The sequence below is a fragment of the Dicentrarchus labrax genome, unplaced genomic scaffold (assembly GCF_905237075.1).
Source record: "Dicentrarchus labrax unplaced genomic scaffold, dlabrax2021, whole genome shotgun sequence".
NCBI classification, from domain to species: Eukaryota; Metazoa; Chordata; class Actinopteri; family Moronidae; genus Dicentrarchus; species Dicentrarchus labrax.
Window position 1 is genome coordinate 9,958,927 of NW_026136702.1, and position 65,956 is coordinate 10,024,882.

At 42.6% G+C, this 65,956-nt stretch overlaps 7 protein-coding genes across 13 annotated transcripts; 3 read left to right on the plus strand and 4 right to left on the minus strand.

Annotated features, from left to right (window-relative positions):
- The first annotated feature begins 285 nt into the window (after window positions 1-285).
- On the plus strand, window positions 286-5,820 carry gdf10a (growth differentiation factor 10a). The gene is made up of 3 exons (XM_051419572.1): window positions 286-790; window positions 2,366-3,534; window positions 3,672-5,820. Exons 1-3 carry the CDS (start codon window positions 529-531, stop codon window positions 3,861-3,863), a joined length of 1,623 nt encoding a protein of 540 aa, XP_051275532.1. The 5' UTR covers window positions 286-528; the 3' UTR covers window positions 3,864-5,820.
- A 1,891-nt stretch (window positions 5,821-7,711) lies between these two features.
- Window positions 7,712-11,632, minus strand: prdm8 (PR domain containing 8). Of its 2 annotated transcripts, none has more exons than XM_051419594.1 (4): window positions 11,063-11,632; window positions 10,075-10,294; window positions 9,435-9,663; window positions 7,712-9,241 (listed from the first exon to the last, which is right to left on the minus strand). In XM_051419594.1, the coding sequence occupies exons 1-4, from the start codon at window positions 11,071-11,073 to the stop codon at window positions 8,148-8,150; spliced, it is 1,554 nt and encodes a 517-aa protein (XP_051275554.1). In that variant the 5' UTR covers window positions 11,074-11,632; the 3' UTR covers window positions 7,712-8,147. The 2 variants fall into 2 exon arrangements, with proteins under 2 accessions (XP_051275554.1, XP_051275545.1); XM_051419585.1 differs by lacking the exon at window positions 11,063-11,632 and adding an exon at window positions 10,582-10,923.
- Window positions 11,633-12,732: 1,100 nt separating this feature from the next.
- antxr1d (ANTXR cell adhesion molecule 1d) lies at window positions 12,733-34,576 on the plus strand. 2 transcript variants are annotated; one of them, XM_051419553.1, is made up of 18 exons: window positions 12,735-13,137; window positions 18,198-18,269; window positions 18,351-18,422; window positions 18,814-18,895; window positions 19,219-19,249; window positions 19,336-19,409; window positions 19,923-19,991; window positions 20,294-20,374; window positions 20,492-20,552; window positions 24,534-24,632; window positions 25,073-25,142; window positions 27,866-27,944; window positions 28,241-28,336; window positions 28,427-28,465; window positions 28,603-28,701; window positions 28,808-28,972; window positions 29,093-29,173; window positions 33,336-34,576. In XM_051419553.1, exons 1-18 carry the CDS (start codon window positions 12,980-12,982, stop codon window positions 33,630-33,632), a joined length of 1,725 nt encoding a protein of 574 aa, XP_051275513.1. In that variant the 5' UTR covers window positions 12,735-12,979; the 3' UTR covers window positions 33,633-34,576. The 2 variants fall into 2 exon arrangements, with proteins under 2 accessions (XP_051275519.1, XP_051275513.1); XM_051419559.1 differs by lacking the exon at window positions 28,241-28,336 and having other exon boundaries at window positions 12,733-13,137.
- A 499-nt stretch (window positions 34,577-35,075) lies between these two features.
- Window positions 35,076-45,214, minus strand: rrp12 (ribosomal RNA processing 12 homolog). Its single transcript, XM_051419540.1, has 34 exons — window positions 45,004-45,214; window positions 43,610-43,839; window positions 43,395-43,478; window positions 43,196-43,272; window positions 42,979-43,084; window positions 42,775-42,891; window positions 42,337-42,475; window positions 42,111-42,238; window positions 41,914-42,012; window positions 41,744-41,835; window positions 41,541-41,652; window positions 41,242-41,342; window positions 41,010-41,124; window positions 40,779-40,921; window positions 40,567-40,688; window positions 40,422-40,486; window positions 40,168-40,330; window positions 39,903-40,057; window positions 39,683-39,750; window positions 39,498-39,591; window positions 39,255-39,413; window positions 39,061-39,141; window positions 38,867-38,972; window positions 38,656-38,763; window positions 38,402-38,559; window positions 38,221-38,312; window positions 37,450-37,605; window positions 37,186-37,358; window positions 36,987-37,091; window positions 36,848-36,894; window positions 36,668-36,746; window positions 36,423-36,490; window positions 36,247-36,329; window positions 35,076-36,135 (listed from the first exon to the last, which is right to left on the minus strand). Exons 1-34 carry the CDS (start codon window positions 45,140-45,142, stop codon window positions 36,033-36,035), a joined length of 3,867 nt encoding a protein of 1,288 aa, XP_051275500.1. The 5' UTR covers window positions 45,143-45,214; the 3' UTR covers window positions 35,076-36,032.
- A 991-nt stretch (window positions 45,215-46,205) lies between these two features.
- Window positions 46,206-53,402, minus strand: ubtd1a (ubiquitin domain containing 1a). Of its 2 annotated transcripts, XM_051378514.1 has the most exons (5): window positions 53,088-53,402; window positions 52,514-52,600; window positions 48,079-48,306; window positions 47,413-47,598; window positions 46,206-47,165 (listed from the first exon to the last, which is right to left on the minus strand). In XM_051378514.1, the coding sequence occupies exons 1-5, from the start codon at window positions 53,137-53,139 to the stop codon at window positions 46,951-46,953; spliced, it is 768 nt and encodes a 255-aa protein (XP_051234474.1). In that variant the 5' UTR covers window positions 53,140-53,402; the 3' UTR covers window positions 46,206-46,950. The 2 variants fall into 2 exon arrangements, with proteins under 2 accessions (XP_051234474.1, XP_051234483.1); XM_051378523.1 differs by lacking the exons at window positions 52,514-52,600; window positions 53,088-53,402 and adding an exon at window positions 50,997-51,927.
- A 2,003-nt stretch (window positions 53,403-55,405) lies between these two features.
- zdhhc16a (zinc finger DHHC-type palmitoyltransferase 16a) lies at window positions 55,406-60,797 on the minus strand. 4 transcript variants are annotated; one of them, XM_051376521.1, is made up of 11 exons: window positions 60,684-60,797; window positions 59,011-59,268; window positions 58,719-58,913; window positions 58,515-58,603; window positions 57,589-57,617; window positions 57,371-57,504; window positions 57,082-57,165; window positions 56,908-56,993; window positions 56,373-56,496; window positions 56,172-56,242; window positions 55,406-56,061 (listed from the first exon to the last, which is right to left on the minus strand). In XM_051376521.1, the coding sequence occupies exons 1-11, from the start codon at window positions 60,795-60,797 to the stop codon at window positions 55,959-55,961; spliced, it is 1,287 nt and encodes a 428-aa protein (XP_051232481.1). In that variant the 3' UTR covers window positions 55,406-55,958. The 4 variants fall into 4 exon arrangements, with proteins under 4 accessions (XP_051232481.1, XP_051232498.1, XP_051232507.1 ...); XM_051376538.1 differs by lacking the exon at window positions 60,684-60,797 and adding an exon at window positions 60,357-60,524; XM_051376547.1 differs by lacking the exon at window positions 60,684-60,797 and adding an exon at window positions 59,743-60,038.
- A 24-nt stretch (window positions 60,798-60,821) lies between these two features.
- mettl18 (methyltransferase like 18) lies at window positions 60,822-64,859 on the plus strand. The gene is given in 3 exon segments (XM_051376557.1): window positions 60,822-60,971; window positions 63,783-64,407; window positions 64,410-64,859. Coding segments are annotated over 3 exon segments (1,056 nt in total). The 5' UTR covers window positions 60,822-60,872; the 3' UTR covers window positions 64,742-64,859.
- Window positions 64,860-65,956: the final 1,097 nt, after the last annotated feature.

The window sequence follows — 65,956 nt, forward strand, 5'->3', positions numbered from 1 at the left end:
GTGCTAAACAAATGAGTGCTACTCTGAAACACTGTGCCAAAGCCACTGGATCAATGTTATTACTCCACCGATGGAAAACAACATAAGGAAGACATCATCAGCATCATCAGCATCATCATCATCATCAAAGAGAGAAAAGGGGGGCGGGGGGGTCAGCATCATGACCTCCACTTCTGGCTGCGTGCTCTGCTGCAGAGACCTCGTTGGCTGACAGGAATATACGTCAGCACCTCTCGCCGCTCCAGTATAACCCCCTCGAGCCACTGGCGGTCACACAGACGCAAGTGTAAAAGTGGCAGCTTCAACTGTTGCCCGGACTAACCCGTTCAGCATCCACGTCCCACACAGTCTGACACAGAGAAGTGAGACGGCTCACCGAGCACGAAGCGGAAAAGTGAGAGGAGAGGTGGAACATTTACGCACAGCCTCTTGAGTCTGGAGTGTTTTGGCGCGTCTTTAAAGCCCACCTTGGATCGTTTTTGGACAACATTTTCCTGCATTGGATTTTGGGTTAATTTCAGCACTTAAATGGCAGCTTCAAGTATGATTTCCTCGCACCTGTTCCTGTTGATGTTAAACTGTTTCCTGGGTGCCGCGTCAGTTAGGACCATGAAAGGGAGCTCTGGGAGCGCACAGGACAGTAGCTTCCTCCAGCCCTCGTCGGACCCGTTCTCTGACGACCTGGACCAAGACATGGTCTCGCAGCACATGTCCAAACTGTACGAGAAATACAACAGGGAAAACCGCCTCAGAGAGGGAAACACTGTCAGGAGTTTCAGAGCCAGCCAAGGTGTGTGAACACGTTGATTAACCTGCCTATAGCCGGCAATCGATAGTTATCGCCTCCTGCAAAGGCGCTCAAATGATTTCATTATGGAAAAAGAAAAAAGAAAATAGCCTCGTGATCCATTAGTGTAACAGTAGTCCGACGCAAAAAGCAAAAAATAAACTTCAGGAGCAGTCAGAAAGCTCCCCTGATCCTCTCCATGGATGGTTATTAAAAGTCCAAGCGCTCATGGGGCTGCATGGTTCGACCAGACGCTCTAAATAGGTAGGATTGTTTTGGAACAGTCTGAGAATGCATTTAAATGATTTTGGGACGCTGTGGGCACACTCTGTTTGTGGCAGCAGCTGTGCCCCTTCCGCGCGGGGGCTGATCAATTACCGCAGACAGACGCGCAATACGCGCAAGAATGCATGCGATTCCCTACGAGCAATGCCCAGCTTCAGTACAGTAAAACCTCAGCGGCACTTACGCTGTGCAAAAGGGGTCATTGTCGTGGCTTCTATGGTGCCTGTTGTGGCTACAGGACATGTGTGACTCCACGTCCTGGAGTCAAGGGGGCTTAAAGCACAGTCGTTCCTCCCTGTCTGATGCTGTTTTTATAAACACAACTCATAGACATTTATATCCCACATAGTTCTCAGATGGCATATCATAACACGTGTGTATTTTTACTGCAGAGGCAGAGTGTAATCCAAGGAGAGATGTGAGAGACTTTTCACAACAATATAAGATCTGTTAAAACAGTTGATTATGTCTTAGTGTCTGGGCAGACAGTGCTGGCTGTATGAAGCTTTAGGGGAAGCTTTAAAAGAAACTGAGGTAAGCATTTCCATATGCAGGCTGAATCCGAGGTAATGTATATCTCTTGAGTCAGTCCCTACTTCCGCTGAACTCTTATACAATGAACAATAACTCTGCTGTTGAAGTTAATGTTCATCATGAATATGTAGCTCTCCACCCCCCCTTGCTCACCACCCTTCCAGCCCTGCCAGTCAGATCCCCAGAGTCTGGTTCCTCTTAAGGGCACCTTCTGCAATCCTACCAAGGCGTGCAGTCGTGTACCAGCCACATAGCTCAGTCATGTAACACAGAACAAGCAAAGGTGTTTAATAGTCCCACTTCATAAGATTTTAACGGCGGTTAAACGGAGTGCTTTTGGTGCAATTTAGTAGCTTTTTTCCAAATCCCTTTCCTTCATCCCTTATAGGACTTTATTATCAAATTATTCCTTTTCAAGTCATTCCTTTTTTTTTTAATGACTGATAAATAGTAGGGAAAGTGTATGCCAAACATTTCAGCCATTAACATTTCCCATTTGCATGGACCTGTCAAGAACAATCAAAATATAAAACTAATTTAGGATACTCTATCCTTGTTCAAAACAAGAACATAGAAGGACATGTGAGCCACAAAACTGTCAAATTGTTTCAGTGTGCATTCATCTTTTATGTCAAGGATCAGTGGTAAATCTTGTAGAATAAATTTGGGTTTTACAAACATCATTCTCTGGATTAAAAAAAAGGTTTTATTGTCAGGTTGTTCACTTGACTGTCTGACACTGATTGATTGTCTTTGCAGACTCTTCTGACCACAGGACTGTGTACCGACTAAACCTTACAACCCTCCAGGACTCAGAGGTCATCCTCTCTGCCACATTCCACTTCCTGCTCGATCGGCCCCCTCATCACAAACCCTGGTTCTGTAAACGCTTCAAAAGCCCATCCTGCCGTTCCTCAGCCATCCACCCATCTCCGTCCATCAGCTTGCTCCTTCGCGCTGTCTCCTCTGGGTCAGAGGTCAGATCTGGGTCAATGGGGTCATTTCTAGGCAATGTGACCTTCCACCCCCACAGGAGAGGGGTGTGGCAGATGAAAGATGTGACCCAGGTCATAAAGGAGGCACGGGACAAGGGTCATCTCCTGGTGTCAGTGGAGTTGGACATAGGTCAGCAGTACCAGAGGAAACCAGAAGAGGCGCTGTCTGCTGGCAGCCTGCCCTACCTGTTACTGTATGCTAATGACCAAGCTTTGGCAGAGCCTAACAGCGTGGCTGCAAGCCTTCAGAGATATGACCCGTTCAATGAGGGAGGGGAGCCCTCACATTCCTCTCAGTCCTCTCAGCTCCTGCACAGACCGAACTCCTCACCAGAGTCGAAAGGACGCGTGAGAAGGGAAGCACCTTCACTCTCTGACCCCATTCAGAACAATGAGCTGCCCGAGGTTGACTTCAGGCCTGATGGATACAGGAAGGAGGACCTTTGGGAGAGCACTTGGTACCTGGCACTCAAACCCAAGCCTAAATCCGGAAAGAAGGAAAAGAAGAGAAAGAGCCAGGAGGAAGAAGGAGTGGAGCAAGGTAGGGGAGCACACGATAAGGAAGAACCTCAGGTTCTCAAAGAAGAAGGAACATCACAGTGGCTCAAACCTCATGACTCATCTGTGAAAAAACTCAAAGACAGTCGAATGCTGACAATCGGCGATGGACGAAAGCACGAGCGGAGAAATGAGGGAAAGGATGGAAGAAAGCCCAAGGGGAGCGCAAACTCTCAGTCACCTGTTCTGAGTTTTGATGAACAAACCATGCGTAAGGCCAGAAGGAGGCAGTGGGGCGACAACCAGCACAGAGGATGCTCAAGGAGAAACCTCAGAGTGGATTTTGCAGACATTGGCTGGAGCGAATGGGTAATAGCACCCAAGGCCTTCGATGCGTACTACTGCGCTGGCACATGTGGCTTTCCCATGCCCAAGGTAGGAGCACAAACATCTAAGTCACTCTATTTAATCTCATTTTTTTCCAAAATTGTATTATCTAGTTATATTTAGTAACTATAACGTGTTGTTCTGTTCCCTTTTATTGATTTTATTCTCTACTCAAACTCTCCCAGGTGGCGAGGCCGTCTAATCACGCCACCATCCAGAGCATAGTCCGAGCAGTCGGTATCATCCCTGGAGTTCCTGAGCCCTGCTGTGTCCCAGAAAAGATGAGTTCCCTGGCTGTGCTCTACCAGGATGAATCCAGGAACCCAGTGCTCAAGGTTTACCCCAATATGTCCGTCCAGTCCTGCTCCTGCAGATAGGGAGGGGAGGGCAATGGGGGTAGAGGACAAAACAGGGAGGATGTGGAGAGAAACAGAAAACGGGACTAATGGAGACAGAACCATACCTCTGTTTATTAAGTGGTTTCTTGATACTGAGAAACAAAGTCACTTTGGCCGTCGTTATTCCTTGAAGAACATAGGCTGTAGAGAAATCACTTCCATCTCTTCTGTCCTGCGGCAGCAGACTTGAAGAGACACATTGTCTGGCGTCTGCCTTAGCAAGAGGAACAGAGTCACAAGTGTAAAGTCAGGGCTCCACATGTCCAAGAAGCCCACTTGTTTTGATTCTGTGTTTGAGATAATGTTGAGGATTTCATGGACAGGAACATTTAAGGGATGTATTCCTTTTTTATCTCAAATGAACTTGTTTTTCAAAGAGCTCACAGTGAGTTTGTGTTCATGTTTTCTTTGGACACAAAGGCTACAAATAAAAGACTTTATCTCTGTGTCATCGGGCAGCTTACACAGTCACATACAGATGACAGAGATTACGAAAAACATATTTCTACAGTTTTACACTCTGTGTACAGCTGTTCTTACTTTTAAGCTAATCATACGCCACATTGTACATACATGCAACGTTAATTTGTTTGCAAGACAGGAGGGTTATTGTACATTCTTGCTCCGTATATCTTAAAAAGGAAATATCCAATGGATTGTAGAGAGCATCTGGAATTCATTTACACCCACCAACCCCCTCATAACACTTCAAGAATGTTATATTGAAACCAGAAATATTTTTCTATTTTGAATGTGAAACTTGGTTAAAAATAATTTGTCATGGTTACTAGGTTATGTATTACTATATTTTAGATGAGATGCTGTTTTGTACATGTGTATTGTTTAAATTATGAAAAGGTAGCCTTCTATAAGTTAGAATAAAAAAAGTAATTTAATCCAATGCTCTTGCTGGAATATTATTGTTTCATACACTTTGTGTTATTCTTGGTCATTACTGCGTATAACATTTGAGTCTTGGGGGGACCTTTTTTGTCAAAACAAACATAAAAGGGCACAACTCTTCCAAAATAACTTACAAAAGCAGGAAGGTTCCACTCAAAGATAGCCAACATTCCCCTAAAGCCCCTTGAACCCATTATTACCCCACACCAAAGGCTCAGACGTCTGTTGTCCAGCAAATAATGTGACTGATGCAGTTGCAGTGGGTTAATGGTTGATGGAGGAAGCCGCCATGCGCCTATTAGGACGTCAGCCACTTGAACTTCAAAACGTGGCGCACTTCCCCTTTTCTGCCCCTCAATTCAAAAGCAGAACATTTCCAAGTCAGGATGTTCTTCTCAATAGCCTTTTCTCTCAAACAGATGGTTACAGACGGAAGATCTCAACCAATTTAACTCAACTGCTTGTCGCTTTTATTCACAGGAGGAAGAAGGTGACTCATGTGGTGCATAAACTGTGTGTCAAACTGACAGTGAACTGACAGAGGGAACCTTTGATTATTAACCCATTACTCTGTGGCTGTTTTTGCCTTGAGCCTGAAAAAAATAAAACTGGCACAGAGTACCACATCTGTTTGCAACAACAGAATGCTCTGAAGTTTGCCAAGACTGGACAGTAATTTGGTCTCAAAACAGAAACATTCAGTAACCACTTGAGGGATGGAACAAAAGATAATGCTGTAAAGTCTTTTGACTTTAGAAAAATTAACAGTCAGTCACCTGTTATCAACACTAAAAGCAAATAGGTATACATAGACTATAAAAAGTAGTGACCGTCTTTGGAAATTGGCAAGTTTTAATGTCATACAGCAATGAATCATGTAATATGTCAATATTTTGCCCTTTAACTAACTAATTGTTTTGTTTTTTTCCTACATGTATTTTAGATTTGTAATTAAAGTTGTCAATGTCAAAAAAGCCACGTTAAATCCCCTTTGATTCAATTTTGTAAGAAAATAAAACATGAAAACTTCCAATGAGGGTGAATACTTTGTATATCAAACCAGTAAGTAGACAGAAATCTTATTATTTTAGCTTGATAATGGTTTTGTTGAAGAGAAACATGAGTGGCCTGCTGCTGACTATTCACTGACAATGCGTGCTGCTGTTTTACTGTGACATGTGATGATGTGAGATGATAAGCAATATCACAACCCTAAAGAGATTATCTTTAATCCATATTTGAGGATGACGGGGATAGAGACAGATGAGGGGAGAGATTAATGTCTGAAATTCCAAATGCATGATTCAGTTTTCTCCATTTTGAACAAGTGGAAATGTTAAGCAACTACAAACCTTTTTTTTTGTTACGAAAGCTTTATGGACTCCAACCTCTATTTGAATTATGATGACGGCAGTAATTATGGTTATTATAAATCATGTTTACATTAATAGATGTTTTAGCTTCAAAGTAGGCTGGCCCAATTGTAGTGAACACATCCAGGTTCTTTTTTTCCCCCCTCATTTCCTGACTGATCCCTTGTAGAGTCCGGACCCACAGTCTGCTATTACAAAGTGAACCCCATGTCAACCGCAATCACAGTCACAGGAGAGTACTTACAATGGTCAATTCCAGCCGAGAAAACCACAGTAGTCTAGGCTTGTGTTCAGAGCCCAGCGCCTAAAAGCCAAAACCGAAACGAGCCAAGTGGGGAACCAAGAACAATATTTGTTTTTCCATATGATGACTGTTCAATTAAAGGAGAGCAATACAGCCATTATTAGACAACAGAGGATTTTCTGTGTCTGGGCTGAAATGGCTCTTTCCTCACATGGTTACTGAGCTCAGAAAACTAATAGTTCTGTTCATTAGGACCCGGCTTTAATAGAGTGTCACTGTGCTTCTTAATCACCCATTTAATCATGTGGGCCACTGGGTATTTTATTTAAAAATCATATTTTTCCTTTGGAAAGTGAAACAAAATATACTTTAAACCAGTTCCCAAATACCTTTTAGAACTTTTATTCAGCCAAGTAGTCCATTTTAGTCTGGAAACCAAAGAATATTCAGGCTGCCTAAAGATAAATGAGGGTTTAAAACTCAATGAAGGATTATGAACATGTTGCAGTGTGTTAGTAGCACATTTTTGTAGTGTTTTGGGTGCAGGTTTAATGTATTGTGTAGGTTTCAGTCCCAGTAGTACAACACATGAGTAATGATCTCCAACTGATCATCATCACAAGCAAAACATCCATGAAAGACTTCCAGAAAAGTATTAATGAAGTCACTGAAGTCACCTTGTGATTGTCTAATGAGTCTGCGGTGAATAGAAACTGGGAGGATAAACTCTGCAACTCAAATAAAAGAAGATAACAGCAGTGAGGGTGGGTTTACATCCCCGCTTACGTTACAGAGCGACTGAACTGGGTCCAGACTTGACTTTCCCATGAACTTCATGCCTTCTTCCCGCCTCATTTACCTGCAACAGAGACGGCTATTTATGTCCATCTGTCGGCAGCCTGACCTGAATGGGACGTAGTATTGGTGGAGAAATATAAAAACACAAATTCAAAGCAGTGGGCTTATGTGGACTCCATCCAGGTCTGTTTAATGATAACAATGAAGCTTTTTAAATTTCCCCTTTGAGTGTCAGCCTGGAAATCAGCCTGTTATTGTTTCAGCTCATTTTTTCCTCAAATATCATGCTGAAATGTAGGGTGAAACATCTCAAATGACGTGCAGATACTATATTGATGCATCTTTAACATTTTTTTTCCTCTCTTGACTTCTCTGGACAGTCTAATCACAAAGCAAACATATCTGGTAGATATTCTTTATATTGAGGAGAAAGGGTAGTGTCAGTCGCCGCCTGTTGGAGCAAGCAAAAACTGTCACCCCCCATCAAAAGAAAATACTCGACACGTCTGTTTCATTCTCACAATTTCAGATTTTAAAACGAATGTGCAAACACACTCAATCCACACCTCTTGTACAAATCAGAGCAGAACAAAAAGCTGATAAATAAAGAAGATTGCGTCGAGATATTTCTGACAATCATGAGCTGTCCTCGAGATCTCTCCGTCTTTCTTCCCCTCCTGAGTTCCATAAGGCACAAAATAATCATCAACCTAACACACAGGGCTAAGGGACAGACAACAAACTGCAGTGAGATCAGCTTACACGTACCTCTATCGTCACCTAGTGGACAGGCTAAGGTGGCCATGTGTGTCCTAGTTTCTTTACAGCTACCTACATTCACTGTTACACGCCAAAGCCTCGTGAATCTGGAGTCTAGACTTGTTAAATACGAGCATCATTTAGGAAATAAATAAAGTTTTTTTTTTTTTTGTGTCCCTTTTTGTCTCAGTTATGAGACGTCATGTGTCTGGACAGGTGGTGCCGCTCTCGGAAGTATTCGTGGCAGATCGGGCAGGTGAGTTTCTCCTCCCTCCTCCTCCTCACCTGCGACTCCGCGGCGAACTCCTTCTTGTGGTGAGAGCGCATGTGGAAAACGAGGTCGGAAGTCATGCGGAAGGACAGGTTGCACTTGGCGCACCAGTTCTGCACCGACACGCCGAATGAGGTGAAAGTCGGCGGAAGGATCGTAAGAGAGGATGTGGTCTGCAACTGAACGCCAATGTTCCTGGACCAGTGCTCCGGTGCGTAATGGAAGGCATTGTTTAAAGCAACCGGGGAGGGTAGAGTCTGTAAGTCACCGCTCAGGATGTTGGATGTCATCAGATTGTTGTATCCCATAACAGTCCTGGGGGTGAAGGCGTCAGTCATCTCCTCGAGGCGGCTAGAGGGGGCTGTTGAAGCGCTGCTGAGATGCGCCTGAGGGTTAATAGGAGAAGTCCTTTTACTCGGTTTACAGAAAGCGCTTTTCTGCTCGCCGTGACTGCTGGACAGGACCAGAGAAAACGCACTGGTGCTGCCTGAATGCACACCAGAGCTCTCACCTGCCTCCGACCGTGCGTCCACCCCTCTGCCGTGCGTAAAAGTCCCCCTGGCCTCTCTCGCTTCAGCAAAAGCATCATTCTTACATCCCAAATGATCCAGTTTGACCTTGTCAACTTTGAGTTTCCCCGCAGTGGAAGATGCATCCCCTGCTGCCTGGTCGTAGCCCTTACTCAGCTGCGTAATATTGTCATCATTTGAAATATTCGTTTTCTCCAACAGGACCGTCTTCCGTGCTTTGGGATAAAGAGTTTCCTCGTATTTCCTTCTCTTGGGGTAAATCTCCGCGTCCTCGTTGCTGCCAGATTTTTTGTGTTCCAAATCTCTGGCGATGTTGTGGAAATCTGTCACTCGATGTTGCCTCTTTATTTCCACATGCTTGTACTCGTAAACCTCGCGGCCCCAGGTATCACTCTTAACTTGAGTACACAGGAATCGGCAGTGAGCCAGGAAAGGATACTCATTCTTGAAGACCTGGTTACATCTTCCACATCTGAACTCTGAAAGAGACAAATACACACGGTGTGACTATACAGATACATGCATATTTAACACGTGCATTTTGGAGTGAAATACAATTTAATTTGAATTCACATCCTCACAGAAGTCCAAAACATACATTCTGAAATAAAACAAACCCAATGTTTAACAGTATTCTGATCTTGCACTCGCATTACAGAGAATCCGCCTCACCTTCACTTGATCCCCTGGTCATGTCTGTGAAGCCCAGTAGGTGAGACAGCTCTTGGTCGTACCAAACCAGCAGCTCTTCCTCCTGCCGGATGTCCCGGATGGTCCGCACATACAGCTGACCCGCTTTCAGGAAGGCCTCCGTGTTCTGTTCCTCTCCATTACGCGCAGCCTGTACGAGCCGCAGCCAGGACAGCACCAGCGCAGAATTACGCATGGCCTCGGGGTCCACCTGTTGACAGGAATCATTGACACTTTACTCCCACATTATCACATTTTCAATTTCTGTCTTTCCTACAAGCTTGGAATTCCTAAAAAGTAGTTAAATGTTGCAGATGGCACTTGTAATTGTTTAAATTATTGAATCCACGTGTTTAAATGTTAGTTCCTTTGGATATAATACCCAAGACAGCAGCTTCGTGACAAACAATAATGCTAAAAATATAGTCACATAAAATAAATATAAGGTGTAAATTCAATAAAAATTAAAATACAAACAAAAAATCCAGTGTCCTACACACTGTTCATGAAAACACCAGGCGTCTGGCCCACATCGAGTTGACTAACTAACTGAAGAAAAGCTGTTTAGAGATGATAAATGTCCATGCTTCATGACAAATGAACACAACATTGTTCAACTCACCCTGAACACATAGGGTTTCGCCCTCTTGTCGCAGGATTTCTGCGCTATGAAGGCGATGGTGTCGTAGAAAGTGTTTTGGAGCACACATGGACCAAAGCACGTGCCTGCAGGGATGCTGCGCGTAACGACCACACTGGTGAAGAGATCCGCTGGATGTTGGAGGAATTTACTGTCACCGGTCCAAATGGATCGAGGCAGGAAAGTGTGATCCATCGTTAAACTGTCATAAAATACAACAGTTATAGTTAGTTACAGAGCATGTAAACAATAGAGGTTGTTAATGGAGTTTTATTCCAATATAAAGGATCAAATCAAGACGTCTGACTTGATATTTAGTAGAATTAGACTAATATCACGATAACTGTAATAACTAATGCACATTTTAAATTGTTATTTTTTAGTCAAACAGAATATGGAGCGAACAATTGGGCCTATATAAAATGAAATATATGTTTTAGTGGTCTGACATGCCGTAAGACGATTTGGATTCAGATGCTCTAAACTCACCCTGAATTGTCTTCCATGCAATATTGGAAAAAAAATAATTGATACAACAGTAATTTTATTTTCTTCTACTAAAATTACGCGTCCTGATTGTGAGGCAGGCGCAGCCGGTGTCGAGGCAAAATGATTTCTAACGTCCTTTGTCTCAGTTTTTCAGTCGGTTTCTCCTTTTGTCTCCCCATCTGCCGTGGAGCCCAACTGCCTCCTCTCTGTGCGCAGGAGAAGTTCCGTGTGTTCCTCCGAATTTATGAACCATATTAACGCGCAAAGATTACGTGACCACTGATTTTTTTCCCCCTGTGGTCAAAAAAAAGTATCGGATCTTGAGGGTTTTATCTTTAAAAAATGTTGACAGCGTCGCAACAGAATGATCTGGTGCTGGATCTGAATATGCCAGTCTTCCAAGTAAAATGACATTTGAGAATCGTGTGTCCCTGTGATAGATAACAGACAAGTGGATGAATCGTGCTGCGTGTGGACTCACCCGCCGGACATCGAGGAGGATGTCTGTGCCGTGTGGCAGCAAGTTGCAGCAGGTGCAGTGGACCTCGTTAAAGATGCCCTCTCGTTTCTTGGTGACGAGTTACTTATCCGCCTGAATCTTCCCTCCGTACTGTCGCCTCTCTCCTCTCCCACTCCCACTTATCCCCTTCAGAAAGCGCACTGAAGCGTGGCGCATTGATGTAAACACGTGCGCGCTCACGCACTCACACACGCGTGCACACAGGCTTTGAATTTAGTCCCTGGGCTAATTCTCCCTTGTCTGGTTTACAGTCCTTTCAGTGAGGAAGAGAGATATGAGACAGTGATAATTTGGCCAATGATGCGCATCATGGGGTTTTTATAATATGGTTGTTCATTTAATACAGTTCAGGGTTAAGCTGACTGATGTGGACATGCACCACATGAGCAGCATTTTTTTCCTTTTAGACAACATGAAACGTTTTACAATTTGAGGCAGTACGACCACATTACCCAACTGAGCTTAGAGGATCACAACCTGCGGAACAAGACCTCACACAGCCCACTGCGAGCCTGCAATTAGTCCGATAAAAAGTCATTAGAATGTGCATGGGGCTGTTCTGACATCTTATTGTCTGTCGTGGTTTTAAATAAAAGTCCCTCCTCTAATTATACTTTATTAAACAGATACACACAACAGCTATATACACGCTATGTGGGATTCAAAGACAGTTTTTGGTCACGTTTCTGGAAACAATAAGTCCAGCTACACGAGACTTACACGAGTGGAAATTGTCCTGGCAAATGTGGGCAATTGAAAATTATAAAATTGGCCACTATTACATGATATGATGCAGGGTGGTCTGGGTTCGCCACCGGGCAAATGCATTATTCATCAACTAAATGTTTCTGTCTAATGAGCATTTAATGGATTATTCTGCATCAAAGCTTTGGTTTGGGTAAATGTCCTGGTGGTTATCGAGCCAACTTTCTATAATGAGAAAGCGGGAACACATTAAATAAAGCCTCGCTCGGGACTCCTCGGGCGCACTCCGACTGTCTGCGTAAAGTGCAATTACACTATAGGCTGAGAAATATTTTATCTTCTATTAGATAACATTTCCTCCTCATTTCAGTAGCGTATTACATTACGTTGTGTTGGGAAGTTTGATGGCAAACCCAGGAACACTTTGAGCATCACATCCTTTCATGGGTCGATTTGCATTCAGGCCCATAATTGAATTACTCTTGTCTTTGTTGTCCTTTTGAAGGCGAGAGGCCAGAGGCTGTGAATGATCGGGACTTTCTCTTAAAAACACAAATTCTGAGGCACAAAAAAATAGTATTGCTCTATCAAAACAAGTTATAAAATGATGTATTTACTCAATGTGACCACACAGAACCGACCTGCTTCTTTAATTTAGCAAATTCTAAATAATCTTAATTATCCATAAAGCAAAAATAGTATTGAGGAGAAATGTTGATTGTAATTTTAATTAATCAAATGTATTGCACATGATTTCTGATGTTTCAAAACAAATTAAAAACAAGGCAGACTTATTCCCATTCTCAAACAGTCCGTTGTTATTTGGGGTAATACTATCCAACCCTATAACTGCTCACTACTTTTCATGGGGGCTTTTCTTTCCTGTGTAAAAGTGAAGTTTTGTATCTATCCTCGGGTGTCGCTCCTCTCCTCCACCCTGCCCTGCTTCACTGCATTTTTTTTCTCTCAGCTGAAAGTGAAGACTTGGAGAGCCCGGCTTTTAAAACTGAACGACACTCCTGCAGGCTGAATGCACCCAACCTCAACAGGACAAAACACCGAGAAAACAACGCGTTAGACGCACACAGCCTAACCAGAAACAGACGATAGAGAGAAAATGTGAAGATCTTGAAGTTGTCACGGTGTTGGAGTAGTCAACAGCAACCGGGAAAGATGGCGAGGACACAGACTCGCATGTTCCTCGCCTTGGCTTTGCTGGGAATTTTCTTCATCGATGTCTCGGTGAAAGGAGAGCTGCAGGGAGAGCAACAGGAGGAGGAGGAGGAGATGTCCTGTCAGGGCGCCTTCGACCTCTATTTTGTCCTGGACAAGTGAGTGTCCGATATTATTTATGGCTTTGTTACTTTCTCATCGCTGCGCATTGCCATGCAACCGCCCAGTTGTTTGGAAACGCGGAGCGCATCAGTCACATTCAGTCTACCACGTTTCTGTTGTTGTAACGGTGCTACACAAAACTAACCTCCAAGTTTGAGATTGTAAATGTGGAAGATCAGCCTTTATCAATTTGCTTTTTGTATCACAACACCAGTCCTAAATCAGGTTTCTTGTTCAGCTGAATAACTAGACTGAGAACACCTCCAAAAAACAACAACATTTGAACCCTCATTGTTTATCTCTTTGGTGTCTTTTCGCGCAGGCATAGTGCATTTTATTTGAAGTATGGATGAATATTTCAGACAATGGGACATGCTTTTGTATTCGTCCGGTTCAAAGTGGATAGGCAAACAGAATGAGCTTTTACCCACGGGATGTGGGCAGGGCGAGCAGGATGGATAGAGTTTCAGGCTGATGACGCCTGCGGACACAGCTGCAGCAGCTGCCCCACAGCGGTGCTCTGTGGCCCGGGTGATCCCTGTAAACGATTCTTCTCTCCATCCACTGTGAGCCGATTGTGTCCTGGACCGGCCATGTAGAGGCTAGAAGAGCAGGGTCCATTCTTTATTGTTTTTCTCCATGGAGGAATTTCTTGACACTAAATCTGATTAGGTAGATTTTTTTTATGGGACCAAAAAAACATTTTGAGGCATATTTTATAAGAAGGTTACAAGTTTATTAATGCTATAAAGATCAGAAATAAGCCATTTGTATTTGGGTTGCCAAGTTCTAAAATAATCCCTTGTATCCAGCTTAACTTGCTTTGCCTTTTAACAGGTTCTGTAATTCACCAGGATGCCAATCACTTACCTACACTTACCTAAACCCCCTTTTTAAAGTATGTGTTACAAGCTGTGCTGTATATAAAAGTGGTATTTCTACATCTTTGGAAATGCAGCTCAAACCTTGATCTTCCGAAAATGACCCAATTCCTTTCATCAAGTATTTCTTGGCCATGTTTGTCTTCATTTGATGGGAGTCAGTAGAGGGTTGACAGGAAATGAGGCATGAGAGAGCGAGGGCGACAAACAAAGGCCCCACAGCCTGATTTGAATCAGAGACCTCTCCTTTACTTGTGGCTCTTAGACCTCCAGGCCACCAAGACGCCCATGACCCTGTTTCTAACCTTAAAACCAACTTTCAGAACTTACCCCGGATCAGTCTTTGAATATGTCTGAAACCCAGTAGACTTTTGGGTGCCACCCTTTGTAAGCCGAGAGGAATGCACATTCGTCCACCACAGCCCCGACAAACATACTTAAATCTCATAATGGTGAGATTTTTCAGGCTGCAGGGTCAGTGAGGGTGTTTTCGCCACCTTTTTGGGGCTGCCTAAACCAGACTATCCTAGTAATTCTCCACGTGTGATCCCTCTGTGGTCCCAGACTGCGCTGCTGTTCATAACAACTCAGACATTATAATTGACATTTTTGCCGTATCTTGGCTCGAGTTGCAAGGTGAAATTAAGCATGTGGACACAGAACAATCAGACATGTCAAAACACGCTGAGTGAGCAGAGATGGAGGGCAGGAGATAGAATGACAAAAAAAAACATGAGGCATGGTTGAATCTGTGGCCCTATTGATTATAATGTCAGAAGAATAGATTATGTTTTGAAAAGAGTGACTGAGTGCAGTGGTGCGGTGAAGCAGTTAAACACTGCGGTATCTGTGTATAACATTTGGGAACACGGTGAGGTAATGGTTTAAAAAAACTCACCGTATGTCCTCAGCTGCCCTGCATGCACCACCTACGAGCTGTGAGGTGGACACATTGAGTTGACATTTTACTTTCAGCATGTTTCATGATCTTTCAGATGTCTCTTCAGTCTTTACCCTTTTGCTTCAAAAAGTTTAGGAGGAGCCTGGGGAGCATGGCACGTCACGCATGGCCAAGCCTCTGGTACGCCTCTGTTTGTTTGACTGTCTGGACCTGCATGCTTCAGCAAGCCTTTAGGAAGCCTCTGCTCTCCCCCCTCCCGAGATGGCACAGACTTGTTGGCTGTTTATCTGATCTTAAATGCCACACACTGACCTAATCTGATACTTCAGTGATAGAGATCCGAGCATAAAATCGCACATTAGGGATGCTTTTACGTGTCTACACTGGTCTTCACTATTTGCCGTACTCATGTTTGGTTTTGGCTTCACTGTCCAGAAGGTTATGGGACGTGCTGAGTAGAGAATGTGTGTGTGGAGGCATCTCAGCACACAGAATGAACATCAGAAAAACTAAAGCGCCATCAGCTCGGCGCATTTCTACACCCCACACCAAATACCAGGCTGCTGTTTTTCCTCCCTATCTGGCTGCCCACAAATAGAATAATATGTGTTGCTGGGTTCTGAACAGAGGTTTTCTTTTCACTGATCCAAGTACTTGCAGACAAAAGGAGATTCTACCCTGATACTATGCAAACTTAAGAGGTAGAAAGGTGAAGACTAATGGCTGAATTGGTTGGGTGATGGCAGCAATTTAGATCTGTAGCCTTCCAGTGAATGTTGTAAAGATACAGTGTGTTCATACATGAGCTGAATTTAGTCACAAAATAATGAACAATGCCAAGAACCCAAGGAAATGTCTCTAAATACCTTGTTTTACACAAAAAGTCCTAAGCCAAAATTTATTCAATCATATAAAAACAAAGAAAAACATCAAATTTGAGAAGCTTGATTATTGACTTTTTCCAATTGTCAATCAGCTGATTAACCATTAATATCTGCACAAATAAAAAGACTCCTCATATATACACATGGTATACAAGATAATGGTTATCTGGCATTGGAGCCTTTTGCTTCACTTGGTTTGATTTTTGTGTTTTAAGACAAACTCTTAAGATTAAGATATTAAGATTGTTTCATCAAAGTGGGAAACTTTGTTCCCTGAGGCGACTCCTCCAGGATAAGGCCTTTTATCACGCCCTCACTTCCAGTCAAGAGGATAAAGTGGAGCAGGAAGCAACTGGTTAAATAAGAGGTACAGAGGAGCCATCATGAGTCTAACCAGCTCACACTTTTGCTCTGTTTATGACCCTGTTACACACACATACACACACGCAGCCTTGCTAAATTTGGTGTAAGCTGTTTGATGTTGCATCCTTCAATAGACACTCACACTCACATTTACCCCCTGCTGAGTGTTACTTCTGCGTCCCGCTGTTGTTCATGTCACAGCCTTTCCACTATGCGGACCCCCAACCTGTTGTTAGACTTGCTGTGCTCACTGGGACCATCTGTTCCCCCTCACACACACACACACACGCACGCACGCACACAAACACAGATAATACTACACACAAACACGGACACACAGGCCAGCTGCCTGCTACATGGTCCCTGCTAGAGGCAGACTGTTACATCTGTCCCTGTCTAACCTCAACCCTCTGGCCCAGCAGCAATTAGCCCCCATTAGAAGCCCCCTGGGACTGGGCTTCATTAAGGAGACTGTCATGGACACAGCAGCATGTAGCAGGCTAACCAGCAGCTCTCACCGCTGACAGGTTACTGTCCGAAGTAATGGAATGTGACTGAGTGGCCGGAGGAATGTGGAGGAGATAAAGTGTTACTGTTGTTCCTGAAACACATCTCATGACCATTAAATCCAGTTTCTGCACATTCGTACGCATCCTACAAAACCTACACTAACTTTCAATCACATCCTACGGAAAGTAAAGTCCGTATTATTCAGACGTGGATTTGTGTTTTTGTAAGTTTTCGTTGAACAGCTGTGTTCTTCTGTTTTTGGTGTTTGTTTACTTCAGTGTAAACAAGAGTCTACAGCCATGGTTGCAGCTCCGAGGCTTACACACGACAACATCAGCATGCTAACACACTCACTATTATATAACTGATAGGCTGATGTTTAGCATGGTATAGTGTTTACCATGTTCATTGTGCGTGTTACAATGATAACATTAGCAGTAAGCAGTGGGCTGGGAATGTCATTAGTTTGGAAGATCTTGGTCATAAACCAGAATATTTGGAAAAATCAACATTTTGAGCAGGTGATGAAAGGTTATTACAGTTAATCCTGTGGGGAACATGGATGTACCAAATTACATTGCAATCCAAATCAAATCATACAAAACAATGATGGGTTTGTATTTAAATTATTAATGACATTGCTAACATAAACAAGAGTCTGTGCTAGCAGCTAAATGGGGGCACAGCAGTGCAGACATTTCCTAACATGTCGATGTTCAGCATGGCATTGGGTTTTTCATGTCCTCTATCTCAGCATGTTAGCATGCACACAAAAGTGCAGTGCATCTATATGCAAACATATTTTAGCTGCAGTGTTGGTAGACTAGCTATGGAATTATTTATTGTGCATTGGAGAATGTAAAAATAACTTACAGTAATGATGAATGAAAACCGTTATTCATTTCCATATATTGTTTTGTCGAAGCCACTAGAGAGGGCCTAAAGAGCCGTATGCTCCGGAGCCACAGATTTCCTATCCTTGCACTAGATGAAATATTTAGGGATCCTCAAAGTTATTTCAGATCATCCTCTGGGATGTCTGTAACAAATTCCATGGCAATCATCCAACAGTTGCGGAGACATTTCACTCGAAACCACAAAAGTCGAGTTCATGCTGGAACTAGATGAAAAAGCCAGAGGACTCCAAAGTCTGTAGGCTTCATCCTCTGGGGATGAATTTCTGGACAGAATTTCACAGCGATCCATTCAAGGTTTTTGAGATATTTTGACCAAAGTGGTGGACCGGCCGCCTGACAGACCATGTCATCTCTAGAGCCACATCACTAGTGTGGATAATAACTACCATAGTTTCACACAGTCTGCTTTTATTTTAAATTATTAGACAAAAAAAACATTTTATTTTTGTTTGAATGAGCCCCAACCTGCTAGGAGAGTTGGCTTTGTTTCTCCTTAATCCTGCATTTAATTCAATAAAACTGTATTGGCTGTGGCTGATGCTAATTAGTCTTCGACTTCACATTTTTTCCTTATAAGGTTGTGTTCTTGTTGTTTCTCAGATCTGGAAGTGTGAAGAATCACTGGATAGAGATTTACTCCTTTGTGGAGCAGCTGGCAGAGAAGTTTATCAGGTAAAAGCAGTTCAGTCATTCAAGAATTTGGATGTTTTTGATTATTGTCCACGTTAACATGAATTAACTGTGTGTTTGCAGCCCCATGCTGCGAATGTCCTTCATTGTCTTCTCCACACGAGGAAACATCATCATGAAACTGACTGAGAACAGGTAAGGGCAGCTGAAGGTTGAACAACACCTGAACTGTTATTCTGTCTGGTCTTTCCCTCTAAGTGGTACTACACTACACTAGACATGTCTTCTCTTGTGTTTATCTTTGGTTTTCCAAACCTCTGGAAACTGAGATTTTGTGAACAGATTTCCTCAATTGCATACTAATTTCATCCAGTTTTAGGGAATTTACTAATACAAAGCAGTGCATTCAGACTTCTGAGGAAAGACTTTGGCTGAGGGTTAACCTTGGACACTATTTGAGCCGCACAATGACTCTCTACTGCTCTCCTTCTCTCTCTACTGTAATGGGAATATTTCTCCATGTCTTCCCCTGAGAGCAGCTTTCTTCCAGCGTATTTATCTGGCTGTTTGTCTGTTTACCCTACAGGGAGGCCATCACTGGAGGCTTAACAGCTCTGAGAAGAGTTATCCCTGGAGGAGACACATTTATGAACTTAGGCCTGGAGATGGTAAGGATGAGGCTGAGGACCCATCGCACTGTAAGATTTTAAGTCTGGAAAATATTCACTAAGGATTAATTGAGCCTGGCAGCTGAAACGAGGGCCAATTAGATCAGTGCGAGGAGTGGCTCAGATCATGAATGACTTCCTGTCACTGGTCTTTCACCCAATCAGGTGTAGGAAGGGTTCATGTTGATGTCCTAGTAAAAGAGCAACAATGTGTACTTGAAATGACACCTGTCCCACACTGAGCAAAAGAGAGAGTGTGTGCTATTGTAATCTCTGAAACTGCTTTCTTTTGAGTTAACTGAACCGGTTCTTTGCAATTGCAGGCTAATGCGCAGATTTATCAAGAGAAACATGGTAAGCTCTGTCTCATATGTTCATTACATTAGCCTACATTTAGTGCATTGTTTCGGGGGGCATTAAAGTTTTGTGGTGTTCTGCAGGGACGGCCAGCGTTATCATCGCTCTGACCGATGGAGAACTGAATGAGTGGCAGTTTGACACAGCTCAGCGAGAGGTAAGATGTGTTATCAAGTAGGGGGGGTTGAAAAGGGGAGGATAAAATATTGTGAACACTCGCTGTAAAAGGATTTTAGGTTTGCAATTGTTGCAGCTTGGGTAGGCCTTGTTAATTTAGGTTGCATTTATGTATGAATGTATTAAGCCGCTTTTTGTTTGCTGCACTCTATGTCTGTTCTTGTTTGTCTGTTATTGTTATTGCTTTTCTGTTTTATTGATGCTCTATGTGACATATTTTATAAAGCTCATTAATCTCGACTATTTTTAAAGTGCTAATTAGATTCCTTATAAACGGACAAGTGCTGATAATTGGTATTTAACAGATATGACTCACCTTTGTGGCATATTTCTTATTTTGCTACTTCAGAGCTAATGTATATCATGTTGTCTATCTCCTGTCTAATTTCTACTGTGTGGACTGAGGCAGTCTGATGTGTTATTTTTTGGGTGTGGCTCCATAAGTCTAACACAATCTTGCTGTATTTTGGTTCATTTGTTGTTTTTTTTGCAGGCACAACGGGCCAGGTCTATGGGAGCCATTGTTTACTGTGTAGGGGTCAAAGAATTCAACCAGACTCAGGTAGGATTCACCAAAGGATATTGAAGATGTTGCAAACACACGAAGAAGCAAATACAATTGTTTCTTTCTTTATCTGTATGTTCTTTTTTTTTTTCTTAAGTTCTTTTTTTGGCCTTTTTATGCCTTTATTTGATAGCGACAGCTGAAGATTGACAGGAAAGGGGGGTAGAGAGAGAGGGGATGACACGCAGCAAAGGGCCGCAGGTCGGATTCGAACCCGGGCCGCTGCAGCAACTCCATATATGGGTCACCAGCTATACCGACTGAGCTAACCGGGCGCCCTGTCTGTATGTTCTTTCTAGCTTGCAACTATTGCAGACACTGTGGAACATGTGTTTCCTGTATGGGGAGGCTTCCAAGCACTCAGAGGAATCATTGACTCGGTATGACACATACATACCACATGTATACTCACACACACACTCATCCACACACAGACACATTATGTCATTAAATTGTCTTGTGACTGGTTTTCCTTCTCCTTTTGTCTGATCTCTTAGATCATCAAGAAGTCCTGCATTGAGATTCTCGCGGCAGAGCCGTCCAGCGTGTGTGCAGGAGGTAAGAGGTGTGAGGAACAAAGGTTTCCTCTTCTTGTTAAGACACTGGGCAGTCACAGTGTGTGATTGTGTCAGATGACAGTCATCTGAAGCCTCTGGAGTGGAACATTAGGTTGAGTAATCGCATGGACGCTTATGACCGCGGAGTGACAGAGAGCGTATTGTCATTCACGGCCAGAGGGAAATTAGCATAGCCGCTTCAGCACAGCGTGTGTGCATAAAAGAGGAGGAGTAAAGGGGGGGTGTTGGTCAGAGGAATTAGTCGTGAATCTTTAAGCATGGCTGCTTCTCTGGCCTAGTTTGCCACATCGTATATGTTAAAATAGCTGTTCCAACCCTGTCCTCCATCTCACCTCCATGTCCAGCTCTTCTGCTTCTGGACAGCGTCAGGAAGTAGGAGACAGGATAAGAACTAAGGCAGACGATGAGAGAGAGAGCCTTTATGTGTAGCCAGGAGGATGGATGAGCTCTGACATGACCTTATTAGGACTCACTTAAGAGAGTGCATTTGCAGGCGCGCTACCAGGACAACCAACGAAGATTAGCATCCATTATGGGATATGAAGGATGGGAGAGGAGTGGTTGAGGAGATGAGAGGAGGAGAGGAGAGGAGAGGAAGGAATATGTTGCCTTGAAAGGATAAAAATGAGGAAGGAATAATAAAGAATCACAGCTGTCCCTCCCTGTGATAATTACAGTTTCTGGTCTGTTGCCAGATCCCCAGCGCATCAGTTGACATGTGCCCAGATATCCTCCAACAGCCTCATTTATTATTCGATTGATGAGCAGCCTAATGGTCAGTGAACTAAGAAACCAAGGACCCACTTTAACCAAGAGTTGATTCTGTCCTAATTAATGAAGAGCAAAGATTGTAATGTGCACAACATGCTAACACATGCTTATAGTGGGCAGTGTATGGATAATAATTCAGCTCTTATTTTTAGACATCCAGTGCTTACATCTCATGCTCAGGAATGGCTTTAAATTGTTCTGTGGAGAAATAACTACTCAAAGCTTATTCTTGCAGTATAATGTGATATAATGTTATTGGGAGGCACTTGTCACAATTTAGCAAGCGTTTGCTTTTATTTTGAAAGGCTGTGGACAAGGTTTGAATATAACCATCTCCCCACATCCATCCATCCATGCTGATGCACTTACATATAAGTACATACTGACGTATCACATAGGTATTGTGACAGTCTCTCTCTCTGTCTTTCTCTCTGCCTGCCTGTAGTCACATACCATACATGCCTTACACCGACACACACGTTCTTTAGTCAGCACACACACATACACATCGTCAAGCCCATGTACACACACGTCCCTCACATTGATGTGAAGTGACCAGACCGAGCTGCCTGCAAACAGGCCATCAGACTGGACAGTGAACGTTGGGCCACACTATCTGACATGACAGCACCGATTCCCCCTCACGCGCACGCACACACACACACACACCGAAAGGCCAGTGAGAGTTGGGCCTTAGATCTGAAATGACAGCCGAGATTGCTGCTTTCATTAACGCCTGACCCTTTCCTTCCCGCTGTCCCGTCCTCCTTTGCCCCTCCCTGCCCTTTACTGTCCCGTCGCACTAACGTGATTGAAGAGCTGCTGTTCGGACAAGCCGTACCCCATCTTCTCCACACATACATGTACATGTGGTATAGTCGCACATAGACACACATTCATGCAGTTCTTGTCAAGCGTTCAGGTGTAGATGTAAATGGACATGTGACCACAGAGGCAGGCAGAATGCAGAGAGGAGAGGGCAGCAGCATATGTGTTGTACATGTCAGCAGGGCGCCACCAGTCCCTGCCCACCATGTGTCTGACAGCAATGACCTTTTAGCCCATCAAGCCTGGGTGTGTGTGTTTGTGTGTTTGTGTCAGGGTGTGCATAGAAGATGTTAAGATTGATAAGACATATGTACAAACATACATACAGTGGTACAGTTTGTTTAGTTTTTTTTTTTTTTTGTTTGGAAATATTCAAAATGACTCAGGATTTAATATTTGTACTCTTCTCTGATACATGCACTTATTCCCTGATTAATAAAGCAAAGCCAGCAAGCAATTTTCTGTTGCACTTTCTACTTTTAAAAGAGAAGGTCAGTTATCAGTCTCAACAGTTGCCATTGGAGTAGTATATGCCTTGTACCATTTCCATGTGGTGTGTTTTTCTGTGTGTGTCCTGTCACAGTTGCAGCTTCAGCTATTTGATGGTAACATTGTGTGAAGGGGGGGGGGGACTGCTGCAGCCAAGGCACCGAGCATTGGGAATAATTAGTCTTAAGACCTCTAATTAAGTTTCACATTGTCGAGGCTGCAAACCACCACAAGCCACATAAACCACCAGTTTATATGTAAATTAATAGAATCCAAGTTATTTGATATTATATGGTATAGTTGTGATTTATTGTGGTGGTTGTGTTTTATAGTCAAATTAAGGAAGGAGGAGGGAGAGGACAGGGGGTTGTGGTTAACAGTAAATGATTAGGCTTGTCTGTAACGAGATATGTGGCTAATCGGGTAGCATTTGTGTGTATGTGTGTTTATACGCATGTAGAATCTGAGTCTAGCTGAGGAAATGACATGAGCAGTACTGACAAGTTGCAAGTCATTGAACATAAATAATCACACACACACACACACACACACACACACACACACACACACACAGACAGTTGCAGGATATTGACTTAGAGAAGGTTTTATCATTATAAGGCTCAATAGCTGCACTCACTGTACAGGTTACAGGTTAAGGTGCAGTGTGGTTAGTAGTAGGCTATACATTATCTAATACCTGAAAGATCCCTGTTCTGTGAGAGCTCAAATTCAGTTTCCATCTGTCTTGTACATCCTCGCTTTTCCTCCTGGATCTGCTCCAACATAAAATCTGCACTCTGCATCAGTTTTACAGCATCTGTTAATATGTAGAGATGTGCAGACAAATGTAAAGTGGTGTTTGGTTTTCTTCACTCGGCCCTGCCTCTGTATTTATGGCTCTTTCATAGCAGCATGTCTGACCTTTAAGGAAATACTGTCACATATACACCCACACCCTGAGATGTTTTTATCCAGTGATCTTCACGCTGGAGCTTTGAATGTTAGAGGTGTGGCAAATGTTCACTTCCATCAGCCAAGATAATGCTAGAGGAAACATCAGTGCCGCGCCCCCCCCAACACACACACCCACACACACACCCACACACACATATACACATTCAAACACATGCCTGCACACATCCATGCATGCTCAAACTGACATGCAGACGCTTACACATTCCTCAGAAAAACACAAAAGCGAACAATCTTTGTACATACAGTATGTTCACCAGTATGTACATGTCTTCAAATACACAACCATCACACAAACACACACACACACACACACACACACACGTGCTAATGGTGCCATAGTTAAGGTCAGACCTACTTTGACAGTGCTGTGCTGTTGTCAGTCCTGCAGGCATGTTTTTAAGCAAGTGTTTTTTTCCCGCTCTCTAACATATGCTGGGTAGCAGCCACATAGACACTCCAGCATATGCTGGCAAGCCACTGTCAGTGCGCTTTAACAGCGCCTGGGGGACACTAAAGGTCAAAGACACACACACACGCACACACAAACACGTATGCACACACCTTCTGGCTACTGCACGGCACATATTTGTGAATAGCAGCACTTTTAGCATTAGCACCACTGGAGCTTATTATGGCCTTTCCACACATACACGCACAAGCACACAGATATAAACAAGCAGTAATGAGGCATGCACAAGTTTCTACAGCTTAATTTGAGCACATCAGAGAAAGGGAATGGCACTCATTTTATTCTGCTTCAAACTAAAATAGGAGGCCAATTTTGATCTTTTACATCTCTCACATACAGCAGGAAATATGTGTCTTACCATTGTTATGCATGCTGGTATATTGCAAATTATTTCTGATGGTGCCTGCACTCCTTTTGTTTTTGTCTCAGAGAGTTTCCAGGTGGTGGTGAGAGGCAATGGGTTTCTCCATGCCAGAAATATTAACCAGGTCCTCTGCAGCTTCAAACTGAATGATACACACAGCGTGGGTAAGTTCTGCAAATGTATACAAGCGCGTGTCCGTGCACACAGACACACACTCACAGACGCACACATTTTGCACAGGTTGGCAGGATGAAAGGAATAATTCACGTCCAAGTAAACATCTTCAGAAGCAACAAGGCAAAATATTGTGTCCATGACTAATCAAGTTTGGGACCTCTACATGACTTCCTGCTTGTTATTGCTCTGGAAAATACATTCTAACTAAATATGAATGTCTGAGCAGAAAACTGAACTCTGATGGATTCATTTCTTTTGTATGCTTCTTATTACAGCAAATTGCTGTAATGCATTAATCCTTACACTTTAATGCATCATGGGAGTCTGGTTTGGCTTGTGCATTTAGGAAGAATGTGGGAACCATGTTTAGGTTGCAGATGTTAATGTTTCTGCTACATAAATTGTGACTTTGTTTTTCCCTGTGCAGATGAGAGACCAGCTGGAATAGAAGATACCTTCCTGCTCTGTCCTGCTCCTGTCGTGGATGAGGTTGGGAGGTAAGCTGCACATCTCTTTTGGCTCTCACTGCCTTTTCAACCCCCCACTGTTTCTCAGCATTTGCTCCAGTCGCCAAACTCTCCATGTTCAGCTGTAACACTCTGAGCCTAGATATTTGCCAGCTGCACACAAGTTTGGTGTGGACACAGAAGACTGCTGTCCTTGAACAAATTAGGGCCAAAGTCATTGAGTGTCTGTGATCAATCAGTGTTTGTCACAGCTAACGAAGCCAGACACCAATCACAAGGGGACAACAGGAGTAGAGCCCAGGAACACGACTTAATGAGAGCCTGCTGGAGAGGACCTTTGCAAACCGTGTTTGTGTTTTTGCGTGTGTGATGTATCCCAATCTCTGTCTGACACTTTGGGAGAGCGAAAGTGTGAGTGGTGTCGGCGGGGCAGTGTAAAGTTTCCTTCGAGGGCTTCCAGCTTTGCTTCCGGTGATTCAGAGCAGAAGTTTCTTGCGGGGCAGACAGAGCGGTGCTGTGGGCTGAGCTCGGAGAGGACCGGGCCCCGGCAGCCTTCCCGTCCCTGCTGCCTGGAGTCCTGTGCATAATTATACACTCAAGCCTGCGGCCTCAGACACCTCCTAGTCATCATCTGTCTTGTTGCTGTCACTCAGATTTCTGGCATGATTTGAGCTTGTCTTATCCGCCAGTGAAAAGTACCGCTTGATGGGGAAGTACTGCTCAGAGATGAGGGGAAAAAATACATTTGTTTTCGCACTGAGGCAGCAGGGAGATTTAAGAGTCTATCACATACAGTGTATTTCACTCACACGTGTTATAACAGACGTGGCACATGGAATTTTAATTGTAACTCAAAGACAAGTCTTGGGGGATTGACAGAAAGAATCAGAATCAATAAAATAACTAAGATTCACTTAATTCACAATCCAGCAAATATCCGGTCATCAGGTTCGGTCGCTCCACCTGAGAGCAGAACAGAACAGGGAGCATCATTACACACTGCAATGGTGCCTGAAGGAGGCGTCCTTCCATGTAACAGAAGCCCATTAGAGCAGAGTCAGCACTGCATAACACCCTGGCTGCTACTAAAGAGGAAGTCAGCTGTGAATGGCTGAAGGGCCCAGAGAGAGGGCCAACAGCTGGCTGATGAGTTCTGGGCTGCGGTGCAATAACCTGCAGAAAAAATGTATTATAATATTTTCACATTTTATTCACCGACATACAACGAGCTATGTAGCTAGAAGCTGAACCCATCCACACATGAGGAAGTGGACCGATTGTATCAATAGATCAATAGTATAAAGATCCAGCAAACTGTTCACTCTTTATAAACCAAACTTAATCAATAATGAGAATAATCTTTAGCTGTCACCCTCACATGTCAGATCCCATTATAGGTGATCTGCTTCCTGTTTTGGGGTTGTAACTTCTATACGTGAGGTCTCAGAGACTCCAGCTCCCAGCATCACCTCTTCACCCAAACCCCAGAGACCCTCACTCACCTCCTGTTCCAGAGTCTTATCACATATAATGAAGTCATTGACGCTGCCGTCACACAAATCTATGTTGACTGGGAACCTTCCGGATGCTTCTCCCCCTCCTGCACATACACACACACACACACACACACACACAGGGCAAAGACATATAGTGGGCAGATTGATGATTGATAGGGGCTGAGATCTCTCTGTCAGAGAGAGGCTGATAGCACCGTGTCCCCTGCCTGCCTGAAAGGAGGGTTGACCCATTGATGGGGAGGAGGGGAGGGGGGCAGAAAAGGGAGGGAAGAAGAAGAAGAAAAGATGAGTGGCACCTGCACCGCCAATTTCCTTCTCTAAAGTCAGTGTCAGCATGAGTTATGAGACGAGCTTACAGAGGATACAGGAGCGGGCGAGGAGGCGAAAACAGAGTCAGTGATTGAGGAAGTGGAGTGGGGGTCTAGGAGGGGAGGGACAGTGCTGAAGGGATGTAGAACAGGAAAGGCCCTCCTCCTACCATCCCCCCATTCTCTGTTTCCTCTCCTCTCTCCCACCCTGCAGTGACCTCCTCCCCCTTGTCGCCCCCCTCCTCAAACCTAAACCCAGAGCTCAATGCCCCCCTTGGTCCCTCCCCCCCTCAAACCAGAAGAACAGCCACAAGAAGCCATTCTCCATTCTTTTCCAAGCCCATAACTACACTCCAGCTGTCTGCATTTCCACCCCTACCCGCCTATTTGGCTAACATGTTTTGTTTTTGTTCATATTTCTTAAAAGCTTTGTGAATAGCCTGTCACAACTAGATAATCTGCTACCTCAATCCTGCATAGCCTTTGCTTCCATCAACACCACTATCCTATCATCTTCCCAACCAAAAACTATACGTTTTCTCTCCTGTCTTGTCCCCGCCCGGGCCTATCTTTGTGCAGCTATAGCTCCAGATATCAGCTCTGGATACTGGAGAAATAAGAAGTAATTTAGCCATCTGTGGTTTCCACATTAGAAGTCTGGGTCTGATCCAAACAGAAAAGATTCCTTCAGTGGGTGGAGAACTCCCTGACCTCTTTAAAGGCTTTGGCTTTGTGTCTATGTCAGCATGTTTGTGTGCTTATAAAGCAGCAAGTATCGACAAAGTGGATGGAGGAATGTGTGCAACACCTCGGGCGAGCTTCTTACAGTAGCCTGGAACAAGACCATGACGGTGTGCACACAAGCAGATGTGATGTGAATGAATTTGTGTCAGATGATCAGACCGGTCACGAGTTTGTGTTTTTGCAGGGTGATCTACCTGCAGGTGAGCATGAACGAGGGCCTCTCCTACATCACAAGCTCTGTTCACATCACTACTACTGAATGTGTGAGTACATCCTGTGTATATATAATCTGCACTATCATAACAGCACACGCTGATATTTCCTTCTGGCATGCTGCCTTTTTTGAATAAACTTTCTTTCAACCTTCTTATTTTTCTCTTGGTTCTCTAGTCTTCTTCTTCTTCCTCTTCTCTCCTTCCTCTCTGAGGTCTCCTCTGTTGTGTCTGTCCATCAGAGGAGGCTGTGAGTACTTTCGCATTTAATTTTCACCTTTTTCTCGCCTTTTTCTGTCTTTTAGTGGCGTTTAATCTTAACCCTGCCATTCTGTGTTTCTGTGTAGTTCGACGGCACCATCGTGCTCATATCGTTGCTGGTGGTGTTCCTGCTGTTGGCTCTGCTGTTAATGTGGTGGTTCTGGCCTCTCTGCTGCACTGTGGTGAGTTTGAACTTCAGATATCAGAATTTCCGCTTGTGGTCACTTGTTGATTATATTCCTTTTATTGACATTTTATTTTTTGATCTTCAGGTGATCAAAGAACCTCCACCGCCTCCTCCCCCAGAACCAGTAAGATTTAAATACAGGGATTAATGCAGTAATATTCCTTCAGTGTTGTTAATGATGTGGTGATATCAGTGTTAATATTTATAGTAATATGTTTGGAATTATATGAGCTGTGTCATGAAATTGAATCTCACTCAAAGGACTCAGATGATGAAGATGGGATGCCCAAAAAGAGGTGGCCCACAGTGGATGCATCCTATTATGGAGGAAGAGGAGTGGGTGGCATCAAACGAATGGAGGTATGCATGTACACACACACACACACACACTCACAAACACACACACAGACACACACACACACGTTCAACTCTCAAAAGATGAGACATTTAATGAGGCTTTTCCTAGGTGCGCTGGGGTGAGAAGGGGTCCACCGAGGAAGGTGCTAAGCTGGACAAACCTAAAAATGCAGTTGTAAAGATGCCAGAGCAGGAATTTGAACCCTATGAGCCCAAGCCTCGAAAACCACCCCGCCGCACCCCACAGCAGAGGAGGTGGTACTCACCCATCAAGGTTAGTCTTATAGCTAAATGTAGAAGATAAATGTATATTTAAGGTTGTGTTTTGAGTTGAAATAAATATACTTGAAATAAGTGTATTTTTGCAGTAGTTTTTTCTTTGTGTGTCCTCCAGGGGAAGCTAGACGCTCTGTGGGCTCTGTTCAGAAGAGGGTATGACCAGGTATCTCTGATGAGACCACATCCTGGAGATCAGGTGAGCTTGCCCACGCTTGTACTTTTTTTTTTATCTTCACCTAAAGCATGACTAGAAAAATCCAATGTCCTGAAAACAGGCATAATGACTGATACAAAACTATAATTTGGTAATTATGTGTCATTTTTGGGATTGCTCTGTGGGCAACAACCACTTAAAAGCGTTTTATGACCAAGTTGGATGGCACAGGAGGTTTCAGTGTGTTTTCCGTCTCTGTATGTGGACAATTGGGCATTTTCGTTCTTGTTTCTCTGTCTGTCACATTGCATAAAGACAACACGTGTCAGTGAGCAACATGTACAGCTTCAACACAGCAGCTCAGTACTAATGTTCTACACACACAGCGAGTCAATGAGTTACTGATACCCCACTCTTCGTCAAAGCTGCCATTGTTTCCGCACAAGGAGTACTGTACTCTTCTGTGCTCTTCTTTGAGAATTCCCTGCGACTCCCAGAAAATGACTGGGTCTCTATCACGTTTCCAAATAGCATGTTGCACACTCGCTCTCCATGTTCAAGTGATAATTATGGCAAAAACAGCCACTGTGCAAAATGTAACGTGCTGCGGCTCCTTAAAAAAAAAAAAAAAAAGTCCTAAATCATGACATCACTGCCCAAATGTGTGTGACAGAACAAGAGAGAGCAGAGACGCCCCCGTTATCTAACCTTGACCCTGTGTATGGCACCACATAACCCCACAGACATGTTTTCATCATCATACCGGTTGTCATGGTGAAACATCTGCTCCGTTGTAAATGGTTTCATTGTCGCCTCTTGTAGCTGAGGCCATATCGGCGTGAAATTTATTGATTTGTTCTTTGAATGGCATGATTCATCTTTAGTGCATAACAGTGTGAGTATGTCTACTGTATTTGGAGTCTGTAAAAGTTGTCATCAATGGTTTTTATCCCTTTTTTCCATCTTGGGCTTTTTTTCCCCAAGCAGAACAATTCATCTTTGTCAGGACAGAAGTTTCTCAAGTCTTTGTCAGCCACTTTCTGTGGGGCCGTGGTTCACAGAATCTCAGCAATGACCCTCACAACTCCCTTCACGAGTCATTAACTGCGGAAAATCAAACGTTTCTTCTCACATGGAAAGAGATGAGGGGAGAAAAAAATCCACTTTTGTTGCAAGGGAGATAGTTGTCATATCAGACATGAAAGACAACAGCGATTTCTCATGGTGACAAAAGCAAGGCATCAAACATCTCTGCATAAAGCAAGAAACTACAGCTGGATGACAAACATCGGAGCGGCATTACAAGGTCGCAAAAAGCACAGCGATAACAAGCACCGATCAGACTCAATGCAGATTGTTAACCAGCAGCTCAGGAGGAGCTCGTCCTGCTTTCTCCCCACATTACTCCTACTTCGCTGCCTCTGCAAACGGCCATCAGCAGGGCTGCCAGTTTCTGCCACGCTCCCTGTTTGCATTTGATCTCTCCCAACTGTGTGTGTGTGTGCGTATGTGCACGGGTGTGTCACTGTAACGTGTGTGTCAGCTCTCCCGAGTGAGCGTCACACAAACAGATGGGGAGTTGAAAGGCCACGAGCCATATTGTGACAGAAGAGATTCCCTTCTTTTGTCCCCAGAGCTGATGGCACTGAAGGCCTCATCGCACAGCGCAGACCAGACCAGAGGGCCGCCACCAACCCTCCATCCTCACACATAGGCGGCACAAATGAGCACAGCAGCACCTCCCCTTCTTCACCCCCCCCCAAATCACTTCCCTTAAAGGATCAGTTCACCCAAATTACGAAAAAAAACAAGACAATGTTTTCTCACTTACCTGTAGTGGTATCTAGCTATGCAGATGGTTTTAGTTCAGCTAAGGTTGTGAGAAATCTCTGCCACATCACACAGTTTTCGTTAGTAGACTCAATCGCAACAGACATTTTTAAATTCAAAATGTATTAGCAGCAACACCTGTTCCACAGGACGTTCTGTCAATAGTTTTCACAGGGACTATTTCTTCCATAGAAATCAGTTCCAGTAGAAACTGATCACAGCAAGTTCTTCATTATCCAGAGCAGTGATTCCCAACCAGGCAAACGTCTGCAGTTAACGGGTGGCACATGGAAAGATTGTGGAGTAGCTCAGCTAATTTGAAAACTCTGATATTATGCACAGATTTGTGTTTAGGAGGAAAATAAACTCAAAAGAGGGATAACAAATTGCCTTGAGGTGAATTTTTAGTATATTTATTGTCACAATAACCAGTAATCTACCAGAGACCACAAGATGTAGATGTTTGTTTAATTATGATCAACCAACCCTTTATTCCCCAATCTACCAATTTCTGATCTATGATCCTGCTATTATCTATGAATTTCACATTTGAGAGCTGCATAGACTAAGAAGTGCGTTAACTCTGAGTACATGGAGCATTTTCTTTATGCGAGTGGATCGCTGAAATGTCATGCGAGGTGACAGGCAGAGCTGTCAGGTCAGATGTGCATCTCCACTCTCTCGTCTTTCTCCCATTTTCTTTACTATAATGGTGAGAAATGTGTGCGTGCATCAGTTCCCTGTAAACGGCCACAAAGTATCTGCTGTGTGTGTGTGTGTGTGTGTGTGTGTGTGTGTGTGTGTGTGTGTGTGTTTGTGTGTATGCGTGTGTGTGTGTGTTTGAGTGTGTGTGAGGGAAAGGCAAAGTCTTGGGGGCTCAGAGGGAGAAAGAGAGGCTAGACAAGAGGAGTGGTGTGAAGAGGGATGCTGGAGGTGTTTTTAGGGTTTTGTTTTTCTCCCAAAAAGGAGTTGAGGGTTTGAAGTAAACAATCGCCATGAGGGGAAGTAAAGCATTGACAGACATTACAGCCAAAGGGGCACACAGGGTGACTGACCATCACAAGCAAAACACTGCTGACCTCACACAACTCATCTATGTACATATCATCTACTAAAAAGGCGTAATAATCTTTTTTTACATTTTTCCGCTGCTCTTTTCAACACCAGTCGTGTGTTTCTTGTTGGTAACTTGCAGCCACCCCCCTAACCTTTCTCTCCCTCTGTTTCTGTTATTCATGAGGCTGAGGTTTCATTCAGGCCATATGTTCTGGCGGATGCATGCTTACAGTCACACTCACTCACACACACACACACAAACACACACACACAAACACACTCATATTCATGAGCTTGTGCTCTCATTGTGTCCATATGCTGTCTCTGGTGTTGTGCTGCTGCTCTGCTGCTCACAAACTGGCCCTTTCATCGCGGCCCCAGTGACAAGACCGAAGCAGTCACCCCCCCTACCGAGCTGCCCCCTAATCAATTACGTACCCCTAATATACACACACACACCCACAGACACACAATGGCCCCTTCAGTCTCAAAGCTACTGCTGCTGGGGTCCTCTTATTGGCCCCTGTGTGACTTTTAGGGCCTCTCTGTTTAATAAGGTGTTATAATCAGACCACCAAGGGTCTGTGACACTGAGACCTACTCGCCATCCCTCACACACTGACTGAGCATGACAGGAGTTTGTGTTTGTGTGTGTGTGTGTGTGTGTGTGTGTGTGTGTGTGTGTGTGTGTGTGTGTGTGTGTGTGTGTGTGTGTCTGCAGAAGGATGCTATGCAGGGAACAGAGAGGAAAACCATCAATGAGAACAATAAGAGAAGCGTTCCATTCTCCCGGACTTGTAAATTATGTTAAACGCTAAGGGGCCTCTGTTAACTATTGTGGGGATATTGAAATCCCCCCTTTACATTCTAACAAGTCAAGCACATAAGAGACATAAACCACTTTCTGTTCTGCATCAAGAGAGGCCGAGTCACAGCAGAGGCTCCTACAGAAGAGGAGGGGGAAATGGGGAAAGCTGCAGCCTGCAAAAGTGTGTGTGTGTGTGTGTGTGTGTGTGTGTGAGTGTGTGTGTGTGATAACTTTGTCAGTGCATGTCTTTGCTGGCATCACAGCTATTGTAGTGCAGGTGTGGACAGAAGACAGAAGCAGCTCTGTGTGTCCTCTGGGGGCCTCTAACACACATGCCTCTGTCAGCAGAGCTGGGCAGAGACTCACACAAACCCCTTTGGCCGGTGAATCTTAGAAGCTCATTGATTTTTGCACGAAGGCGCACTGCATTTTTAATCTGTATTCTGCGTTGAAATGATGATTCACCGTTGTGGTTTAACCTTTTCGTCTGCCTGCCTGTGTGTCTTGCAGGGTCGCTGTATTAGTTTCCAACGAGTCAAAAATGGGGAGTCCACCCCGAACCACCAGGCTCCGCCTCGCACACATCAATCTCCCTCGCCTCCTCCTCCTCCACCTCCACCCGCCGAACAGCGTCCTCTAGTCTCCAACTCAGTCCCCCGTACAAAGCCTCCGTCGAGAGGGCCCCGCACCACGCCACCCTCCCGCGCACCACCTTCTGTGATCCAACCCCCTCCAGGTCCACCCCCAACTCGTGCACCCCCTGGGCCTCCTGGGCCTCCGCCATCTCGACCCCCACCCAGGCTCTGATGATTGAAGAGAGGGCCTCCAATGAAGAACATCAAGTTGTTCCATAAATAAAAACCCATGTCCTCCTTTCACCCCAAAGACTGAGGCAGCAGAGAGGTGTCAAATCTTATAAGGCAGGAGCTCTGACTGGAAGCTCTGTGCTTTGTTGCTGGACAGCAAGAAAATATTTATCTGATATCAAAATCAGCTACTGAGTTTCATCAAAGATAACATTTTTATAGAAACATTATAGAACAGACAAGCATGTAGTTACTTGATTAAGCCTGTATGTACAGTATTAGAAGTCATGTTGATTTAAGTGGTAAGAGTAAGTGCAATTCTTTCTGGTAATTCAACATAAAGGATCGATGTGTTGTTGAAAGTTAGATTGTGACTGTTTGTGCATTAATGATGACGGTAAGTAGACATGTTTACTTTGGGTTTGTGGAGAATAATAATGTTGAGCGAGGATGTGATAAAAATACAGCATGTAGTAAAAGATAATGTCGGTTATGTTAGCTTTGGTTTTTAAACATTTACTATCTAGGGTGCAACAAATCACTGATTCATCATTTTACCTTTTCAACCAAAGAAACTTTTTCTACATCCTAGTTACAATTTAGTGTAAACGTTCAGTGACCTTAACGTAACTGCAGGGCAGTTTCTCCATACTTTATTTATTGTAATAAAAGCCCTGTCTGCATCTGTTTTCTATTTAGTATCAGGTGGGTTTCTGGGTTTTCCAATCTCTGAGGGAGGGGAAGATCGAGGTGGATATAAGGAAGCATTGGGGCACGAAATCTGATGTATTTGTGGTCTCATTTGCACCTGAAAAATAGCATTGAAAGTTTGTATCTTCAGGGTTCTCCTGTATACTGCATTTACTGACTGAAATGATCATTTGCATTATTTCTTTATTAATAACCTTTTGTGTCTGTCTTCAATAAAGAAGATGGGTTTTTTTATGTGCTGTTGGCAGTGATTTCCTACACAGTTGTTACAAAAATATGGCATTATATTTCAATGAGACTTTTTTGCTCAGTCATATTGTGAATCAGCTTACAAACACATTGAGGTCAGCGCAACAGAGACCTAATAGCATATTTATAAGTTCATTTGATATAGCAGGATGAAACATTTGATGTTTTAATTAAACTAATTACACTAAGGGTATCAGGACACTAATAACCTATCGATGACATTTTTATAGGTAGTCTGCAAAATGAATACTAAATTCTTAAAGAGTTGCTTTTGTATGCTTTCAAAGTCACATTCACTGCATTGATATATATCTTTTCTTACTTGTTTCCACGTCCTGCTGTGAATTTAGTGGCTTTAAAAAGTATTCAAACCATATCTTTAAAAAAAGTGGTTCCACTTTGTTGTTATAGGTTATCATGTGAAATAAAAAAGTAAACTTATGGACACAATAAAGAGTGCAAAAAAAAAAAGAAGTAGTCTGAATAGTTTCTGAAGTGACTTTATATACCTCAGCACTGATGTTGCCTGATGTGAGCATATCCTGAATCAGTTCAGGACATCAACACCCCTTCTCAGAAACACTGAGTGACACACTGAGTCCAGACACAAAAGAGTGCGATTAGGAGGTCAGTCTGTCACTACATGACTCATTTTGCTGCAATCCATCCTGGGAAATGAATCACATGAGGCTAATGGTATGTTAACTCTCCCTGCACAACAACAACCTACAGCCCTCTTTCTCTGTCTTTAAGGAGCTGCATTGAAGGCACACTGTCGCATGAAAACCTAATCGCAGGCTGGAGATAACTGCAAGTTTCTCATATGGAAATTGTTAAAGAGGAAAATATGGATTTAAACCTTACAGTGCGAGAACAGCCTGGACAATTAATATTTAAAGTAATCTTTAAATGCATTCATGAACGCTCTTATACACTGTTAATAAACCAGAAGACAACAGCTCCCTCCAGTGACAAAATAACGCAATAACAAACAGGCTTTACTCTTCCCAAACCAGTCTTATAGTCCATCTGCATATCTAGACAATGTTTACACATAAATACATCTTTTATATCTATCAAAAAGGAGAGTTTTATCTGATGCATCTGCAAAAGATCACAGTTGGGTGATTATTTTTGACAGAGTTTCCATTTAGTCTGTCAATATCCATCAAGGCAGGGACGGCACATTCAACACACACACTGGATACTGACTGTTGAGAAAGCTGTCTGACGTTACTCAGAGCATTTCTGGAGCTTAGAGAGATGGAAACAGTTTAAAAACAAACTGGTTCACCTTCAATGACTGTGTCAGAAACACACACAGACATACACACACACATATCCAAGGTGTATGTCTACATTTTAGTATGTTTATGAACACACCACACACACACACACACACACGGTATTTAAAGTCCATTGAGTAATAGAAGTATGTTCTTCAGGCTTTCCCCTTTCTCTTCTGCATTTTCTTTCCAGACAGCGCCCCTTTCTGGGCTCCTCTCACCATGCCCTTGAACTGGCCCTGGAGTTTGGCACGTTTTCTGTGAACACACCAAGAATAAAAACACATTAGTCTCTGACAATCTTGTATATAAACCAATTCCTCCTCAAAGACATTTATGAAATACTACGATGACAAATGTTTCCAATACCTGCGATTGAGCTGGGCCTTCTTCAGAGGAATGTAAGCGTAAGGATCATGCTTTCCTTTTTTCTTCACATCTCCTTTTCCTTTCTGAGAGACATAGTATGAAAGAATAAACATTAAGGATTACAGTTTCTAACCAACAACTCCTGCAGTGGTGTTTCTACATGCTGTTGGACTCACCTTTGACTTGTAGTCTGAACCAGTGTCTTCCCTTCCTCCCAGTGGTCTGTGGATACCTGAGCCCCCGGCTGAGAGGGGGGGGGGGGAAGTGCTTTTTAGTCTAAATTTGTAATAGACATGATGCTTTTTGGTTTGGTTGAATGTAATCTCACACTCTTGCCTATGACTCAAGCTTTATCCACAATCTGATATACTAATACTGAATGAATTTACTATTCATTGAGGGCGTTTGCTACCAGTCATACCTTTATATTTTAGCTGGGGTTCAATGTCCATGTCCTCATCAAAGTTGCCATCTTGGAATTTCCTTTTTTGTGTCTTTTTCTGAATGTTATTAAAAAAAAAACAGATATTTAATTAAAAGCAGAAACAAAAATGTCAAGATAGCGCTACATAATTACTGTTTCACATATAGAAGTACTCACACTCTTGACTCCAGCCTCTTCCAGGATATCTTTCATCTCTCCCTCATCTGTGGGAAAAGTAATGGGTTATTGTCACAGCCTGTTCGTAAATAAAGCAAAGTAAGAAGACAGCTGGACGAACTACAGGATTTACTCTAACCTTTTCCATCCTCCTCTTCATCCTCTCTGATGATCAGCCGTCCATCTGATGTCACCTTGAAGCCGTGCTCAACCTTGGCACTCTTTTTCAGCGAGGGGTTGGTGGCTGAGAGACAACAAAAACCATGTTAAATAACCTCCACACAATACAGTAAGCTCTTTTTCTTTTAAAATGCAGGACTATAGTAACTATTTATTACCTAACACTCTCTGGGAAACCTTGGGATCCAGGAAGTTAAGAGGGTCATCTTCCTCTCCTTCTTTGAGCCAGGCCCGTCCTTTCTGCGGTTTGCCTGCTTTCTTCTGAGCATTACCGGCCTTACCTTCGTCCTCCGACAGATCACTGTCTGACTCTGCAAGGATTTCCTCAATACTAGAGAGGAGAGGACAGAGCGTTTTTTAGGAGGAAATTAGGAATATGTATGAGGGAAGAGAGGACTTTGTGTTTGGGGGAAGCAGTCTACCTCTTGCTCTTCACTTTAGGTGCCTCCTCTTCGCTCTCGGAGTCGTCCTTCTGCTCTGAGGCCTGTTTCCTCCTCTTGGTACGAGCCTCAGCCTTGCGAATGTTTGTAAGCACCTTGTGGTGTTCTGCAGGCAGCATGCTCTTCACAAGTTCAAAACTGGAAATAGAGCGGATAATCAGACACATACACACAAGCGTACACAATGCTACAGTAACCGGTGGAGGTAGGAAAAAAAAAAAACAAGATACAAAAGAGTGGCACAAAAATGTGGACATGTGGAAGCATCTTATTTTCAGCCCTAAACTCTATTCCAAAACAATCAGAGTGTAAGAGGAGTCAGCTGTGTTCAACTCAACAAACAGCTGGTGCCATTGTTAAACAATTATTACTAACATCATCTAATAATTACACTGGAGAATGCTTAATCAGTTGTGTTTACAACAAGACTCTTTTGATTAACTGGTAGTAGACAAATCAACACCAAATCAGTTGGATCCCTGATGACCAATTACGGATCAAAAACAGCACAGAAATCAATCACTGTTCAGTTCTTTTAAGAATACAAATCTGAAGACACTTAAAAAATGATACATACACATTCAATGTTAATAACTCGTGCTGATATACAGTAACTTGTCTTTCAATTAAAAAGAGATTTAGTGATACTGCTGTATTACATGCCACTTTCTCTCAATCAGAGCCACAACTTAGGTGAATGATGCCCAGTTGATGCTCATAGTATATAAAAAAGAAAAGAAAACCAGCACTTACCCAAACTTTCTGATGAACTTAGTGAAGATGTTCTTCAGTTTGGTTCTGAAGTGCCTCCTCACATCATCTTTGATGCTCCCAACGCCCTCCATCTGAACACAAGACAGAAAGTGAGGTCTGTATTAAGAGGGCACAGCTAACTCATATAGTGGAGTCAAACATCTACAATGCTGATGCCTACCATGACAGTGGCATGTGATGCCAGCATCTTAGGGTCCATGATGAAGAGGATGACCTTGATGAAGCTTAAGGCGGCTTTGACTATCTCTCTGGTACGAGACGACAGCAGCAGACAAATATTGTGCAGCAGCTGCTCCCTGGTGTCCGCGTCTATAGCGTCTGGGGGAAAAAAAGGCACCAGATTTGAGTCCACCTGTCCACCGGTCCACAAATATAAGCATTCACAAAGACCGGGAACAACGTGAGCGGGCCTACCTTTATATTCAAACATTATTCGGGTTAACGCCAACACTGTACAGGTGATCATGGTGACGGAGCCTGTGAGTCCTGCGTACACCAACATCAAATACTGGTCCATGGCATCTGGATGAGATACTCAGTTAGTACTTTAAACCTTCACGGTCCACCTCTCAAATCTTTAAAATGGGACACTTATTTCCACACATACACAACAGAAGAGTGTTACCTTTTGTGTTCCCACAGAAGCGGATAAACGCATTTCCTATTTCCACCAGCAGATTGTAGGCGTTCTTACGAGCTCCAACAGACACCTCCTTGGTACATATAATCACCTGAAAGAGACAACAGTCTCATGAAGGTGATAAATGTCAGTACTGTGCTGTGTTGTGTGTGTTTGCCAGCGCTTATTTGTGTTTGTACCTCTGGCAGCAGTGCGGTGATAAAGTCTTTGTGTTCTTCATTGAGCCTTTTCACGATGTGGATCAGACACTTCAGTCTCGGCTGAGAAACCGCAATAAAACCAGAAAAATACGATCAGACAGCACTGTAAATCGAGGTATACAATCCCATCTAGAATCTGGTTTATTTTATATCTCTCTACACGGCAGTCTCACCCTCTTTGCTGGCGAAGAGGCGTTTTTCAGAGTCTCGAGCAGGACAACTTTGAGTGTTTCCAGATTAGCCACAACAAACGACCTACACTCCTCTCTCTCTTCTCCGCACATCTCCTCCAGCACACGGTACGCCTTCTTCTGCATGCCTGGCTCTTTGGTCTGAAAGCAACGGACACAAAGTTAACAAGAAATATTTGAACGGAAATTGTGAACATGCCGTTAAGTGCACTGCATGACACTTACCTCTAAATACGGCCTAATCAGCTCAAACGTTTTAGTCATGGTGGCTGCGTCGACAGAGGGAGCCATGGCAACCACAAGGTCCATCATTGAGAGCCTGAGAGAAGCAGACAGAACAGTGAGTACATTGATATCTATTCTAATGCAGACACAAGTCTATAGCAATATTATCCACATTCATGACCCACCTTGTGAACTCGGTGGTGTCTGAGCTGCTCAGTCTGTCTGTGGCTTTCTGCAGGAATGTGCAGATCATCTGAGGATGATCGTTTTGGTTAGTGAGACACCAGCACAGGAAATATGGACAATGACAGGACAGACAACAAAAAAGGATCAGTTCTGTAAACGGGGGTTTACTGATGCATGTCCGGCCCCCTGCACAGACAACATTATGCAAATATATCTCACCTCTGTTTCAGTGACAGTTAAGTAGACTTTGATGGTGTCTAGTATAGCCATCCTGTAGGTGCCGGACTCTCCAGCTGGAGGCTGCTGGCTGTACACGTTGAAGAAGATGGGTAGAAAGTTCTTGGCGAAGCGGCCCACTTCTGCCTTTTCTTCAGCTACAAACATAAAAAGCAGACACATCACGGTTTTGGAATGATGGTTAAAGAGTAAGCAGTAGTTTTTTTTAATGCATCATCTCTCTCTGTGTACATGTGTGACTTCCTACCAGTGGAACAACTCTTGGTGATGACAGTACGTAGAGCCTGGCACACCGTGAGTCTCAGGTCTGGCCGTTCGTTAATGGCCATACCGAGCACACGGGCGACGCCTTTGAAGGAAGTCAGCAGGTCCACGGGACATGTACAGAAGCCAGGGAGCATGGTCCAGATCTGAGAGAATGGCAGACATACACTTCTGAACAACTCATTCCCTGGAACTCTTTATTCTGAATACATCAAAGTTAAGTCAGCGTAGAGTTACCTGCAGCTGTAATGTCTGGTAGACTTTAGCCTCAAGTTTCTGTCCTGTTTGTTCCAACTCTTCAGCTACAACACAAGAATGGACTCGTCAGTCGATACACATTAACCCTGACCACTTTAAGTAGAGCATCACACACTTGGTTTACCTCTCTGCTTGAGTGTAGTGGCCAGAGGGAGGAAATAAGAAACGAAGAAACCGAGGTGAGTGTTCTTCACATGATCCCGTATGACAGGGACCAGCCAGCTGCGTGGGAACTCCAAGTCATCCCTGGTGGGGGAAAAAAAACCAACAATATGCAGTCAGTTAAACAACTATTATGTGAGAAGCCCTCTCCACAGTGTTTGTGTGTCCACTTACTCGTAGCCAGTGATGTTCAGAGGCACAGCGCCCAGCACAACTTCAGGACCCATGCTCTCTACAGCTCCTCCTACAGCCAGGTCCAACTCGCCACTGTAAGGGAACTGAGGAGTGGAGCGCAGGTCTGCCAGAGACTGCAGGGACTGTCCAGGACACAACACAAACACTCAGGCAAACTTTTCATCTTGCTGTACTTGCATAGTGGCGAACTACAAAGTTTTGCGACTATACCTTGGTCATAATGGGGTGAGCTTGTTTCCCTGCAACTCGATAGAAGCAGCCGAGGATCTGCAGCACAAATGGCCAAGAGGCATGGAAGCGATAGGACAGTCCTTCTTCTACGATGCTGAAACACACACACACACACACACACACACACACACACACACAGTTATCATGAGTCTCTACGAAGATAAGGGGGGAAAAGACTGAGGCTAGCTTGGCCAACAGTTAGGCAACCTACCGAAACATTTTGCAGACATAGGAGGGGTTTCCAACAGAGGCTGTGGCAGTGATCGTGCCCATTTCCTCCATGTGAGGAGCAACACATTCAGTCAACAAAGTCTGAAACGGATCATATAAATAAATCATCAAATTAGGGCTTTACAAAATGAAAACTGACACTTGCATGCAAGAGGATTTACTAATTTTGCAGACTTCCCTGTCTGGAATACATCTTTAAAGATTCAATTTCAATCCAGAAACACCTCCAAGCAACCCTGGAGTTAATCAGTGTGGATGTCCTGAAGATAGTGTCTTTACCTTTAGTGTATTAGTGGCTGCAGAAACCACCTGTGTGTGAGGCGACAACAGGCAGGACGTGGCGGCAGAGAAGAGGCGAGGGAGGTGACCCAGACTCAGAGAACTCTGTAAACTAGACAAAAGATACAAAGACTGTTGACTAATCTGACTAGAAAAAAAAGATGATAATCACAAGAAAATAATTTGTTAACACGGTTTATTACCCAGCCAAGTGAACATGTGCTTTCTCCATGACAGCGAGCCAGGCCAGCAGAGGCTGCAGGTCGTTCTCACTGGGCAGGTAGTCATACAGAGCCTGAGGATGAGAATTAGCTATTAGCTTATACACCACATTATGACTTTGGCTCTTTTGTTTTGTTTGCATTTTCCTCACCGTGATGATCTGTGCGTTGAGTTCTGGTGAGAGGGTTGAAGCATTTGGCTTCCCGCTGAACAGCCTATGAAAGGCCTGCATGGCACTCGCCGTCACCAGCTACAGCCAGAAACACAGTAGCCATATTTTAAAAAAAAATAGCTACAAAAGGAACAAAGGCTATCTGGCTGCACCTATGAATGTAAGTGTGCTCTCACCACATGGCTGAGTGTCATCACTCGCAGCAGAGTCTCACAACAGGATTTGACAGCTCCCAGAGGAAATGTCCCCATCAACTCCTTTAGGAGACCCAGCACATGAAGTGTGGTAGTGTCCTCTTTGCTGCCTGTGGGGGGGAAGAAAAAAAACAGACAGACATAAGCTACAACATACTGGAGAATCACAGAATCTGATGAGTCATTATCTTCAGCACAGCAATCGTACCTCCTGCCTGCTCCATTTCTTTGATGCAGAACTTGGCTGTGGTCACTGCAGCAGGGTGGTGAGTTGGTGCATTATCTCTAAACAGGAAGTCACTTCCTCGGAGAATGGCGCAAACACCTTGCTGTGCTGCTTTACGTACCTGAGAGGAAAAAAAGACAAAAGGACATAAAATGAAACGGTACCAAAATTGTAGCATCTCATTTAAAAGGTCCAGTGTGTTGGATTTGGTGGCATCTAGTGATAATTAAATAAACAGCTCATTCTAAGGTAGCGAAAACATAATGATTCCTATATTCACATTATAAACTAATGAAAACATACTTATATTATATTGTATTTCTGCCAATAGAGCCTCCTAAATGTTACACACTGGACTTTTAATGTTGAATTCAACATGTAATATCCTGAGGCGGTCACTATGAGGCTGGTGATGCAGACCTTAGGCTTGCTGTGCACTGTGAAGCTGAGAAGGCCGTGGTAAGCCTGAAGAGTTGTTGGGTAAGTCCAGACTGATGCATCCTGCTTCCTCAACAGAGTGGCCAGGCAGGACAGGATCTATAGACGCAAAGATGGCTAGATAAATATCTTCTGCGGTCTTCAACAATGAATAATAGAAAAGCAAAACGGCTAAAATCTACTCACCCATCGGAGAGCCGAGGCGGTCTCGGACGTGGCCTGTTTCGACATGATGTCCATCAGAGCCTTGGTGGTGTCCGAGAACTTAGACATGAGCACTGGAGCAGGAACACTAGAAAACACAATACACCAATCAGATAAGAAACACGTCCTCTATAATTTGCCTTGACATGCCTGAAGGAGTTTGTTTCGGAGGAAGAAAAAAAAGTGGTTACAGTCTAACCGTTTCATGACGAGGTTCAGGAGGTACGCCACCGCAGCCTGTGACTCTGCTGAATCCACAACCTCCAGGGTGGTCATCTACAAAAAGCACAGGCATGTTTAATTCTCAGACACAATACACTGGTTCACTCATACTGAAGTTGTTTGGTAATGTCTTAGTGAACATATTTATATTTAAAAAAAAAAGAAGCAGCACTCACCAAAGCAGCAAAATACTCAGTTTCAGTCTCCTTCCCTCCTTGACCACGGATCACCTCGGTAACAGCTGCCAACACTGCACAGATCTATGAGACACATCAGGCACACCCTAAATTGTTCAGCTTTTGCTCCTAACGCAAAACAGCGATTTGACTACAACCATTACAAATCAGCCATATGCAGTTATTTATTGATCTACATTCATTGTAGCGCCTACCTCTTTGTGAGCCGCTGAGTTGGACTCCCAGTAGCGCTGCACCTTCCTGAAGGTCAGGTTGGAGCAGTCCGACAGGCCGCTGAGGAAGGTGCCAGAGGTCCTTTCTGAAAACGCACCATCTGGCTCCTCTTCCATACAGGTGTCTTTACGGGCGCTCCCGCCGAGCTCCAGCGGACCCGCCTGAAGGTCATTGTGCAGCTTAAGAGCGTCAACCGTTAGATCGCTCTTACCTGTAGGGAGAAAAAGAGGCACAACATGACATTCAACTGGACCCCCTGTAAGACAATAGAAGCCGTCCTAGAGCACGATGGGGTTGCATTCAGACATCAGAGTCAAGGGACTTTGGCCATAAACAGTGATACATAACAGACTGGCGACCAACAAGGCAACTACAGTGCTGCCTTTAGGTCTCTAGACTAATCTTCTGTTGTTTTACTCTATATTCCAAGGCACAGAATTGGACATGAAATAACCACAAGGCTGCGTACTGACTTCCAGCTTCAGGTGTGATTTTCTTATCAATGCTGGGTGAACAATGCTGGATTTAAAAGCCCTTTTCTTATATTTAGCCCCCATATTCTAAGACAATGCAGATGAACTATGATAGATCTGACGTAGATAGATCTTTTCTGAGTATGTGTTTAATTTGCTGAGGACCAGAGGGAAGGCAATAAGCTCCAGTAACAGGGATGAATTGAGGATTGGTGCGACACAGGCCTGGCAGAGCATCACCAGGAAGGGTACCAAGTATTTGATGATGTCTATGGATTACATACTTACAGCTGTCATTGACTGCAATGGATTTGAAACCAAATACAAAATATATGTTGCCATAATTGTCCAATAAGCCAACTTCTGATCACCTGAAATTGAGGGACTCTATGTGGCACTATTGTTCCTGCACCCCATGTGTGGATGTAAACAGCCTCAAATTACAGCTTAAAGTCCAAACATTAGATTTAAAATCATACATTTAAAGCCAATATGCTGGAGTACAGAGCCAACACACAACTAAATGCCAAATACTTGCACATTTATTTACACACCTATTGCCAATACTGTCTATTTCAAGGACTGAGCCCTTTAGGAGATCAGCATTAATGAACAATTATCTTAACTTAACGACATGTGTGTCTTTTTGGCTCACACAACCACAAACACACAGTTGTGTTACCATGTAAACTAGAAGACTGAACTACCTGACGAGTCATTTTCAGCTGACCAGAGAGAAAACACAGAGAGATAGCGAGTTAGAGTCTCCGCTGACAACTTTATTGGGGGATCCTGGTGAACATTTGACGGCGCAACACGTAAAGTGAGCTGCTACAAGTTAAATGGCTGACGCTAGATAACGTTAGCACTAGCCGGAGACCCACGTGTGGTGGGAGGCTTACCGGCGGGTCGGCTGAAGAAGCGGCTTTTAGCAGCCTGCCGGAAGCGACTCGTCTGCGGGTTCGAGTCGCTACTGTGTCCCTTCTTCCACCGTTTGAGTTTCGAGCTCGTCCCGGACCGAAGTTTCCCCGATTTGACCATTTTTCGGGGTTGAAGATAAACACGTTACCCCGACTGTCTAGTGCAGCTCCAGATGACTCTGTCGCTCGCCGAATGACGTCACGGGCGTGCTCACGTCTCCGACGCTGGTGTTATTGTGACAGTAGGTGGCGCTGTTAAGCGTTTGTAATGTTAGGTTTGTACAGAATACAGTTTATCTGTGTGGCTTATATCGATGCCGAATTGACAGACAGGCAGTCGATAATCAATGTTATCGAGCTCGTGTTTCTAGAGTGACGTGTTTTTACGGACTTGGTAGGAATTGTTAAAATGTCATATTTCTTTAAGGGAGTTTGGTGCAGGGAGCGTTTTGTGGAATTCAAGCTAATAATATGTAGGCCTATAGTGTTTAACGTTTTGTCACCACTACACAAACATGAGGTTGCTGTTAAAGTATGATAATGTTGACTGCGTATAGTTATTAGTTTGATAAATGGTTTAATAATGTGTCGTATTGATTAATGATGCTGGCTGATGTGCTGGTTATTAATGGTGTTATTAATGACTGCTGATGAAACAGTTTGGAGATCAGTCAGACTGGTTGTGAAAGATCTTCATGTGTGAAAACCTCAACAACTGGGCAAACAGAGACTGTGTGACACAATTGAAAGCTTAATAAAAAGCTAATACTTGGACCTTGATTGGCTTACACACACACTCTTCTATGACTGTTCCTATTAGCCCTATTCCTGTTTATTCACCATCAATTGTACTCTGATTAGATTAGACCTTTAATACAGTGGTTTCCAACCTTTCTGGCTCATAAACCTTTAAATCAGGGTTCAAGGTTAAGGTTAATTAATATATATTAATATAATTCTGCGTAGCATAAATAGATATTTTTCATTCATATCCCTTAAACCATCTTGTGGTCCTCCAGATTTACCCTGGGACCCCTTCTGGTTCTTTGGTCAAGGTATTTTTATTTTCAAATATACCACAAAAGACAAACACAACTTGAACACAGGACAGTAAAGTCCATCAGCAACTTTAAACATTTCTATAGAGACTCGTGGTACTTAAGAAAAACCAATAAAGCAGAGAATATCTTTAAATTTACAATATTTATTGATTGTTTATTCAAGTACAGTGAGCATCATATTGTACATAACACTACAGTATCTTGTTTGGAGTGGTGAAATAAAAAAACAAATCTGATCCTCTCTTACTACCTTATCAAGGTGCCATCCTTACGTTCCCAGTCTTTATTATCAATATACAGTTATGAAATGAAAATGTAGTGTGCACATAGTTACATGACCAGACAACACAAATGGAAACTGATATTTAATTTTTTTTCTTTTTCTCTACAGTTTTCTGCCATCCTTACCCTACTTCTCAAATCGCATGACAGAAATCTTTAAAAAAATTAAATAGAATGGATTTCCTTATCCGGATCCCCAGGTGAACCGATTCAGTATTCACGTATTCAGTTCATCAATAAGCACAAGTATATACAAACACACGACGAGTGTAAACAATAGAGCAGTGAGTTAATGTCCACACAAACAGACAGACAGACAGACAGACAGATATTGGGATGTGCATCTTAGGACTCTACTTTTGATCTAAAGTGTTTCAGTGCTTTTCAATAGTCTTACTTCATTTGGAAAAAGGAAAAAAATACAAAAAGGAGCAATATAAAAGCAATAATTTCGTATATAAAAATGTACACAAAATTCCACTGCAGTACCCACTGGAAAAGGATTTCAAGCCCTACACATATTCCTGCCCCCCTTTCTGGCACGTCCTTTATATTTTCTTCAATCCATAGCCCTCTGTCTCACTCCTCAATTAGCTATGACTGGAGGGTTTATATTGACAATCACTTGGACGACAAAGTCCTTCTGGATCTTGGCGTCTTGCAGACGAGTCTTGTCAGTCAGGAGCTTCCCGGAAAAGAACCACCTCTGGCAGGTCACCTCAATATCTTCCTGTTCTTTCAATTGTTTCTTTAGCTCAGCAATGGAGTCCGCCATGCTGGCTGTCAGACGCACATCCTTTCCTAAGAAAACCACAAAGCATAAATAGAGTTGACACAGATTCCTGAAGAACAAGCTGTGAGACACTGACAAGCTATGAATTATAAATCAGTCTCCAGCATAGATGAGACAAGATGCGATGACATGTCATGGAAAAAAAACTACATAACTTGTAGTTCTTAAGATTTAAATGTCATATTTTATAAATACAGTATATATATATATATATATATATATATGTATATATGGGTCATATTAGGTGTTTATTACCTGTTGACAGTCGCACCCGCAGCTGGAACTCTTGTCTGCACGGAGGGGGTTGAGCTTGTTTTTGTGTGGAATCAGAGACTTTGCTCTCACTGCACGTTTCGCTGATTAGGTTGACAGGTGGGGCTAAAGTGTAGGCCGGGAGCTGGTAGCGGTTGCCCAGTTCATCATAACTCTCCGTGAGAGAGCCTACAGAGGGAGAAATGACCTACATCAACAACGTGTTTCCAAAAACCCTTTTCATCAGTAACAGCAACTAACTTTATACGTGATACACAAACCCCCCTCCTGTATTTCCAACCACTGTCAATAAATCAGAGGCCATCACATTTACATCATATTTACTTACATCACATTTACATCAACAACACCAGTGCCCTTGAGCTAGCGAAACATCTAAAAGCAAGAACACTATGCACGAACAGAGTGTTTTTTCCACCTCTGTCATGGCTTTCTGTGCACCAATCCATTCACAGTGGTCACGCAGCACTGCGACTATTATGTAACTATTACAGCAGTAATCTCTGAACAACTGATGCATGGCCTTCTGCAAACTGTCCTTTGACATTTTGAGAATTATTACAGTGAGTTATGCATTTGTGTTCCAGAACATTTACAGTTGGTAGCCGAATGAAGCACATGTTTATGTGCCTGTGGGTGGTTTCATACCGTGTGGCAGAGTAATGCAGGCTCCATCCACTATAGCCTGTGCTAGCTCCAGGTCATTGCACTCCGCAGCCAGGGCTGCTGCTCTGAGTGCGTCCCAGATCTCTTTCCGTCCATCAAAGGCCGGAGCCGTATCCCAAAACTCATCCCTCTTACTCCTCAGCTGGCCATCCGTCATTGGGTATTCACTCTTCCACTTTGGGCGCTCCTTCTTGAGAGGCTCATTACGTCCTGAAGGAAAAAAGAAGGCAGTGTTAAATCTGACCTCAAGACTGATGTCCGAACTGATCCTGAAGACTGTAACTCAACATAATCAGGGCTTAACTCTGCTCGACAGTCATGCAACCAATTTCAGTTTTTCTCTAAATTAAAGCTACAGGGGATTATAGGAAAGTAAAAACAAGTAGCTGTTAGTATAGTAAATAGTAGTGAAGCTCTGATAAACCTGCTGTAGAGGGTTGGCTCAGGTCACAACTGCTCTTTACCATTACTAAGAAATAAGATATGTTTAACAAGAAATATTTTTGTGTAATTCAAATGTGTTACTAAGCAGAGCTAGAATTTCTGGAAAAGTAAATGACAAAAAACTTTTTTTTAAGGTTTTAAATAGTCTTTGAACTTAAAGCATCATCACTGATAAGTAAATATTATGAGCAGAACAAACATTTCCCAATATACAGTATGATAGAGTCTATGGAAGACACATTAGAGACGCTTAATGCGTCAAATACTCGTGTAAACCCCAGTGAGGTCTGACAAGGACGAAAAGCTCATCTTAAGACTCCCACACTTAAGGACCTTCAGTATTTGGTAAAAATAACCCTTGAAAAGGCTCAATGTATAGCCTGCACCCCGCTGCATCTGTGATATTAATTTGTCAGAAGTCCCACAGCCCATAAATCAACCAGTTTTATACACCTACTGTAGGTGTTTCAACACTGGCATGTATGGTATATCCACTGTACCTGCATACCAAGAAAGTCAGTGTGATTCACACAGTGAGAGAAATCAAAGTGATTATTTATAGTGTTGTGGATTACTGCAGTGGCTAGTAACACACACATGTGCGCTGACATGCGCTCACAAACACAAGCACACGCCAGTGGATTATAGGCAGTAATCAGGTTCCACATAACAGGATTTATCTGCCCCTATCCCATAAGGCATTGGTTGGAGAGATGAACCCTCTTTGGCCAATGAATGCAAGCAAAAACACTCGGGACTAAAACAAGTCAGGAACAACAAAAACACGGAAATACAAACACAAAGCTACAAATTAATTATCACATGATCACATTTCTGAGAGTTAGAAATTAGACCTCACTTCTGTCAGATATTTATTTTTGATATGTGATGCAAAATGTTTCATAACAAGTCTGTTGTCTACATCTGTTTATTAAGCTGGTGATATGATACAATATGCACAGAATTAAATCATTTTCTATCCTTTAACAATGCACGATGTTAAGTGTGACACCATGACCTTAGGAGATGAGGCGATCGCCTAAGAGTCACGTTGCCAATTTGGATTCAGCTCATTTGCATCTGTGCCTGCGTATGTGTTCATTCAGAAGTACACACACTTACAAATGTTATAGTTTACATTTTATGCATTAATAGAAGGCAACATTGTAATATCAAATCAACTTTCTTCACATTTTCAAAGCCATAATTACAATAAAGCAGAAATCGTGTTTGCATTTGTTATTGTAGACAGGCAGCTGCAAAGTTGCAAAAGAGTCAGCCAGACAAAATGTTAATATTACAGACGTCTGGAATCCTAACAAGCAACCTGACTGACAGCAAGGTAAACTGAGATAATTGCAAGTTGCTCTGATCTATTGTGATGACAAATGGCTTCAAGAAGTATGCATACGACAGTGACAGGAAAATGATTTTCAAGCCTGAGTATCCTTAAACCCACTCAGAGACGATATGAGGCCAAAACCAATCCTTAGATTTCAGCTCTTAGGGTTCACAGGGCATTCTTAAGTCATGAAGTTTGAAAGAACCAACACAGATCACAGCACGTTGCACACTGAGGTAAACACGCTTTATTGGAGCTTGTCCTGGTTGTACATACTGTAACATAACAACCTTTCTGGTTTGGTTTTGTGCTTACTAGAAATGAGGTGGATGTAAATAACTTGCAGTATTTAATGTTATATCCACCTCACTGCTGTAGAGTCTGTGAGCCTGACTGTTTAAACTTGACTGTGTACAATGCAGCGTGAGTCTACAGAGAGATCGGCTTTGACAGCGTGTCATCATCTGTAAGCCGACAGCAGCTACCTGGAACCTCAGCTTAGCAATTTCAAACGAAGTCAGTGGTTCAAGTTTTTTTCCTCAAGCTTAAACATTCCTGATGGATGGAAAAACTGCCTCAAATCTACCAGACAAGGAACTGATTTAGTTTCATGTGACTAAAAGTTGGCTTTTATTATTGCTGCACCACTTCTATTTAGTATCCTAACAACTACTGTTACCACTATTTGTACTAGCTGTAGTATGTCAGTGTTCAGCACGTTGCATGTAAACAGCTCACATCCACTCAATGCTGAAAGCTACATTAACTCAGAAACATTATATAATAATCAATCATCTTCTAAATATGAAAACTGCCAACCTAACTGAATTAAATCAGTATCTCCATCCAAGTAACGTCAGTGTACTTTGCCTGGATCTCAGTAAGAGGATGCTGTAAAACTCTTTTGTTATGACCTCTTTCTGTTTTCAGTAAACATTGTTTGATACACAAAATGCACAAGAAAAACTAAAAAACCCTTAACAACAGTATCAACAGCTCAGGCAATCTTGAACTCAATATACACAAAACCCTCTGAGACAAATTATGCCAAAACACAGTGTGATGCACAAACATAAAAGCATTCCTTTCACCCAACACAAAAATCTATACTCACTTTTCAAAATCCTAAAGGGTGTGTTTGGAGCATGATAGTAGTTGTATTCCCTTGAGTTTGGTACTCCCATAGCTGTGCTTTCCCTGAGGTTTGATGTGAGTCAGTTTAAAGTCAGCATTAATGAGCGAACAGACGTCGACCCCGAGGAAGAGGACAGCTTTGTTGTGTCCAACCAGCTTGCCGCAAACGCGCTGCAACAATTGACAACTCAACCACCTGATCTAGTTTTCCGCGATGTGCAGGCTCAGATTCAGAGCTCAGTTAACCGTCGTGACACTTCCCGAGGTGCTTAAAAGTAACCACGGTCCCTCTACTTCTAAACCTTCTAATAACAAGTACTTCACTATCTAAAAATAACACAAGATCAGTTCATGGAAAGAAGCCCAATTTATGGGCAGAGTAAGTTGATGTCCCAGCCAGAAGGTAGCTTCTTTACACAAGAGGTCTAATCCTATCAGTTCTATTTAGAGACAGGATAGAAATACCCAAAGGCAACATGTTAAACCTATTAACAGACAATAAACCCCTGTCAGACTATTACAGTCTGTTGGAAGGAGAAGCTACTGTACCTCTCTGAACTGCCTCCAACAGGTGATCGTGTTTATTCACTGAGGCGCTGCAGTTTATAAAAATACATGCAAATCTGTCCCTTACATGCTGGGTTTCCACAACTCAGTTTATTACAGAGGCTGTCTCGTCTGTGTTTGCCTCTCACCAGGGTAGAAGGTTAGAGTCTATGAGGATGTTTTGACAGGTCATCAGGTCTGTCTTGCAGGTAAATGATCTCTCTCTGCATGTAAATATATTTTGCTGCAGGTCGACATCATGCACCAAGTAGGTCAAACTCTGATATGAAAACTCTTCCGTGCAGGCCCCGGGTTGCTGCTCAATACATAATGCATGACATTTCAGCTGAGTGCACAGCCGCTTTTTTCACAAGGAATGGATTGACCAGTGTTTATATAAAACACTGTCCTGTCGGGGAAGGTCCTCAGCACAGATTAGACACATGACTAAGCCATGAGGCCTGAAACATTTAACACCTGAGACAGTAAGCTTTCAGACCGAGACAAGACGTCAGTGCAACAGCAAGGAATCCTGTCTCCAAACCTGCATTTTATAATAAATGCATGAATTGTTAAAGGCCTCATCTGGCTGGTGCTGCATATGTATATATCCCTTTGCACTCTCTTGTGCAGGGTGTAATATTGTGAAAATTGCTGTGTTGTACTGCAAAGTGTCCTGATATAATTATGTGTATGATGTGCCAGAGGATGTGGGTTTAATGCACCACCACAGACACAGTTTCCCTTTGGCAACAACAAAATAATAATCTAATTTAATCTAATTTGTAACAGCACTCTCTGTATGTAAATAAAAGTAAGCTGTAGACATAGTCTCATTACGAGTTTCTAGCTTAAGGACAGTATCTCTAATGCTTATAGCTTAAATTCGTGCAGCAAAGATTCTACTGAATCCAGAAAAATATCCATATATATTGTGTTCCAGCTACTTACCTCCACGTTTTTTGCTCCTTGTCGAGCTCCGGGCACTCCCTTGTCCATCCATCCTACTCCTCCCGACACAGCCTCCCATCACTGTCCCTGTATACATTCCACACCAAGGAGAAACATCACCTACCTACACATCTGCCACATATTGCCAAGTTAAACAAAAAGCTTTAACATGCACATGTGAACATGTCGGTTACACAAATTAAAGATAGTGTAAAATTAAGGTGCCTTATATGAAAAGCATCATCAGGGAATAATGACAGCTCAGCACTCCTTGTTCCTGTGAGGTCAGACGAGCGGCGGTGTTTACGTCACGTGTACTGCCAGCTGACGGGGACACGCGCCTGAACCTCATGCTCAACTCATCTCTGACTTTTCCTTTTCACATATTTAAAAATTAAAAAAAAAAAATGTCCATGCACTATCACAATTATATACACGATTTTGTGTAATTTAAGATATGTAGCTACTCTGTATTTTATTCGTTATTATTTATATTATTATTATTATTATTATTATTATTATTATTATTATCAGTATTTTAGATCAAACACGAGCTCAGATTCATTTTGCCTACCGGAAATCCAGTCTGCAAAATTATGCATTCGTCTGCAGTTTGCTTGCCACATCCGAACTTGTTTCCCAGAAGTTTTCCCTGGATCCTGAAGGCGACGACCAGCCGAAGATGCGATCCAGCAGGTTGACAGAAAACAAACCGGGAGCAGTGTGTCCGTGCAGGGATGGCGGGCTGGGAGACCAGTCTGGCCCCGCAGAGCCTCCAGGAAACCTCAAGAGCTTCTCCCCCCCCCCAACCCCAAAATAAAGGCTGCAATCAATATCCGTATGCCCCCTGAAACATAGTGGATGGAGCTCCCCCCTGCACAATCTGTTTGCACTGATCTAGAATTAAATCCCTATCAGGCTGCACGCATGCGCAGTTTGGATTAATTCCTCTGTCCTGCGTCAAGCTCATCAGAATAAGAGCGGAAACTGAGATGTGACCCCTCCAGAATAATAGTGCGTATTGCAAATAATTAACCAGTTAATTTAACTTTGTGAACAAGCAAATTTTTTATAATAATAAAAACAGTCACAAAACGGAACTGGATTATTATCACTGAGTTACATGTTTGTATATACATATATATATATATATACAGTCAATGGTTTGTATGTAGGGTGTTAACATAGGTTTTAGTTTGAAATGCAAGGCGAAAGATGTTCTGTTTAATTATTGTTAAGATAAGATAAGTGGCTCATTGACGTTTCCCCACAGCCAAAGTGCTTATCTGGCATTTGCAATAAAACACACACACACACACACACACACACACACACACACACACACACACACACACACACACACACACACACACACACACACACACACACACACACACCTTGAGTTTCATTTATACAACTTATAAATTAAGAACCAGCTTTTGTTGTTGTTGGTCCCTCCTACAAAATTTTAATCCCCTCTTTAATGTAACTGAGCTATTTACAGTTTCATTGTAAATAGTGTGAGAACAGCCTGATACAATGCAAAACTAAAAATCTGCCAGTTCAAATACAGTATGTTTGTATTTAGCAAAAATAAAACCATCACCTTAAAACCTATATCGGATTATGTTGTATCTCTGTCTGGTAGCAAGTTAATCCAGTCCAATTTAATCTACTCTATATCCTAGACATAGCTCTTTGTGCATTTATAACATTTGCAGCTAATAGTAAAAACAGCTCCCAATATAAATAGGTTCAGGAGTCTGATAAAGCAGAGGGTTACACTTTGCATTTGGAGAAGTGTGTGTGGTGGAATACTTTTCTACACTCCAAAGCCAATTAGTTAAACTTGAGCCTGGCCTTCATGAAAACACTGAATCTGTTCAAGGGTGTATAGGGTTGTTACCATGGTGGCACATAATGAAGGTATGGACATCATTGCACCGTATAGATTATGCTTAGCTTAACCTTTGGACTTTATAAATCAATGTGATTGGTTGCCTGCAATCACAGCAGTTAGCACAGTTAGCAGAAAACGTGAAACTCAAAATAGTGAAAGTGTAACACACAAGCATACTCAAGTATCAACAGGAGAGGAAATGGTCAAAATAAGTGAATAGTGTGCAGTCAGTTTTAAATTAAAAGTATGTTGTTCCTAATTATTCTAATTATATTCCAAATTGAATTGAAACAGCAGATGATCAATTATTCTTATCCTCACAACATACTGCACAGATTTTGACCAAGCCATGACATATTGAGCACTGACATCTGCTGGAAGATTGAGTATTGACAAGTGTGTGTGTGTTGTCAGTTTCAGATGGCGTTGGAGGATTTGAGGTAAAAGAGGGCTGGAACCAACTGAAATCTGTTATCATCCCTTAATCTCCTGTCTTTATCAGACAAACTCTGTCTCTTGCATTCTCCCTTTAACTCACAAGATCACCAACCATTTTCTAAATGTCTTCTCATCAAAGTCATTAAATGCAAAAGATCTAATATTTTTTTCTTTGCATTACTTTCATGCCAGCAAGAAACTTTCAAATCTTCTCTTGCTCATTTGCTTTAATCTTTGTGCATCTCCACTAATGTAGCTGCATGTTTCTGACGTAAGATGTTCGTATGAATCAGCAGATCAAATCTAGTAGGCATCTCAATAATCCTCCCTTACTAGCAGCATGTCGCTGGGTCTGTCTGCCAAAGCAACACTGTGACATAACACTGAAGCTGCTCAGTCATCTTGGGGCAATAAAACTGATAGATAATCAATTATAGTTTTTTATGCATAAGTGCCATAAATTTAAAGAGTTTGATGTAATAAACACAACCTGTGTATGTGTAATAACAGTGAAGGAACATCTTTGGTAATAAATGAATACTCACTCACTCCAATTATTTAAATAAAGCCATTTATAAAGATTTATTAACTTAATTGGTACAAAATACAGATAAATAACACATTATCATGGTACTGCAATTTTAACTTGAAAGTTAATTTCAAATGATAATATTGGACTGGAGTGTGCACATGGAAAAGGGAGTTGTAGGAGTTAGGAAGAACCATTATTTCCTAAATCTTATATGTTTTTTCTTTTCTTAGAGATAGTTTGCTTTAAAAAAAAAAAAAAATCATGATTCTAAATGTACTTCAGTCCAATAATATGTTAGTCAGTACAAGTGACTTATAAAAATATCAAACCCGTCATTAGCTCACAGGCAGCTAAGACCCGTTTGTAATACTCAGTAAAACCTAGTAGAGAACAAACCGTTCAAAAATTGTAGACTGTCCATGAGCAATGCCGCAGCAGGTTTTTGAGGTATTGGAAGTTGATATGACCCCATTTCTTGAGCTGTAAGGAGCCACCATGCAAGGATCCTTTAAGTCAACCAGAACAGGTTGGACACAGCAAAGACTGCTGAAGTTAGGCTACAAGTATGCCGTCTGTCATACAGGTATTAGGTCCTTTTTAACTGGGAAGACGTCCCATTTCAAACCATCACAAAGTGGGGTATGTCCAGAGGGAAGTAGAACACGCGTCAGCCAGTGACTACAGACAAAACATAAAACAGAGTTTACAGGAAGTACAAGGTAGCACTGTTCATATCTGATGTATGGACGCCTTCATAGAAAATCATTACAAACATCAGTGAGACACACCTTCTCTTCTCCACGCCAAAGAAGACTTTCCAGTTATTCAGGCTGCCGTAGTTGTAAGGGTTTCTGTACACCTGCCAGAGCAATTTAAGAAAAGGAAAGGGAGCAATTAAAAAATAAAAAATAAAAAAATATGTAAAAAGGTCACCGCCATTCAATTTATGATTTGTTGCTTATCATAAAAAAAATGTCTAACATGCTCACCTTCCCTCGATTTGCCATTCGCTTTGTTTCTTTGCTGTTAATGTGTCTTTCTATGCTCGTCTCTCCTCTAGATATAAGAACTGCGTGCCAAAGAGTCAGAGCTCCCAGAGCCACACCCGCCGTGCTAAAAGAACAAAAAACATTTTATTTAATCCGCTGCAAAGATAATCTAGACTACATACACTGACAGTTAACGGTATGTAATTTATAGTACGGCGTGTTGGGAGTTGGTATAAAAAAAATCAACGCAGTTTATTGTTTTGTACTAACAGGAAGCAATAAAATATCCTGTCAATCAGACTGCGGAGGTCTCTGTCGTAGTCAGAGTTTACATATAGGAAACATTTAATTATTTTGTCTTCCTGGAGGGGTTTTATCTCCATCCACGTCTTGTTTTTTTGCAGCCGTGAGCAACAGCATGCTCAAATGTGAAGTCGATTTAGATTTATTTCATACTCTTACATAAACAAAACCTGTTTTTAGTTAATTGGCATGGTCCTACATATGGCAAGTGGCAGCATGAAACACATTTTACCTGGTAAGCACCCACATGTAGATGATGCTCTTATGAATCATCTTATCCTTAAAGGTGTACGGAGGAGCAGATGTCTGATAGTTGGTCTACAAAAAGCAGATACTACATTACTGACAGATAACAAAAACACATAAGCTTAAGCATGTTACTGTGTGTGTATTTATGAGCCTGTACCTGGCCAGGAGGGAGAAGCCCTATAAGAAGTCCCATCCCTGTTACTGGTACCCCTGGCTTTTCCGTGTCCAAATGCTTAAAGCGCTAATGGAACAGCCCGCGTACACAAAGCCGAGTGTTAAAGACAGAAACAAGGCAGCGTCAGTCGGGAACAGTTAAGCCCCACAGAGAAAGACACCAGACATGGAGGAAAATTAACAGACAAAACCTAACAAGCCTTACAAGGACAAAACGCCAAGCAGGCCAGCACCAACAGTCCAACAGTGTGGTGTGAGTTTGAGCATCTCACCTCAAGAGCTTTGTATGCATCTAGGAACAGGTTTCTGCCACTGATGCTACAGTAGACACAGCCCAAGGTCATGAAGAGGCAGAAGCAGAAGAAGTAACGGTGGTTAAAGTGACCCACGCAGTTATTCAACCAGGCTGAGATGCTAACATTAAGGAAAATCTCTTCATAGTCACATAATTATAAGTCACACATTAAATAATGTTAGCACAAAAGGATACGACAATGATGATCCATTTTCAGAATGCACCTGCAGAGGAAAAAGATAATGATCAGTCTCATACTGTCCTGTAAGTCCTTTGTATTCCACATAACAATCGAGAGGATCTTGGTCAACCAAGTAGAGGCAGAACTAGAGAAATATTCATGGGGTGTCAAGAGGGTGTCAAGAGGGTGTCAAGAGGGTGGCATGGAGACTTACAGGAGGCAGAAATATATGCTGATTTAATTGCAAATACATATCAATATTTGCTAGGAACTATAAAGTCCCCAAATGACGATATTTTAACTCAAAAGTATTAATGTGGCATGTTAGTAAACCATTGAATAGAAATATGTAAAGGGGGCCTAAATTGTTTTATTTTAATTATTTTATATCTATTATATTATATAAGTATGTAAGATGTTTCTAAATTAATGTGTTAAATTTGACAGAATTTGACACCCCACGCCACCCATCAAGATCTGCCCCTGTAACCAGGACACTTTTAGTGTACTTTGAGTACTGAGACAAATGATAGTCACATCAAAATCATATATATATATATATATATACACTTTCATTTCATCAACTAAAATGTGCGTCATACGTTACATCCTGACCTGGCGCCTTTTCCTCTATATTTTGCTGAACCTTGAAAGCAGTTACTGGCCTACAAGTCCTGAATCTCCCTAGTTCGGCTAACTATGGATTCAAAATCCAAAACAAGAAAAGTGTCAGAAGAAAAAGAGAAATGTGATGTGTGTGTGATCAGATTTGTTTGCTTTCACCACCAGTGTTACTTGCTTACAGCTGACTGCGGTGAGATATTGGCATTATAAAAGGCACAGATATGTTTAGCAGCTCCGGACAGATTTTTATTTTTGGGAGTAAAGGTTGCTGAGCCCTGAATTAAGCAAATAATAGAACAGAAGAAAACTGACTCACCTGTTACAAATACCACAGTGGTGGGTTCTTGCTGGTTTGGGCATGATGCACTTTTTGCAGACTGCCACAAAGGGACTGTCATTTTTTTCCTGATTGAAAGAAGTCATTTTTGTTGCATTATTAAATGATAAATAAAGTTTAATTCAAGCCCAGGTGAATACAAAATGTTTGTGGTGCAGCAGAAAAGTGTAGCTGATATCTTACTGTAGGGGGGTACCCAGGGGAAGTCTTGGTGGCCTTGTAGTAGTGGAAAGCAATCATGACGATGTTCCAATGTCCATAGCAAACATGCCAAGCAATCCACACAGGGGAGTATGTGTTGAGGATCAGAGGCAGTAGGACCATGTAGGCAATCCCCACAATGGAGCTGACTAGTATCACCACCAGGCACACAAACACCTGTCACACAAAGAGAGAAATCGAACATTAGAGAGCTTTCATCACTTAAAAACTACCGGTAACTAATCAAAGTGCACAGACCACAAAACACACTCACCGTGCCAAACCAACGGGTGACATAATCCACAGTCCAAAACACAGGTTCAAAGACTGAGTCGAAAACCACATCCGAGTCTGTGAGGGAGTTAAAGTAAAGTGACTGCACAAGCAAGCTCATGTAAGCCCATAGTTCCCTAATCCACAGAGGCAGTCTGCTCTTTCCTCTCCTGGTACACGAGCGTAACCGCAGACAGCGCAGAAGGTGGAGCGTTGAGGTGGGACAGCACCGCATCCTGCATCTGTAGTGTGCATGCACCTTCGAGGAAAATAAAGAAACAATAAACAATAGCAGCTTTATGGCAAGTTGAAGCAAAAACACGTGGCCCTGTTTTGATAGGTTGTAACACTGCATGTTTTTTTAACTTACAATCCAGTGCACCACTGCAATGAACAATTATTTTCATTATTGCAAAATCTGCTTAATGTTTTCTCGATCAATAAATTAACTGTTCGGTCTATAAAATGTAGAAAAATAGTAAAAAATGCATTGCAACTTCCTAAAAGCCAAAGGTAAATGCTTCTTCTGTCTGACCAACAATTCAAAAATCAAAGATATTCAGATTACTATCAGCTAAGACAGAGAAAAGCAGCACGCCCTTACAAATGGGAGACTGCAAGCACACAATGTTTGGCATTTTAGCTTGAAAACAGACTAAAAACAGTCGAATAACGTTATCATATTGATTTTCTTGTCTATCAACCACTTGTTTCAGTCCAATATCAAACTTACCCAACACTGAATTTGGAAGTCAACCAACCTGGATTTTTTTTTTAGAGGGAGCAACTAGTTAATATAACTCACATCAGCTGACACTTTAACTTCATCAGGTGCTGCTATAATTTAAAGGTGTCGATAGGTAAATTTAAAAAAAAAGGCATCCGCTAGTGAATCAACAGAGTAACCAAACGAGAGTGGAAGAAGGGTTGGCTGCTCGAAGTCAAATGCCAAAAGCAAACCCTTGCTACTCTGCATTCCTGACAGGGTGGAGTCCCCGGGTGGAGGTTTCTGCGGTCACACCTGAGATGAGAGGGGGGCAAGTGGTCTGGAGTGGAGCTGCATCCACTCCATCAGGTACATGACCTGATATTATTATTATTATTATTATTATAGTACTATACAAAAAGACCTGTCATTAAAAGGCTAGTTAGCTAAGCTGTCGCCTGATAAAAAGCCACAATAGTTACACTGTGCACAATATACCTTCCTGTGGACAGTCTCACACAATCCCAACGCTCCCAAAATCCCTTTTGTTTGGCTGTCACACAGTGTTTTCCTATTCATAAATCCGACGCTGTGCGCTGCGTGCTTATATTTAATAACGATTCATTTGAGGGAATACTCACTGTTCTATGAAGGAAAGAAAACTACCGAAATCATCCCTGCCGTCGACATTTTGAAAAGGAAGGAGGGGGAAAAAAAGGGATTATTGTCACACATTAGTGGAGAAGAGCAGGATCAGGGACCTCCTGTGACAGTTAACAGATCTGAATCCCGATCCGGAGTTAGTGCGCAGGCGCCAAACTGCCGGCGAAAGGCATCATGGTAGTGTGAGTCCGGAATTAATAACAGCATTTTATACGTGGTTGTTTTTTTGTTTTTTTTTACAGAAATGTACATTAATGTGCTTAAAGTTCCTTTAATATATCCCTCTAAAACATTAGCTCACTTACACGGACGTGTCCACGAAGGTTTAAACCTGGAGTTCGGCCGCTGTAGTTCTCAAACATCTGGGATTTGTAGTTCTCATGCGCAGAAGCTCTGCTAAAGCGACACTGGCTCGCCATGTGGAGCTAGTGCTGTTTGTAGTGCGTGGTAAAGCCAACTTTGTGGCCTCATGCTAACGTTAGCTGTCAGTCATCATGTCGTTTTGTTTTAACTTCGACGTCCCGGCAGAGACAACAAACAGCGCGGGTGGAAAAGAGCTGCAAAACAGAGAGAAAGAAAGTGCTGCTCAATCTGTGAGTAACGATAGCGAACTCATAATGTGACCTGGGGTGGGGGGGTTACTTAAAGTACTCAAAGCTGGCAGGTAAGTTAGTGATGTCAGATTGTAGTTTACTCTGACAGGGCGTATGCCAGTCGACCATGACTTTATTAAAAGAAAGAATATCTGCATGCAGTGGCGTATGTCATTTTTTGGGGGGCCGGGGGGGCAGTGAGGAGGAGAAGGACCCTCGGTAAAGAGCAAGGTTGTTACACCTGTCTTTGGTTTAGTAACACCCCTATTACTGTACAACATCAACATTGCATTCACATTTATAGATGGCAACGTCCTTTGCCCTCCACATTACAGTTTGGCTGATGGCCATACCTGATACAGATGTTAGGAAATCTACAAGATAAGCATCTGTGCCATGTTGCAATTCAGTCGATTTCTCTTCTTATTGAGATGTGAGAGCTGAACAGCCGCTCACTGTCTGTGCTGCTGCAGGGAGCACTTTGGTATTAAGGTGTAATTTGTGCTATTTCCGGAAAAAAACGGAGGTGAAAATAACCAACACAACATTTAGCCAGCGCAAAATAGACAAATATTGGGCACTGAAATTATGAATGTAATGTTATTTGCCAGTAGTACAGTGTCAGTCAACAATATGGTCTGATACCGATGTGTTGGTTCGATATATCGGTGCGTTACTAAAGCCAAGAGAGTAAAACTATGCATAACAATTGTAAAATAAAAAGATATTGACTCAAGGTCCACTTACTATAGCACTTTATGGCCTTCAGTGCATTTATATATACATAGATAAGCTTAAATTCAAAGGGTTTAAAATTAAATTACTGAACAGATTAGTAGTCTCTAGTAAACTCATAAAAAAAAGAGAACTGATACATGACTTGATACAGTTTCTGTATCAAGGTTTGCAGGTGAAACCCACCAAACGTTTAGGAACATTTTTGTTTTTTCAGTTCATGTTAATGTGGCATTTACCCATTATGAGCACAAACATTTTAATTTAGCAGGTTATAGTTTATAGATATATAGATAGAATAGTATTGATTTCAAGAGTTAGCCAACTATTGAAAGAGATCTGTTTTTTTATTACAATAGATACAGAGAAAGTAAAAAAAACAACAGAAGAAAAGGGCATGGACACACCTCCTCTTTAATACACACACTACACAAATATACAGATTATTTAAGTAATTTCAGGTGTGCATCCACTAGAGAGCGTAGGTTGACAGTCTCCTTGCTCAGTGCCTACGAGTGTTGATGTCACAGGGCGGAGGCATGTCAACAAAAAGCCATAGCGGAAATCATGCAAGTTCAAACTGATAGTAAGCTGTTTTTTATTGCCTGACACTAAAGTTCTGAGGCATCTAAGGCATTTTTATCCGGTGGGCGTGACACATGATATTTGCAAACAGTGTTTCAGTCCCACAATGAATCAAATTCACATGGCTCATTTGTAACAGTCTTGTGTCTGAGTTCATCACCCAGTCAAACGGTCTTTCATTTTTTGTTAGAAGAGCACATTTTACAGAGGTGAGAGCAGGAACACTTTATTTGGATAGTCCGCCTCCATAGATTTCAGCACCTCATTAGTTGAGATTCCACAACTGTTTTCTAACATTACATTACTGTGGTTGAAGTTTGGTTTAGGCACACATCTGAGTTAAGGTATGTTCATGAATTGTGACATAGATAGAAGTCAGACTATCCAAATAAAGCATTAAGTAACTGATAGATACTACAAACTATCTACTATAGCAACATGGTAACCCAATTAACTTTCAGTCAAACACTAGACCTGCTAGAATCCATTACAGGTTTTTTGTGTTTTCACACTCAGAAAGATCCTCAATAACAGAGCCTCTGCCTCATTTGACCTCAAAACATTCATTTCCTCAGCAGATGTCACATGAGCCTCGTTAAAACTGAAAGCTGTAGTTGTGGACCAATTGTAACACATTTTAGTCTTATCATAGACTCAAAAGGCTTTGTTTCAACATCACCACTATAATGGTTAGTAACCCTAACCCTAAGAATTAAAAGGAAAATAAGACATTAACTTAGTAAGATTTTGTTCAGCACCACCTTTTAATATTTAATTTTAATACAACTCAACATTTATGACACCCACCGTTTGTCGGAAAATCCAAAGAAGACCCAAAACCACCATCAGTTCTATCTGAAAATGTCATACAATATGTATTTGCTTCAAGGAACACATGCCTCTGTCTATTGCTGATTGACACTGATCAGCAATAACATTATGACCACTGACAGGTGAACTGAATAACACTGATTATCCGGTTATCATGGCACCTGTCAGTGGGTTGGATATATTAGGCAGCAAGTGAACATCTTGTCCTCAAAGTTGATGTGTTAAAAGCAGGAAAAATGGGCAGTGTGACGATCTGAGCGACTTTGACAAGGGTCAGATTGTGATGGCTAGCCAACTGGGTCAGAACATCTCCAAAACTGCAGCTCTTGTGGGGTGTTCTCAGTCTGCAGTGGTCAGTACCTATCAAAAGTGGTCCAAGGAAGGAAAAGCAATGAACTGCAGACAGGGTCCTGGCTCAGTGATGCACGTGGGGAGCAAAGGCTGGCCCGTGTGGTCCGATCCAACAGAAGAACTACTGTAGCTCAAATTGCAGGAAAAGTTAATGATAGAAAGGAGTCAGAACACACCAGGGTGCCCAGGTGGTCATACTGTTATGGCCTCAACTTAAAACACATGTTGCTCCCTTGTTGTCATACCAGACACGTGTAGCTAAGGGAATACATTTGTTCCCTAACCATGCATAATGCTTTATATTTTCAGGAGGATGACACCAAACCATCGGAGCCAGTAAAGGAAGCCAAAGAGCACCTTCCACTATCTGACCCACAGCTGCTCCTCATAGATGCTGTCACTGAAACGGTTACCATAGGAACTCTTCCTCCCCTTCACTTTCTCAACGAAACAGTTTTTGAAAAGACGGCCTCAGAGAGAGAGGACGGGGAAAGAATCCTTTCTCGCACTGCGGAGCAGAGGTCTGATCTCATCTCTGGCGTGTACGAGGGAGGGCTGAAGGTGTGGGAGTGCACTTATGACCTTCTAGAGCTGATTGAGAAAGACGGAGAGACCTTTGGGGGGAAGGCAGTTTTGGATTTGGGTTGTGGTGCAGGACTGTTAGGGATATTGGCTCTGAAAAGAGGAGCCAAGCAGGTCCACTTCCAAGATTATAACAGTACAGTTGTTGAACAACTCACAGTGCCAAATGTAATGCTAAACTGCCAAGAAGATGATGAAGTAGACAGTGAAGACGACAAAGAAGAAGGGAGGGGCAAGGGAAAAATACAGGAGGAAGATGGCTGTAAAAAGAAGGTGAAAGAGAAACAAGATGAAAACCCACCACCTAAGAAGAGAGCCATAGACCTATCCCAGCAGCCATTACTAGCCAAGTGTCGTTTTTCTCTGGCGACTGGAGCACGTTTCTAGCTTTGGTCAAAAAGGAGGACCCACAACCCAAATATGACATTATATTCACCTCAGAGACTATCTACAACACCGCATACTACCCCACGCTACATGAGACCCTCCACAAACTGCTGGCACCGGGTGGACTCGTCTACCTCGCCACCAAATCCCACTACTTTGGCGTAGGTGGTGGGCTGCACCTGTTTGAGACGTTCGTGGAGAAGAGGGGTATTTTCTCCTTGAAACACCTTTGGGATGGGGAAGAAGGACTACAGAGACATGTGGTTGTCCTACGTTTTAAAGTGGCAAAGGACACTTGAATAAGTGAAGTACAGGATTTAATATGCAGTTTTATTCGTGTAATACCTGTCAGGGACTTTTGTGCTCTGTTAAAAGAACAAGGAAAATCTGTAATAAAAAATGCTGTCTCATCTCCTATGTGCTCTTTGGTTACCTACACCTTCTTTCACTTCCTATATAGAAATTTGAATATGTCTGCCAGCAAGTGAAGTGCAGTTGAAAGGGGCTGTTACAGGTCTTTAGATGCATGGGGAGGAAAGAAAGGAAATGGGCTCAGTGACCTTTGTGAGTGATTTCCCCAGTGTTCAAACAGCAGCATGAAAGCCAGGCTTGTTTCTGAAGTCCGGCGCAAAATGTCAATTGCAACTTATCCCACCAGCCCAAGGATGTAGTTTGAAAGTGGAGTCTAGAGTCACTGCACATCAATGTCGGGACTCTATGGGGTCTCTGTACCTCTTATTCGAGTAATGGCTCCTCGTGCTTCTGTGGGTTTTTACCTTCAGTTTAAGCCACTACATAATCTGGGTGTGCTCCATTGCATAACAAAAAGGACATGACACATGATAATGAGTGTATACATCCAGGAAATGTGTGCAAATACGCATCCAAGTACAAGAAGGGAACTGCTGTAATCTTTCCAACAGCATCTGGATTCCCCTTTTTGTCCAGATCAAGGAAATAAGTCGAATTAATTGAACAGGGCTTTTTTTCTGAGGAAGTATGCGTGAAGTCCGGGGTAGTTTCTCGACTAGGTAAAGAGGATGAGGAAATCAGAGGGTTTTTACAGGGTCAGTGAACAATGAAACTATTACGGGCCGCTGGTGTGTTTAAAGTCTGTGTTTTTTTATCCGGCTGTCCCAGTGCTGTCATATTCATGACCAGTATCACATCGTCACCATGTTTAACTATGACCAGACGGCAAACAAAGTTATTTTTATGAACGCTGTGATATTAATACAACCCTATCAGGCCTCACCTGAATAAATGATGACTCCAGCTACACAAATATTCGCATGAATTGATCTCATCCTAAACATGCCCATGACGCAAGCAGTGTGCGCTCGCCCCGCTGATAAATAATATTGAGCAAAGATAAAAACACTTTTCTAGGAAACATGTTGTCACCAGCTCAAACATGACTGTGCATTTCAACACCCAGGCCTTGTGGACAGAATTTCCATTCACTTATTATGTAAACATACTGTCGTGTTAAACACTATTTCACTTTTACACTA

Bases quoted from the DNA above. Each gene is read 5' to 3' on its own strand.
- gdf10a (XM_051419572.1), top strand. From the start codon at position 529: ATGGCAGCTTCAAGTATGATTTCCTCGCACCTGTTCCTGTTGATGTTA. The intron at 791-2,365 runs GTGTGTGAACAC...TTGTCTTTGCAG, and splicing joins GAGTTTCAGAGCCAGCCAAG to ACTCTTCTGACCACAGGACT. The intron at 3,535-3,671 runs GTAGGAGCACAA...AAACTCTCCCAG, and splicing joins GTGGCTTTCCCATGCCCAAG to GTGGCGAGGCCGTCTAATCA.
- prdm8 (XM_051419585.1), bottom strand. The intron at 9,664-10,074 runs GTGAGTTGAACA...TCCTGTCAACAG, and splicing joins CGAAACCCTATGTGTTCAGG to GTGGACCCCGAGGCCATGCG. The intron at 9,242-9,434 runs GTGAGGCGGATT...TGTCTCTTTCAG, and splicing joins GACCAGGGGATCAAGTGAAG to AGTTCAGATGTGGAAGATGT.
- antxr1d (XM_051419553.1), top strand. From the start codon at position 12,980: ATGGCGAGGACACAGACTCGCATGTTCCTCGCCTTGGCTTTGCTGGGA. The intron at 18,270-18,350 runs GTAAAAGCAGTT...GTGTGTTTGCAG, and splicing joins CTGGCAGAGAAGTTTATCAG to CCCCATGCTGCGAATGTCCT. The intron at 19,992-20,293 runs GTAGGATTCACC...TGTTCTTTCTAG, and splicing joins AAGAATTCAACCAGACTCAG to CTTGCAACTATTGCAGACAC.
- rrp12 (XM_051419540.1), bottom strand. From the start codon at position 45,142: ATGGTCAAATCGGGGAAACTTCGGTCCGGGACGAGCTCGAAACTCAAA. The intron at 42,239-42,336 runs GTACGATTGCTG...TCCCCCCCACAG, and splicing joins AGAAATGGAGCAGGCAGGAG to GCAGCAAAGAGGACACTACC. The intron at 39,592-39,682 runs GTGGGTCATGAA...TGCTTCTCTCAG, and splicing joins GACACCACCGAGTTCACAAG to GCTCTCAATGATGGACCTTG.
- ubtd1a (XM_051378514.1), bottom strand. From the start codon at position 53,139: ATGTGGCAAGCAAACTGCAGACGAATGCATAATTTTGCAGACTGGATT. The intron at 52,601-53,087 runs GTAGGCAAAATG...GAATGTATACAG, and splicing joins TTTTGCAGACTGGATTTCCG to GGACAGTGATGGGAGGCTGT. The intron at 48,307-52,513 runs GTAAGTAGCTGG...TTTTTCCTTCAG, and splicing joins AAGGAGCAAAAAACGTGGAG to GACGTAATGAGCCTCTCAAG.
- zdhhc16a (XM_051376521.1), bottom strand. From the start codon at position 60,797: ATGGCGAGCCAGTGTCGCTTTAGCAGAGCTTCTGCGCATGAGAACTAC. The intron at 57,505-57,588 runs GTATCCTTTTGT...TTAGCATCTCAG, and splicing joins GAAAATGGATCATCATTGTC to CCTGGTTGAATAACTGCGTG. The intron at 56,994-57,081 runs GTACAGGCTCAT...TGCTTTTTGTAG, and splicing joins GGCTTCTCCCTCCTGGCCAG to ACCAACTATCAGACATCTGC.